The sequence below is a fragment of the Polyodon spathula genome, chromosome 8, assembly GCF_017654505.1.
Source record: "Polyodon spathula isolate WHYD16114869_AA chromosome 8, ASM1765450v1, whole genome shotgun sequence".
Taxonomy (NCBI): Eukaryota; Metazoa; Chordata; class Actinopteri; order Acipenseriformes; family Polyodontidae; genus Polyodon; species Polyodon spathula.
Genome location: NC_054541.1, coordinates 23,333,804 through 23,405,892, shown reverse-complemented (window position 1 = coordinate 23,405,892; position 72,089 = coordinate 23,333,804). Strand labels below are relative to the sequence as shown.

The window sequence follows — 72,089 nt, the reverse complement described above, 5'->3', positions numbered from 1 at the left end:
GTAATTGTTTAGCCTGAACTGCAAGGTTGATTTTCTTGTTTTTGTGTACTGCGCTGTCAAGATGCTTGTCAATAGTACATTTTCTTAGATTATCCATTAAAGACACATTATAAGTTGAGCAAAACAGAACCCCACCATCTACGTGCAACGTACCCTTTTCATAGCTCTAAACACGATCTTCTGATGAAATTAATTTAGCTTTTTTTGATTTGTCATTTGTCTGCATTTTTAATGTTAATCATACTCAAGCTGACAGTATCTAAACAACCAATTTAAACTTCCCGCCTCTGACTCACCTGTTATGTCATTGTACAGTATGAGGAATTCACCAATCATGAAGCCGGTATTTGTTTGACCCCGCTGCTGTAGAAATCAAATGCACAGCATTGACGCAGGACTGTGTACAGCTACTGTAGCGCAGCTTCTACTTAATAAATGTATAAAATGAACAGAGGAGGTGTAGAGTAATGTAAAATACTGTAAGGAAAATAAAATGCATATTTTTCACGGTAGGCAGTCAAATACACGATTTCTGTGAAATTCGTGATATTGTGAATTTTACGGGGGGCCTATATATAAGGCTAGTATGATCTGTGCTCAATCTGTATCTAGTTATTATCTCCTCCTTACACTGCCCTAGTAACATCTGCCTGGTCCAAAATACTCCCACCTTCTAGCTCTCCTGTGCAGTGCTTCTGCTGATTCTGTGACAAACTGAAGCACCTAGTAAAGTGAGTGCCCTTCAGTGAATATGGTTTTCATATCAAATACCTCCGTTGTGGTATTTTGTGATGTAATTTGCATACATTTCCACACAGTAACATTATTAATTATATTTAAAAGACTCGAACGCTATACTTTTCCACACGCTTTTTTCCCCATGCACTTGGTTGCCTGCCACTGGTTAGTGAATACAGCAGGTGTACAAAGCATGTAGTAAAGGGGCTGATCAAAACCAGCATCAAGAGAACAAAAGGAACAACATCCAGGACCCCATGAATGGTGCTGGCCAAACAACAAAAAAAAGGGAAGTCATGGTTGACTGGGACTCCATATTGAGAAACACAGCAAGTTCAGTGCGCAGTCTGGACCCCCTTACAAGAACAATGTGCTGCCTTCTGGGAGCCTTTGTCACACACATCACTGAGAACATGAACAGGCTCCTAGAATGAACAGGAGATGACCTAGTAGTAGTTGTCATCAGTACAAACAACATTGAAAGAGACAGACCAAGATCCCTGCAAAACAAATTTAGATAGCTAGGAAGTAAATTAAAAGACCAAAACTGGGATTTTTTGGGATACTGCAGGCACCTTGCAATGCACCTATGGACAGCTGGAAATAAATAATCTAAATGCATGGCTAAAATCATTGTGCATCCTGTAGGCTTCACCTTCCTTGAACATTGGACCATATTCTACAAAAATATCTATATAGGCAGGACAGGCTGCACTTAAATAAAAAGGGAACTGATCTACTCAGAGAAAGGACCCTCAAGGAGGTTCAGAAGCATTTAAACTAGAAAGGAAGGGGGTAACTTAACCACAAAAACAGAAGGGAGACTACATCAAAACATGGGCAACTCAAGTAAGATAGCCATTAAATGTATTTATCTAAATGCTAGAAGTCTAAAAAAAAATGTTAGAACTTGAAGCCACTGCACTAACAATTAACTACGATGTGATAGGTGTTAAAAAAACGTAGTTATCCGAGATTGATGGAGACGAATATAATGTTAGTGGGTGTACACTGTATAGGAAAGACAGGCAGGACAGAAGAGGAGGAGGGGTAGTAATATACATCAAAATAGTCTTGAAGCCCAGGTGTTAAATCTGGAAGAAAAAAACAACACAGAATGAGTATGGGTCAGAATAACGGACAAAAAACAAAGGGCATAATAATAGGGGCATGTTATAGACTGCCAAATTCAGATACTGAGCAAAATAATCTGTTATACAATGACATTAGAAATGCATGTAGCAAAGGAGAAGCCATACTAATGGGGGATTTCAACTTTCCACATATGAAATTGGAAAACCTGGTGAGGAGCAAGGCAGCTGAAATTGAAATAATAATAATAAAAACAACAACAATAATAATAATAATAATAATAATAATAATAATAATAATAATAATAATAATAATAATAATAATATTTATTTTGATATACCGCCTTTCATAGTGGACCACCATCACAAAGTGCTTTACACGATAGGAGACTAAGGTGTGTGAACTATGCATCAGCTGCAGAGTCACTTACAACAACATCTCAACCCAAACTAAAAGCACAAGGAGGTTAAATGACTTGCTCAGGGTCACACAGCGAGTCAGTGGTTGAGTGTCGCAGATATGGTAGCAATGACAAATGACCTAATGCAATTTGTCAAGGCACCAACTTGGGGGGGGGGGGCATGCCTTGATTTTGTCTTTCAAATAACAAAGACAGAATAACTAAAACAACATGTTATTGTGTTGTGATGCAACAATTTAATAACTTTTTGAACGTGGATTTTCTTTGTAGTTGTAAGATGAATCATTAATTATTACTTGATATAGTTTATTGTACTAACGTATTGTTTTTAAGTATTAAGTGGTACCATGATTTTATCTGTATTTGTTTTAGATGCATTCAAATCTCTCATCGAAAACCATTTTTATTAGGTCCTTGCTACTTTGAGACTGTTAACAATAATTGTTTAACTGTGATAAACCGTTAATAAACTGTTAAATGTTATTGCTGGACTTGGTTTTGATTTCTGCTGGGTACAGTGTAGGAATACCAAGAAAACAGACCCTCAGTGGGTTCTTGATTTGGCATTTCTGGCAGATCTGCTTTTGCATTTGGATAAACTAAATGCGAGTCTACAAGGGAAGTTGTTGCTTGATCTTGTGCAAAGTGTGTTTGCATTTGTAAACAAACTTCCGTTGTTTCAGACAGTTGCAAAAAGGAGAACTGACACAGTTTCCGTTGATGTTAAAAGCCATTTCAATTAATGGTACAGCAGAAGCACTACAACATCGCTACTTAGACCTGCTTCAAGCTCTTCAAGACTGTTTTGTTGGACGATTTCAAAATCTAGTTACTGGTTACTGATCCCGACTCCACCTTACCACAATTCTCAACGATTTTAGCAAAATTTCAGGATATAAACTTCAACAAAGTGAATGTTTTCCTATTAATCATTCTGCACTGCAACACTCATTCACTACCATACATTCAAAATTTCATCCAACTCCTTTACTTATCTTGGAAGCTCAGTCACACGGGCCTTCTCTAAACTTTTTTAAGCTAACTTTGTCCCACTGCTGGAGCGCTGTAGGCAGGACTGAACGTGTTCGCCTCATCAGGACAGTTGAAGATGTTTCACTGCTCATTGTGAGTGATCTGCAGTCAGGCTGGGTGAAGTAATCCAAATCTCACCCACGCTGAACGTAGCTTGCATTTAATATCTCCAAAAGTGGCACAACGTCTGGAGACCTCTGGGCTGAAGTCAGGGAAAAAGTGTAGCAGTCCCTGGCAAGTGAGGGAGCCCCTCTCCCTGGCGAGACAGAGTATCAGCTCCTTTGTTTGAAAGTGGCGCAACCTCACGATGAATGCTCTGGGCCTTTCCCTATGGTATGGCTCCAGCACGAGAGAACGATGGGTTCGCTCGAGCACTGGGGGTGAGACGACGCTTTCCTTTAGGAAAACCTTCAGACCCTCAGGAATTTCAATGATGCCAAGATTTTGCCTGGGGCTTCTGTTCTCCAAATCGTCAGCTTTTTACTTAAGAGCCTCATTGTCCTTAGTTAACTTATTGCATATAAATTCCATTTGATGTCGATGTCGGTCACAGATCTTTCAATATCAGTAAGCTTTTGGCCATGTGTGTCCACAGTGGACTGCAAAGTTGAGATGGGTTGGCAAGTTTCAGTGCGAAATGATTCAATGGAAGATTGAATGTTTGTCACCGCAGTGATGAGTGTAGCAAGTCATAGGGCTGTCAGTTAAGCCTCAAAATAGCAATCGATTAATTGAGCACACAAAATATAATCGTTGGAGAAAATATCGATGATTGTACCACCCACATAATGTTCGCTCCATTCCTCTCCCCCGATGTGATTATTTTAATATATGTGCAGTTAAGTAAAAGCTTGTGCGCAACAGTTGACTGCTAGGGGTAATTACACCTGGATAGCATCAAGAGAAAAAAAAATATCAGCATGAAGTTATAATACCTACTCGCATGTAGTGGAAATCATCTTGTCATATTGTGTTCATCACTTCAGATACTTTAGGGTTATATGTATGCTGTGGTACTAGTGTGAGTTATTCTATTGTGGGTTTTTATGACAACTTCATGTAGTTGAAATACTTCTCTTGTGAAAACTGGATTATAGATGGATAATGACATACACATATAATGTTGCTATATTATGCTGGCATACAGTATCATCAGTAAGGGTTCTTAAAGGAATTAAGTTACAAATAAATATCTCACAGAGTATGTAATATCTTGATTTGTAATACATGTTTCTTATTTCTAAATCATTAAATGTTTTAATACAATTGTAAAAGTTTATGTTTATTTGACAGAAAATCATTAAAACATGTAAGATTTCTGAAGAGTTAGAAGTGTGGATTTTTTTAAATTTAGCTAATAAAAGGACCTCCTTCTAGATAATTTAATAGGAGGACTGTGTCTGGTGAAGTGTGGTCTCTCTGAATGTTAGTGTGGACTTATCTTGAACAAAATAAACACATTCCTAGACAAAGGTCACCGTGGTGAATTTCTTCACTAACATCCTTCCGGGCGACACCAACCCATAGCATTTGATACCTTTTCAAACAAGGTCTAGACTCCAGAGTTTTCGACATTCCAAACTTATCTGGCAAAGAGCTTCTATTTATGAGCCTGAATGCATTATGGGATCTTTTGCTTTTTTTGGGTGATGTGTAATAATTCTTTTACAATGTGCCATAAATGAGATGAACAACATGTAGCTGGCATCCATATATTGTTGATATATTTTTGTTCTCTTGTCAGAACCTCCAGGGGATAATGTAGTAAAGCTGCTAGCACTTCAGCTGATAGCACACTTGATAAGGAATAGCTAGCCAGAACTGCCACACAATTTACATAATAAGAGTCCATATTATGATATTATCATGAGCCAGATTATTTGTCCTTTACTATTACTATTGGCAGTAACAGGTAAAGTAAATGTACTCAATTTGTCATGCACTCACCCATAGATATAGGTATAGGGTTGCCTAGCTCAAACTGTAAATGTATGTTGTGGATTTTCTTAAATATGTACATGTAATAGGGAGAGATCTGTGCTGACTCTGCTGTCGTGTTCACGGGCTGCAGGAAGAGGGCGGCAGTCGTCCAACAACCGCCTGTGAGTCATGGCAGTGACACTGGGAGGTGGGAAAGTGGGTGTGTGGACTTTCCCCCTCTCTGAATGGCTGAGAGGCGCGTCTTGGGAGATTGTTAGCCCTATTAATTAACACTCTGTTGTTCCCTCAGGGCTGCCCTTTTAAACGCGCAGAGTGCGCAGAAACGCTGGTCCACAACCGAACGGAACGGAGCGTAGGACGGTGATCCGGGTTGCACGGGCAGCGGCGACCGAGATATTGCTGCAGAGTGCAGCACCTTTTCTTTGTAGTTTTGTTACTGTTTTATTTTTCCTGTTTCTTTGTGCCTTCGATTTTTGCAGTATTGTTTTGAAGCACCTGCGAGTGCACCTGAACTGTTTACCCTTGCTTGGTATTCCCGTGGTTCTGTTTACCATAGTTGGTAAGGAGACCCAGACCAACAGCGCCCTCTGCAGACTAAAGAAACCCAACGCGCCCCTGAAATAAAACTGGGCACCTGTGTGGTGTTTTAAATTACACCTGTCTGTCTCCTGGTCAGTGAATTACCCACACCCCTTCCACAGTACATAATTTAGGTCAAAGTGCAACTGATTTGTAACCTCTGTAACTTTGGGTAAAAGTCAAATTTTCTGTTTTGCCTTTTCTCACATAAAACTTTTGTAAATAGAAAATTAGTAAACACATAAATAGATAGTTAGTATGGCTATTACTCAAGTGTATATTGCGCCAAAGTTTTAGGTTTGTTTTTGTTTTTCTGCATCTTTCTTAATTAAAATTAACTTAAATGACCCTGCTAAAAATATCAACAGTTGCTGGTGATTTGGTGACTAACATAAGTTAGGAATTGGAACCCACCTTTACAATTAGATTACTTAGACATTGACAAGTCAATTGCTGAATGCTACAGTACACATTGTTAACTACCATTTATTTTGATTATTTTGTTCGGGTGACACTACTACACATGTTCATATATTTATTGTTAAATTGATACATACTTGTATAAAGGCAGTTCAAACTGCTGCTTTTGTATGTTTATCAATGTGGGAATAAGACTTTATAGGAGGTAAACAGTGAATGCAGTCATCCAAAACCAGCCAAGACCCCCTGAAATTCATTTTTATATGTAGGAGTAACATGTTTTACTGTTGACAAAATTATGCCTACAGTATTTGGGTTAAGGCAGGATCTTTTTTGTAAATCAGATTTGGCTCCTCAGCATGGTAAATCTTGAGAAAGATGGCACACTTGTTGCTCACTGTAAACAACAACGTTCCTATGTAGTCAAACCACAACATATTAATTGGTTTTCACCACTGTGTCACATTCCACAGACATACATTTGGGTCACTGAGTTCAATCAGTATGTGAAAATGCCTTTTAAATTGCAGCTCTGAGGCGTCTAGGGAAAGACTGTTATACCTCAATCAAAAATTGGTCAAGGCCTCATGAATTCAACCCAACTCTTAACTAGGTGGTCCCTGAATATATTATTATGCTTTATATTACAGTTCCATTGGGGTTTGTGTCACTCACATTAAAAGCTTGCCCAACGCCTTGTTTCAGAGAAGTATGGAATTATATCTCATTATACAAGTCCTCTTGCTAATTGGCTACAAATAATCCTTTAACAAATCCACATGACACTTCTATTAGAATGTCTACAGCGATGTTTCTACGTGGCTAGAGTTACAGGATATGATAATAATTCTTCAGCTACTTCTAGTTATTTGTTTAAGTTTCAATTCACTTTTTTTGTGCTGCAGGAGATTGTATCTGAAGAACATGATCTTTCAAAATACTAGAATATGGACTACTGGTACAAGCCGTACCTTCAATATACAGTACCTTAACTACAGATCAGCAGCTATAATGTATCAGTAAAATATCCTGATTGGCTGATGACATTGTAATGGCAGAACAAAAAAACATGTGTACCACTTTGTGGCGATTCAACAACAGATAATTGATTAAAGGCAATAAACAGTAAAATAAATAATGTAATGCAAATCTGGATTCACTTATAACACTTTTATATTTCTTTTACAATAATGTTATCAGCTGTGAAACATGCTGTTAGTTTTTGTGGTTCTTTGTAAACTATAATTTAAATAACTGCAGCGAGGGTGTGTGGCAGGAAATGGCTTTGTGTCAAAGTCAGAGCAGAAGAAGGAGTTGAACACAGCTGGGTACAGTGCAGTGGCACATGCTCTGTTTATTAAAGAACAAAAATAAATAAAATGTTTAAACAGAAAACACTGTACTCACAGAGCATAAAAATAAACATGAACACAAAATAAACATGAACACAAAATACTAGACCTACGCTACAGGTCAGGCTGGGCAATCGCTGATCCTATATGTTTTTGGTTTTGTATTAAATTAACTGTTCGCTCTCGCTTCCTCGGTACAGCCACCTAGAGCAGCGAGAGCTGCAAGTTTAAATACAATGGCTGCGGGGTTTAACTAGTTCGTAATTATTCTATTACCCTCTCTGCCACAATCTGCACGAGTTTATTAATATATGTGACTGGCAGCTAGTTTACCAATGCACTAGCCGACAACCACACATTCACACAAGGTTTAAATCAACGTGGATGGGGCTTAAGTTTTTATGTTTATTTTACCATTATAACACAATGACAACCCTCTTAGAACACATACAAGTTTGTTGTAAACCCTCCTAAAAATCTAAAATGTTATCTTATTACAACAGTGTACCAGTCTGTTTTTTTCCATTGTATGAGTGAGAGAAAGAAGGTCTGCATAGCAACACAATGGATAGCATACATACTGTACATACTCAAAGATTTTGTATAAGCATCTAAATAAATCAAAGATACATCAAAATGTTATAATTGGAAACACTCAAGTCAGAAAGATAAATTAAAAGAGATAAATTATTATCTCTTATAAATCTAAGTTTAAGCAATGATTCTTTGGCTGACAGCCTAAAAAGACTCGGGAAGTACTTTGGCTGGTAACTGTGCATCTAGGCATTCTGTTGCACAGTGACAGCATCTACAGAGCAAACACAGCCCCATTCAATCCTAGACTTAGAAAAATGACTGATCTTCTGTTCACTAAAGTGTGTTTTTGTCTCCAGGAACCAATAGGCAAAGATACATTTTCTGTGAGGAATAAAACCATTATGGTAGCAAGATGCAACTTAGTTGCAGGAAGGAATAGCTATATTATTGTTTTGCATTGTTTGTTGATTCTTTTATATTGTTAAACATATTTTGTTCTTGTTAAAACTGAATTAATGTGCTGTTTCTCAGTAATATTATTGTAATGCTCTCTTATTTTGAATAAAACTCGCAGGATCTTGTTTTACAGCGACAACTACAAATAGAGTTCAGCATGATTGGTATATATCTCATCCGACTTACCGTACCTAATCTTTACAATACCTACCTTTCTGCAAATGGGGAGAATCAAGAACAAATCTAATTTCAGACAGCAGCCTGTGAAGAAGCATAAATATTCAAATATTAACTTTAACCCTATCCCTAACCCTTAAGGCCATTGCACACTGGATCCGATCATGCATCCGGTTTTAATGTGCGTCTAAGACAGATTACTGCATGGTGCACACTTCAGTCCGTCATTGTCATACAATGGTGGTTTGTCAATTTTGGAATTGAAACAAGTTTGATCCAATTACACTGACCAATGAAAAACGACTCGGAAGACATGGATTTTTGCAGTTCCCTGCACAAAATGGAAAAACTAATTGTGTGTTGTTAAACAAAAATTACTTTATGACAAATCCAACAAAGATTACAAAGACTTATAGCATATATAAACATGTGGATTTTGTGCAGTATAGGTTTTTACAAGCATATAGTTTTTATTTCAATTGTAGTCGAGGAAGTAAAGAAACAATGGCCCAACCTGGAGACACATATCCGAGAAAGAAGCGTGACAGGGCAAGAGCGGCCAGGGTTTAACAGTCAGAAAAAAGGGGCAGTACATGAAAGTGATGGAATTTCTGGCTCCATACACAAAGAGTAGAAGGTCTTTATGGTAAAATGTTTTCAGTAGCTCATTGCTAGCTTCCCAACTTTTTGATATATTTATTACAGGTGCGAGTGTAATAAATGCACTTTTTTTTATTTTTACAAATGTTAGTTTATCTGCAAATTAAATACAGATTGAGAGTTATACAATATTTCACCCCAAGGCAGTTTTCAGTCATATTCTGATGGAACAGAGTGCATTGCATTCATATACATCTACTGGCATGACAATGCTTAATAAATGTAGTCGTAATCCTAAAATTCCACAGGTTTTGGTACAGAACCATATATTAATTTAGCTTTTAAGGATATGTACAATAGTTACATCAATAGAATTATATGTAATTAGACAGATCAGTTGGAGCACGAACTACCTGGGCCATTTATAAACAAGGTGTTCTGCCTCTAGCTCGTCTTTTCCAAGCTGCATGAAGTCTGTTCTTGCTGAATAATGAGCAGCACAATCAGACCAACAATTCGACTGCATTACTGCACAATGCACACAGTTTTTCTTGACTGTGTATTTAATGTTGAAACAAAGGGCACATGAGCTGATGTGTCTAGAGGAATTCCTGGACTGCTTGCCTTAATGATTAGTAGACCTGCTATAAGACTTTCGGGAGGGAAGGGGGGTAAGCTTGATCCTAGCTTGGCTCCAAACTTCTGTCTGCAGAGGAAGAAAAGTATTGAGCAGGGTGGGGAATACTTCCTTGCAAGACCTGCTAATTAAGGGATTCGGCACCGGGTCATCAACTATCAGTGAATTGTCTTATAGTCAGTAAAATACTGTAGGTATACCAGTACTTTTTTTAAGCTGCAAGTAAATCATTATGAACAAATTTATGCTTATACTTTTGGAGCAAATATTGTGCTGCTGACATTATTAGCAGGATTTAATATAATAGTGTCCAATATATAAGTTAACAAAACAGCCACAACAGCAAAAACGTAACAAACGCACAATCAAAGCATTTTTTATATTAAGCATAGGTAGTTATAAAACACACTTACCAGCATTTTTTATTTGAGTCCTGAAGCCTGGTGTAGGTAGGGCTCTACGCTAACTTTTTTTGAGGCACATGTGAGTTTTAGGGTCACACACACACACACACACACAAAAAAAAAAAAAAACAATACACTTTCTCTTTTGCATCGAACCCACAAATGCGAGTGATGCAACCTCGCTAGGTTTGTTGGTCATCTTCTCTTTCATGGAACCGGGGTTACATCCATAACCGTTCATGTATCTGTACTGTTCATGTATCGTTCATGTATCACTCCCTTTCAATTCAAAGAAGACCCTTAACCAATACATTTGTGAAAGTATATCAAAGCTGTCACGAGGGAGCGTAAGCGGAGACAGCAGACAAAGTCTTGCTACTGCCAAACTAATGTGCCTAATGACGACATAGGGGATCTACCACATTAAGTCGATAGAAGCTGCTGAATGTATGCGGAGTAACCAAACTAGCCACAGTACAAACATCAGTCAATGAAGCTCCTCTAAAGAGCGCCCATGACGTAGCCACACCTCTGGTAGAGTGCGAGGCCACACTCCCAGGTGGAGTAGGCCAGCATTGGTATATTGTGGACTGTGTCCACAATCCAGAGGGACAGTTCTGCTTCGTGAGGGTTTGATGCAGGGTGCTTTCACCATGACAGATGAAGAGCTGGTCAGACTGACACAACGCTCTCATTCTATTCACATAACGTCTCAATGCCTGAAATTCTCCTCTGAAGAAAAAGGAGGGGGATGAAAAGCCTTTAATTCTGCAGAGTGGTTTATGTGGAACACCATAACCATCGTAGGGAGTAAAGCGAGGTTCTTGCGTTATGATACCCTGTTTCCATCATCCAAAATACGTATACAGGCACTGTGCACTGACAGAGCCTGTAACTCACCAACCTGCTTAGCGGAGGTGATAGCTAGCAAAAAGGCTGTCTTCATAGAGAGCTAGTTCAGCTCTATGGAATATATAAGCTCCAACAGGGCCTTAGAGCCTCCAATACCATGCCTAGACTCCACTCGGGGAGGACATCCTTTCTAGGAAGACGTAACCGGCGAGCACCCTTCAGAAAACATGTTGCCAGGAAATGAGCGCCTGTGGACACTGAGTCAATAGGGACATGGCTTGCAGATATGGCTGCTAGGTACAATTTCAGCATAGAGGGGGATCTACCCTTCTCTAGCAGGTCTTGCAGAAAGTGTAAAATGACTGCTATAGGGCAGGAGATGGGGTCATGATCTCTGGTCATACACCAGCTTTGGAAATACCTCCACTTATAGGCATACAACGACCATGTGGAGGAGGCCCTAGCATTCTGCAGTTACTGACAACTGCATCTGAGAGCCCTAAGGTGGACAGACGGACCCGTTCAGGGGCCAGACTCAAAGTTGGAGTCTGCCCGGTTCTGAGTACCAGACAGTGCCTCTCATCTGACTGAGGAGATCCATGCGTAGCGGAATCTCCCAGGGCTGGCCTTGTAGCAGTTGGCAAAGGTTTAAAAACAGATCACTCAAATCCTTACATATTTGCACAGATGAGAGGCTTGACTCCACCAGCGCATGGCTACCTAGCATTTGCAAGACACAGTCAGCTGACAGTTTCTGTTGCATTTGGATTGTAGCTGGAAGGCACTGAGGCACGTTTGAATATCTATTTATTTATTTTCTGGGCCGCGTAAACCGAGTAGGAGGCCCAAATCAATCCAAAGAAGTTGACTCAACAACAGGAGCTGCAGAGCCGGGTCCCGGTGGAGGAATCACACATCTATCTTTTTCTCTTTTTCTTTTCCTGCAAAGAGCAGAGGAAAAAAGACAACACAAATCAGTGATGCCGTAGGGTTTAGAAAGCAGACTACAGTCAGCAGGTGATGTAGGCTGTTGAAAAGAGCATTTTTTAATCGTTTACAGCTCAGTTTTCAGAAGCTGAGTTTCTGAATCCAGGGAAGTGGCAAGCTGACTTATAAACAATAAAACTGCAGGGGAACTACCAGAAAACGCATAGTGAGAGCTCTTCCACACAGACTCAATCACAGCAACTGGAGAGGTTAGTGTACCTACCTGATTGTGAGAAGCAAAAGAGAAAGTGATCTCTGTGGAGTGATTACTTAATCCCTCAGTAGGCGGGACCGAGGGTGTCACTCCCCGGAGGGACCTATCGGTAGCTCTGACATAAAATGCTCAGTAAATACCTGACCTGTGGCAGACATATCCCAAAAGTATTGGTTGTTGGTCATCTTCGAATTGAAAGGGAACATGGATAATTTTTAAAATGTCAAACTTAAGCCAGGAACAATCTTTTAGCCAGTGTTGGATGAACTTGGATGTTCTTTTCCTACTTAAAACTGTGAATACATTGCAACTAACATAGCTCTTGTTGAAGTTCCCTGTTCACTTTCATCTTCTGAAAAACATTGCTAATTTCTTGTAAAGACGCCAACATATCTGAATTTTGTTCATTATTGTTTTCTTTTGAAACCTCTCTACTCACATGAAAATAATTAGTTATTTTCCTCCTTGGTTTGACAAGTTTTCAAACTGTCTGGAAACGAGTAGCCATTGCACTGATAAATCAGTTAAATTGGTGGGGTATGGGATTTGTAGTTTTTAATGTGTGATTAACAGTGGGCAGTGGACACCAGTAAACTACATTCCAGGAGTACATTACGATTGAGCTATGAAAATTTAGATCTGACTGCGAGGTTTTTTTGTTTGTTTGTTTGTTTGTTATTTACTTTGTTTTATGAAAGGTTTTGTTTTATCCTTTAGGAACTTTTAGTCGCACATGTGCACCTAAATTAAAATGTATGTTCGCACTAGCATTTTTTTTCTCATATGCAGAAACTGTCAGATATTTTATTGTTCACATTATTTATTGTAGCATGGATTACTAAAAGATAACATGGCCCCTGCCCTCACTCCATCTACTTGCTCTGTTACTTCCGCCTTTTTCTCTGCTGCAGAGCTGGCAATCTTTGATGCTCACAACTGCTTTTCGTTCTAGCTTACAATGCTTCCCTGTTTTTATAACCGGCAGGGAGATTCATGCAACTTTTCCTGACAAATAAACAAGAAGGTGGTTGGAACAGGCATCTTCATACAGCAATACTCTCTGTCTCCTACAGCAGCAGCAAACTCCCAGATGAAGCCCAACCTATCAATTAGTTGCCTGTTTTATCTTCTAGAGTTTTTTTTTTTTCCCAAGAATAACATCCCCCAGTCATAAATCAAGAACTTACAAATTTTAGTGAACTTCATTATTTAAATTTAACAGTCTGCTATACCTTGTAGCACTTTTTTTTTAATCCATTTACCGTGGGAAACTTTTATAATTCTACCTCTATAGTGAATTTTGCTTGCACATATACAGAGATAGTGGATTGCACATGGGAACAATACATTGTGGCAATGATTGCACAAATGTGTTTTTATTATTGTCTTATTTAAAATCGCTCAAAAAAAATCTCCTTTCTGCATTATCTTTCTTTCATTACACTCTCTGGTTATTGCGGTTCCAGTGTTTAAAGTTAGGGCTCTTCCTTTTCAGTTTTTATTTTTGATGACGTAATGTCCCTTTAAGTTTGTCTTGAGATGACCTAATTTCTTAGTTAAACTCTTGTAGAAGTGCTGATTGTAAAACAAGATTTGTATCAAAGTTTTTTGGAACATGTCTCTGTGCTGTAACAACTTTGGTGGAAGCGACACAAAGGCCCTGTAGAGCTTTGAGTTTTCTATTAAGATTGTTTCAATTCAAAATCTCATATTTGTTCTTTGTCAATCCATGTTTTCCACAATATGCAGATCTGATTGGCTTGTTCTTCAGTAACAGAAACATATGAACCAGCAGACAAAGCAAAAGAAAAAGACTGCTGATGTTACAGAACTAGCAAATATGTTCATATTTTCTTAACACAATTGTAAATTCTTTGTGAATGTGTCCCACATAAAATACAGACAGCACAAAAGGAAGATTTCAAACGTGCTACAGAGTCTTGACGTGTTCCTGAAGATCCGCTCTTGCAGCTGATTGTCTGTTGCTCAGTTCCTGAAATTCAGATGCTATAGCTGTGCAGATGCATTGATGTTTAGGGAAACATAAAGTTTTCGGTTTTCGATGCTTCAGGTATGACTCTACGTTTCAAGTTTGTGCTGACAATCATAGCTCTTTGACATTTTATTTTTCCATATTGCCTTAGAGGTTTCAGTTGTATTATTATTCAACCATTCACCCGACTAATTTAACAAACATATATTTAAAAAACAATTGCAAGGACAGTTTAAATAGATGAGATGGAATAGTTGGCAAGCTATTTGATTGCTTCTGGCAGCTTATTCCACTCTACAGGGACCATGTACGAGAAGGATTGGCTCCAGAGACCTTTTTATTCTGGGGTAATGAGAACTCAGTCTTGGAGGAAATCTTTTGCACATAATTGAATGAGTTTCAGGATAATAATCTGTACAGTACAGATACGTGTATAGATAATGAAATACAATATCTTTTTTATTCCAATTTATATCGGTAACTTGTTTTAAGAACGCTGGTTCAGGGGGATAGTTATATCTGCGCTTTGAAGCATTTGAAGGTTAATTAGGTTAACAGGGGTCTAATTAGGTGTTATAAATTAGATTACTTGTCTGCTACAATATAGAGGGTGACACCTGACAAAAGAACGAGGCATGTGAGAATTAGTTTGTATTTTTGATTGATTCTTGCAGGTTTGCAAAAAACATTCACAATCTGCTTTTAAGTAAATGTGCACTTCTTACCTTTGTGTTTTTGCATAGCTCTTTTTAAACAGTTGAAGTTCTCTGTTATGAGAAAAAACAAAATTTGCACTGAGGGCAGATGAATTTCAAGGACTTTTTTATTATTTTTACACCAGCAATCAACAATATTTGCCATTGTAATATTGTAAATGGGATAAAAGTTGCTTGAGTACAGATGAATGTGAATCATTTGTATAATAAAAAAAAAAAAAAATCTTTTAATTATACAGCTTGATTTCACTGATGCATTGGTGCCTTCTAGACATAATAATGTCCATGTCTAATCATATCATCCATTCGAAAATGTTAAAGACTAAAAGTTCTGCTGAATCTGCTTTCTTCTGAGGTCAAAGCACACTGGTTAGAGAAGTTCTGAAGAGTAAGCTATAGCGTCTTATTTTTCTTCATACCTCCTACTTAGAATGGAATACATGCCACATGGGGTCAGGGTTCAGATTTGTGCATCATTTTTGTTTTTGATCTACCTAACAAACACTCCATTTGTATCCTGAGGTAAGTTCCTCAGACAGCTTTACTTTTAAATAAACAGCATGCTTGGGTAGATCAAGTAGGATTGGGTTATTTTCAAATGAAATATCCATTCTACCATAAATACTATTTTCCTGTTCTAGCAAAGTGTCAGATAAGCAACATCTGCTGAATACTTCACATATTTGTGATACCTTGTACTGTCTCCATAAAAAAGCTTTGTTGATAGTATATACTTATAATGACAGCTAAAAGTTGTAAATGTCTTGGCATCTGTCTTGAAGTGAATTATTATTAACAGCTGATGCAATGCCTTTCACAGAATATTGGGACTCTTTAAACATAAATAAGACAAATACAAAAATCAATATTAATAAACAGTATAATACAGTGTTGTATATGTTTCATTAGATGTGCAGAATGATGATTTAAAATCGCAAATTATTGATCTGAACAAAATTCTCATTTTATATTTCTCCCAAGCAAAATCCCAACTAAATAATCAGTAAATGTAAGAGTCAGGACCAGCTTGGCACAGCTGGCTTCTTATTCTATTCACTGGAGTCCCGATATACAACTCTATAGCAGGAAAGAACCCCAGGATACATGAATAGTTTTGCAGATTCCTTTATTATGTTGTTAAAAGATTTACAGAAACTCTAGCTAACACCCTGTCACGTCCCCAGCTTTCTTCAAGTCTCCACCTGAGCTTCCATAAATATTTAATCCAGTATTTATCTACTGTAAAAGAGTATGATTGTAGAGTGAATTAAAAATAAATAAATAAACACAAACGGATTTACAGAAACTTTTGGCAACATCTTGCTACATGTTATCCACAGTTTCTTCAGCAAAATATAAATTATTTTTATTAATTACAAATTCAACGTATGTATGCAGTAAAACATATCCTGTATTTTGGGGGCTTCATGCTGGAATGGAGAAACTAGTAGTTTTTCCAGTGCTGAGGCAAAAACTGAATCAGCAGAGTACTATACCTAATTCACAGTAATTATTCAATATGCTCTCATATCTTTGTTTGCCCTTAACACAAACCAATATTGATGTGGATTATTGTGTTCGAGCATGATCATCTATTATTTACAGCAGGTCTATTCCAAAGGGTATGTCATTCATATAGAGTCTTCTAAGTATACTTAAAAGTATACTTATTACTGTAAAGCATTTTATTCACAGTTTCTTTTAATCACTGTCTGTAAAGCATTTAACAGTCAGGTATGCACTTTTCATGTGTTTATTGTGAAGAAGACAAGTTGTTTCTTGATTGCGTATTTCAGCTCAGATCCTTACTTCCCTGCCCTTGAGCTGGTGGGGATTTTCCAAATCTTTTATGTATCTGGGGGTAATTTAGATTGATGTGTTGAATGTGGTTCATACTAATCCTTTATTACTCTACTGGCTGTAATTAATAATGAACTTGCTTTCGCTGGAAGCTTCTGCAGGAAATCTGGATAAAATAATGATTATTTTTTAAAAGCCTTAAACTATGTGCACTGCCCTTATATTATGCCAATTTTCTCTGCTTAATGGAAGTTATATACTGGTATTTAAATTTAATATAGCTGACTGCCTAAGTGGAGAACAGGTGGGAATTAGGGCTTAGCCGGAAACCCCCCTTTTTTTTTTTTACTATTTATAAGCAATCTTGCTCTTTTCTTATAATATACACTTTTTGTCACATTTGGCTTAGATTCAGGAAAACTTTCCATAATCAACACATACTTAAGGTGTCTTTTGTAGAAAACACTGCAGAGAGTTATCAACTGTGTAATCCGTCTAGAGGACTGACAGTGTGGCCTTACTGAGCATTTCAATGGCACATTGAAGAATAGACAGCAACAGTACTATGAAACAAATCAGCCCCTTGTAATGGTTTATTCGATATTGTTTCTATCAAAAAGTTACAGTGTGAGAGTATTTTAAGAGACATGCACACAAGTGTCTGTACGTGTGTTCAATATGACAGACCATAATATATATATATATATATATATATATATATTATATATATATATATATATCGAATAATGGTTTGTTTATGGCAGGGACAGAGTTAAAGCCTCCCTGCCAAGGTAATTGTTTTGATTAATTGTTTAATTATCACCTGCACCTGGCAATTATTACAAATTAGAGCCAGGTGCAGAATATAAAAGGGAAGCAGTCAGTCTGCTCTAGGCTGCTGTGTGGAGGGCCCGGTTGATGGTGTTTTCAACCGTTATGTAAAAGGTACTGTGTAAAAGTCTTTTTTTTGGTGTTTAGTCTTATGTTTTGTTTTAGCTGGTAAACAGCTTAGCTGTCTGGTTTTATTAGAGTAGGTTCCTGATAAATGTTTAGTTACTGCTCCAAATAGGAGCTAGGTGTTTGTTTTTGTTTATTTCATTTTGTTTGTTACAAGAGTGCGTCAGCGCTATTCAGTTCAATCCTGTGTGTTCGGTCGTGACTTTTTGAAGGGAAAAGAGCCTGTGTGGCGAGTTGCCAGTTCACACTATATATATATAAAAATGAATGAATGTGTGTGATAAATCCTTGGTGAGATATTGACATAAGCACTGCTCTTAGATCTTGGTAATTGAATTAGGCGTGAACAAACTTGCTTCTGTAGAAGCACACCTGATTTAAATTAGGCTATGATTTGCACAGTGCCTCATTTAAGCTAACAAATGATGCATTGTGCAGGTCCATTGGTGGTACAACAGCAAGAAATAAAGCAGACTGATCTATGGCTCATAGCCACTATACAGATTTTTAGTATCAAATCTTTTTATATACTACAGTATCCTAAAAGTATGTAATGTGCGTCATGAAAAACAAGCACAGAGCATGGTAAGCATTTTCCATTTACATTCTGAAGAAAAACAATAGCTTGCATAGAATAACCTGATTAGAAGAAAACATTCATTTTTTTGCTTTGGATGGATCCATAATGCTGTTGGCATCTTACGTTTAGGGGTTTTTGGATGTTGTCAAAACCCATCAGTTGAACATGTCACCAGTGGCATGAAGTGGAATCAGTAAGTGTCAACAGGTTAAAAGTTACTTGCCATAGGACATTTTAATTTAATTAACACAATTCCTACAAGGGATTAGGCACCTGTCAAGGTGTTTGACTTAAGTGTGCCTATGTGAAAAGTATGAAATCTGTTTTATTACTTCCCCTTACTAGATCAGTACTGTTCTCAATACCTTTTAGAAGAGAGCAAGGTTAACTTAAATGTTATTGTCATTTTTGTAGTGCAGGTGCACAGATGGTGAAATATGAACTACATACCACAGAATGAAACACAAAAAGAAGGAACAGCATTTTGTTCCAAGGTAGATTAGCTTTGACACATGGCGTGAATGTTTATTTTTTTGTTATTTTTGTATACATACAAACTTTGCAAAACATCTTGTTGCTATCCTCATCAAAAGTCGTGTTTCTGAAAGCAGTCACATTGAAAATGGCGCTTGCATTAATCACAGTAGTAATGCGAGTCCCAATGCGGCTGAGATGTCGTAAATAGCAGTGATTCTGTGTAATAAATCGGACGCATTTTTATAGATGGAGCTGGCGGATCTAAAAATAGTTTAAAATTTAAAAATCTAAATTGGATCAGTGATGAATTGTCGAATGTAGCAGGATTCGCTCCGCGTCGGACACCAGAACCTCCCAACATTTTTTTTTTTTTTTGCATTTCTACATGAATCATATGAATGGACCTGGGAGAGGCAATTTTGACAGAATTGCATCTATAGATGGAAAACTTTCATCCATGTATCATAAGTCAATAAACTGAGATCTGGTCATGGGAACACAATCCCTGCAATGCAGGCACGAGGGTCAGCAGCTGCTAAAGAGAGAAAAAAAAAAGGATGGGCAAGAGCAAATGCCCAAGAAGAGCTGTGAAGAATTGGAAAGGTTAAATATCTGGATTTTCTGGATTATGCATCTGGACATGTGGGATATTTGCTAGGAAATCGGGACTGTCTTGGCCATATATGTTAAGACATGTTTACATTGTGCTTGGTTGCCAGTTCAGTCTCAGCTTCTGTCTTGTGGCATTGGGGCTGTGACTCAGATCTTGCCTAGTTGCTTGGTCTGGTAAGATCCTTCATGCTCTACTGTTGCTTTAAATGTACTATTTCCTGTACAAAACATTTGGTATTTAAGGGGTGAATCAGTGTTTGACTAACACCCAAAGGGATCAATTTGGCAGGCCTTTGGTTGCAAAAGTCAAAGCACAGCTGCTATTTCACAACTTCTGTGGACAGGAAACACACACATTCCTTGCTGACAAGAAAGTCAGGGTTAAAAATATATACGTTAGATTGTCCCTCATTTCCTCTGATTTTTTTTCCTACTCTGTATATGTTACATTTTGAAGTGACCCAAAATAAAAAAAAAAGTCTTCCTGGTGAAGCTAAGGTATAATGTTTTCTTTAAAGAACTTGCATATTCCAAATTATTGAAAACATAAAATACAAGTGAACCAAAGTTAACTGAAGGTAAGAAAATGGATTATAAAACCTTGGTAAGCATTCCTTAGAAACGGCAAGGAAAAAAAGATTGTGTTGCGAGATAAGAATGTGTTGTCAATGCAATTCAATAGTGGCACAAAGAGTTTGTGAACTTGCAAAAGAAATTAAAACAAACAAAAAACAAAACAAAAAAAAAAAAACGCAGTAACATCCAACTCTGTGTGTGTTCAAGGTTTTGGACGCTCAGCCAACATAAATACAATAAGTTCCTGAACAGCTTTTCAATATTGGGTTCTGTAAAACATTTTGAGCATGTTGTAACATGCTAACACTTCCAAATGAAGAGCACCAAGGGTAAAGGAACAACAAGGGTTCAGCTTCCTTTGAGATTAAAAAGTGAGTGGATTTTGATAGCATGTTGAAAACTAAGAAACTGGTGTTTCGTGGGGAAAATGGATTGTGTCTCACCTTCCTGAAAAACCTGCAGTGGAGGCTGGAGAGGTTATGTTTGCATGACTTTACAGGCAAGTATTTTTTATAACAACCTTCTCTTCTATACCCCCCACATTGTTTAGATCTCAGACTGACAACGAACCACCCCCAGGAGTGCACAGGAGCCACACAGACAAGAAAGTAAAATAGTTCTTTATTATGTCAAAATAAAAAAATAAAAAAAGTTTACACAAAGAATTTGCAACAAGAACACTTATACCCCCTGAAACAATAGTTTTCCCAGGCATCCTATACATTGTATATCCACACAGTATGTATTAAGGTAAGTAAACAGTATAGTTCAGTCTCTGAGGATTTCAAAATGACCCACACTGTTAAGAAGGTAGATTATGTCCACAATACCATTATAATGTCATCTGACCTTTAATGGACACACTTTTCTCCAAAGTGGTTTCACCATAATGCAGGCATTTAAATTTGTCCTCAAAAGTCCAACTGACTCCTTGCCAATACTTTGCATCCAGATCCCACGCCCACCTCCAGGGGGTGCTTTCTCCCTCCTGGACAAACAATGAAAATAATCGGTCCTTAATAATCACAATCTCCTCCTTTCTTACTCTCAGAGCTGGGTTAAGGCCCCTGTCACACCTGGAATGATAACAATACATTGTTTATGGAGTGGTCACACCAGAACAAAAAGGGATGTTGTACAGCAAATGCCAATCGAGTGTAGTAGAAACCCAATTATTTCCAGCAAGATGAGGGACAGTGATGCTGAACATTAAGAAATCCTCCTGACAGACAAAACTACACTGCGTCAGCACTCAATACACAAAGATATCTTCCAGTCCAACAGTATACTTATTCCATTCATAATCCCTGTGTACTGGAGTCATGTAACAGTTAAAAATAACTAGAACACTAGCATCCATCAAACGGGATGCTTATATAAACACCACAAGTTATACTGGCAGTACATTTTGAAACGGCATTCTTTTAATCTCAGCAATGCAGAGTACTTGCCTTTCTTTTCTATAACAGTCTTCACTGCATTTTTCCTTCTGCTTATCTTCGATGTGTTTATTGCTCAGGCTCCAGTACTGCTTCTCTTCCTCCCGTGACCTGAATGACTGCAGTCTAGTTTCAATGTGTTCCATCTCATGTTCTCCCTCTGTTCCTTTAGTTCCAGTTATATAGGGGAACTAACCAAGGGGTGCTGATGACTTGCATCTGACTACAGTTAAGGTCCCAATCACTTATGCTTGTGATAAAAAATAATTAAAAGGATAAAAACACACATATAAAACTCCTTATTGGGTTAGGGTAACCTTAACCCTTTGGGTATATAAAACAAATAATTTAGCTCCTTACTGGGGCCTCCCTTTCGATATAAAAAATAAATAAAACACACAGTATAATAATTTAATAAATAGTGCAACTAAAACAGTTTACAATAAAACCACCAGTGAATAAAACAGTTATAACTTTGGTCATTTGTGAAAGTTATTTTGTATTTTGTACAGCTTAATAGCACTGGTTAGCATAATGTTCAATATCCTCCTGTATGAGGTCTTTTAACCCCCAATACCACTATTAAATGAGGTTCACCTACAGGTATAGCCATTCAAAATAGAATAAAATGATAACACCCCCACCCCCTAACCCCCATGCCCTGTAAATGTTGCGTTTCATTTCTGAAGTTGATGTAATTGATTGACTATACCAATGCTTTATTTGGTAAATTTAGATTTCATGTACAATATGCCTTTAGATACAGAGGTCCATAACAACCTCTCCTTACTTTTTTTTCAATGAATACAGAATTCTTAAATCTGGCAGGAATGCTGCTCCAAGAGCTTCCACCTTCACCAAGGAAATCATATTCCATAGTATATTTGCTAAGGGGATTCCATTAGCTTTACCATGGAGAATCAGGGAAATTATAACTTTTACCCTCACCACCATGGATCCTGAGCTAAATAATATGGTGAGCAGGCTGAGATGGAGAGAAGTTGACCACAGGCTAGCCTATAAATGCTCATGAAAACTTGTAAAACCTGTTGCTCATAATATTGTTTAAACAGGCAATTTAATATTACCATTTCATTAAACTAAACACATACTCTCCCAAAAAAGCAACAGTTAAGTGTAGGTGTTAATTTACATGTATTGATTACTGTGATATGTATTGGTTTCTGTATAGTTACTGGGTATTCACTGTTTGTGATATTTTGTAGTCAATAGGAGAGGTGTCATGGCTGAAGGCCTTAAATATCCCAGAAGCCTCTAGGGCTGAATGGAAAACACCTGGGTGCATTTGGGGATGGTTTAATTTAATTATTGTTTGAGTGTTGTTAATTAGTTGCATGTCCAGATGTACAAAGCCTGTCTTTGTCTGTGTTGGTGTGGGTAAATTAGGAGTCTGTCTGTGGGGAATTTCTTTTTGTTTTTTTTATAATATTTATTGTACTAATTTGGTTTCATTTGCACTTATGTTTCACACTTTATTTTTGTTTCCTACCCAAAGGGAGGCACTTTTGTTGCTGTTTTCTATTGTTGTGTATAAGTAGTTATTTATTGTTAAGTATATGTTGTTCTTTGTAATATAGGACAGGTGATAGAAGGAGAAAATAGTCCCATTCCCCAATCTAAATGCACCCAGATGTTTTCCATTTGCACAGGAAAGCACATACAAGTGGGTAAGTGACAGCTGAGTTTCACTAAACTGATTTTAAGCAAACTATCCTGTGCATGGTCAGTGTAATGTATGTAACACAAGTGAGTTTGGAGTATAAATTAATGTTGTGATGTACTGTAACTAAATTAAACTCCTTACTTCTGGATGTCAATGTTACATTGTAGAATCACTTTACTACAGAATGTTACATGTTTATTTGACAACACAGTGATGTATAACAAAATAGTTTCTTATAATTACAGTAAAATAGATTTGGAGTAATTTTAAACAGTTGTTTGTTTACAGTACACAATGGCCATGATCTGCTGTTGCATTTGGACAGAGTTTGATAATGGAAAGTGGAATTTATGTTTTATTTTTAATTTTTTTTAAAATGTAGCCTAGGGCCCTTTTCCAAAGTGCTTTAGAATTGTATTTCTGGAAAGCCTGGGGAGGCTTTTTGTCTCTATCCTGCGGTGACAGATCACTTTGCATAGGCACGTTTTAATCTGCTTGACACATGTCAGCCCCTGGTATGTCTCTTCCTTTCCTTTTCCCTTGGGGGGGTGGGGCGGCAGTAGAGGTTATTACCCTCACTCTTATTCAGCCATTAACCTTGGTAACTTTTATATCCACAAGTCTGACTTTACTTCAGATCTCTTCTCTACACCTGCGGCAACATAATGTACCTTTTCCAATGAACAAGCACATAATGCTGTGGAGGGATTTCAGAATGTACACATTTTAGCCATGTATGGTGAATTTTGCAATCGGGGATCTCACTTTGGTGGATTAGGCACATATGTGCTGGTGATTTAAATTACTAAAAACATGGTTTCAATTACATGAGAGTAAGTGTTAAAACTTCATGCTGATATTGGACATGCTCTGGCCAAGATAAGCACCAACTATGACATAGCCTCTTCTATTGTAAACTAATGTGATCCATCTGTGTTTCCTTCCGTCTGATGATGTAGATATCCTTCTGCCTGGTGTTGATGACTGAAGTGTACTGCTGGCTCCAGGGATCAGCCTGTTTTGCTTCCCTGGTGCATCAGCATTCACAACGGCTGCAATGCTGGCTCCAGGGATCAACCACAGTTCGCCCTTCCTAGTGCGTCAGCATGGCAACTGTCTGAACTGAGCTGAGTCGGGTACTTCTTTGGAGTCTTCAAGTGGGCACCTTCCATCCTTGGTGTTTCGATGACAAGCCCATGACACCTTAAGAGGGCTCGACAGTGATTCTAGCGTCCCAGCATCATGCTCCTCCGTCCCCCATTCAGCTAAGCCAAGCTTACTTCCTTTCCATCATAGTTGTTTTCTTTCTACTGTGCTTGAGGTCCCAAAACAGAATCTTTTCCCTCAACCAGAGCCAGTTGATGCTCCTCTCTGCTGCTTCAGATAAATTCTTCACTATGCATCGCAACTCCTGACCACTGAATCCGATGTCTCTGAGAAACTGGGTTGTGGAGTGTGCCACAAATCCTCGACAACCCACCTCTCCATCCTCACTGTTCTGCTTCAGCTGCTAGTTGAGCTCAAACAAAGTTTCTTCCTTTCTTATGCCTCATCCCATGGCACTGTTAACTCTGCAAGGTGAACAAGGTGTGCTGATCCAGGCCACGAAACAATATCAGGTTGAAGGCTAGTGGTGGCACTCTCAGGTGGGAAAATAAGTCATTTGCAAGCATTTTCCAGTCTCTTGTTTTAAGTCTCCAGTTTTAGTTTTATACCTTTGCAACCTGTTTGTCATGTTGCGCTTGACTTCCAATGCTAATGCCAAACACCACAGCACCTTGTCATGACCCCAAGTAATCCGTCCTTGGCTAATACCCGCCTTACATGTGCTTAGTGTAGCTGGAAATGAACACAAAGGACACCGCGGGTCCTCTCCTATCCATAGATTAAGGTTAAGTGGTGATGGGAGAACATCATATGTTTACCTGATGAGGAAACTGATCCTGCTTTGTTCCATTGTCCATAGATCTCACCAGCCGATCTTGCATTGTAAAGCTTTCATCTTGTCCATTCTCCCTGCTTGGTCTGGGAAACTGTCTTTTTGCACCTCGTCCTCTCCTCCTGCTTTGCGGTGGATCTCATGAATTGTTTTTTTTTTCTTTTTGGAGAATTTGTTTGGCAGTTTCCCGTTTAAGTTTACAAAAAAAAATGTATAATTAATGGTAAACGTATCTATTTTTGACAAAAGCAAAACACCCTTCAGATTGCAATTGATTGCACTTGTATCAAAATCTGACAGCATACCACTTTGTGGCATTAGACAAGTCAAGTTTTGGTATGCATACCGCATTCAGACGATGTACCACCTTCAAAAACTACACTGGCTCTATAGTCCAGATCACAGCTTCTATCAAAGTGAAAAACAACGTCCACAAACTTAAACTTAAAGCTTATTTATAAATTCAGGTACATATGCGTATGCACATTAACACACACATGCACACTAATGGAGTGCCTCATACCTTTACAATACACTTAACACTAAACAAGACATAACGAAAACAAACAAGTGTCAAGCAAGATGCCATCGCCTGGGTCGTTACAATATATATTGATTTTAGAGTAGATTTTTTAAAATTAATATAAAAAGTATATTTACTATCTATTCAACAATAAGGTTTTCACACTTAAATAAACATTCAACAACACAGGTTTTTCCTTCCAGTTCAGCTTAACCATAACAAGGACCAGATCACTTCGCTACGCCCCCTTTTTTTACTGTACCCCTTGGTTAACTAGTGCAACCGCTTGTCCAGTCCACGGCTGCCAGTCATTTCCCTTCCAGGTCGAAGATTTTGTGTATCGTAGCTCCACCCCCTTTCTAGATGGCCAACTTCCTTCTATCCCTGGGAATGAATTGTCTGGCCATCCAGTCCAAGGCACCCTGTTCTCTTTACCCAGCACCCTTACAGGTCGGGAGAGAGATTTATTACCAAGAATCATTTTGTCTCTGACACATCCGTGGTCTTTTTTTAAAGGAAACATCTCCATGCTGGAAAGTACAATTCTTGCATTTAAATAAAAAGTTTCCTACAGTCAGCACTCGCATATCCAATCCTATAAAATTTTGACTTCAGTGACGATTTAGCGAGTGTGACGCATATCTCATTATTTCTTTTTGGCCCCTTCCAACCCTTGTCAGCTTTTTCAGGGAACACAAAAAAAGATACTATGTCAAAAATACATAGCTGAAAGGACTGTCTTTTAAAATAAATAGGCTTCCATTTAGATGTACTGTAGTTAGTTTTGTTGGTACAGTACTATATTTTCAACAGAAGTATTTTAATTCAGAACGATATGATTCAGAAAATGTCACTTTTGCCAAAAGAGACGACTGTGGACACATGGAATGTAATACACTACATACTTTTAAAGCCAGTAGATATTGTACCATTATGTGAAATTCTCCATTAACAGCCCAACAGCAAAATGAAATCAAAGTGTTATCTATGCACAGAACTGCATAAAACGTAAAAGGCAGTGCAATTTAGCAAAACCAAAAGATTAAAAAAAACAACAAGAACAACAGTTTCTAGAATTAAAACAGTATCCAAAGTCAACATTCAAAATTGCAGAATTAGTACTCAATAAGGCCCTAATGTAACAGTGCCCTTGCAAATGAAAATGCACAAAAGCAACTAAATAGATCACAAATAAAAAAATGCTTCATAGTATCTAAAAATGTTTAATGTTTAACATTTACATTACCATAGCTTGTCTCATTTGCTTTATTTTTGCTGCATTTTCATCATGTGAAATTGAAGGAAGCTCTGTGTAACTACGTAATAAAGACAGACTGATTTGACTTGCAAGAAAAAAAAAAGCGGGCTGTGACAGATAAACAAGAAAATTGTAACACTAAAGAGATGGGCTTTGTATCAGAAAACTGGTGATGTTGGAAATCGCTTGTGATGGGTAAGTGCATTAAGTTAATCGCATAATTCATATATATATAAGATATATATATATATATATATATATATATATATATATATATATATATAATGGTGATAGATATAAATGGTGATAGATTTTACAACACGACTGACGTGTATCTGGGTAATGGATTATTGACTGTATTATTTAGGACTATTTACAGTATAATCGTAAATCTCGAAAAACTACTCACTTCTAAATCTTTTGTAGTCATTTTTTTATTACTTTAGTATAAATACATGTTAATTTGGATTCATATGTTGTTTTGTTCTGACTTTCTGTGAATGAAAAGACACACATTTGCCTGTTTTCCCATTGGAAATAGTGATATTTTGAAATATCACTGTCCTGGTCACAAAAGCAAAGTTTGTGGGGAATAATAGCCATTTTCTATACTTTTGAGGCATAAGCAATTAAGAAATAACACTTACTACCCAGGAACAAAAATTGTGTTACATAGTGTTGTTAGTAAATCTCAGCTGACTCAATCCCAGCATTTTAAATCACCAGCACAAATGTGCCTAACCCACCAAAGTGAGACCCCAGATTGCAAAATTCACCATATATGGCTAAAATGTGTACATTCTGGAATCCCTCCCCTTCTTCATTGAAACAAGCTGCTTCGTAATTTTGTCCAAATAAACAAAGAGAAACAAAACAAAGCTAAAGTCTTTGCTAAATCCCATCTGGCAGGTCTGTGCTCACAAGCACAGCAGCGTGGGATCTGTAAAAGAATTAAACCCCCCGAATGAGGGGGAAAAAATGTTGATAAAGTATTCTTGGCATAGAGACACAGGACGTATCATTACCATATGATGTAGTGTGGGTGTCAGCTTGTGTTGTGTTCCTTGACTGAGACTTGCCTTCTTTTTTTCTTGTGGTTCAAACTGTGCTTTAGAAAGGGAGTACAGAGGGAGTTCTCTACCACTTGTCATCCATTGAAAAAGGACTAACGGGACCCACCCTTTCTCTGCCCCCACCTCATTCTTCAGCTCCACACACCTGCTTTGCTTTGGCTGAACACTTTTTTAGTGCAATTACACATCGGCCTTGAGAGCTGCACTACAAACCCCCTCCCCCTCCTGGATTTGGGAAAAAGACACAGGTATGGCTTCTTGTTATCAAAGTAACATTAGACTGGAGCATCACTCACTATGCACGCAGCTTTTTTTGCAAGCAGGGCAAGGAGAATCTGTTTTTTGCAAAGTACAGAAAAATGGCTTAGGGCTGGCTGAAATAATAGGGCTCCTGCATTGGTACCTTTCTGAGTAAAATCAGTGCATGCCACTTTTTAAAATGTTGTTTTTTTTTTTTTTTTTTTTTTTTTTTTTGCGCTAAGAAATTAGTGTTAGAATTTTAATAAATAAATCAGCAAATAATGTGGTCATTGGAATTAACTGGTAAACAGTGAGTGTTGATGAGATGTATGAAGCTAAAGTTTTGTTCTGAAAGTTTTGTTTACCTATCTGACACGGGGGGGGGGGTATATATTATATTATTATTATTATTATTATTATTATTATTATTATTATTATTATTATTATTATTTTGGTGAACATGCAGGCAAAAGAAAAGACCTATATCAGTTCTTGCAGAGTTTTTCAAAAAGCTGAGTGTAATCTCTGGACAAACATGTCAAAACTGGTAGACATTCACTTTGCAAAGTTATTAGTTAAGGTACCAGTTTTGTATCTGACAAATAAAGTCCGAACACTTAGTTACATGCTAACTGATTGTGATAATATTGTTTGCTAGTGTTGTGTAAAGTTGGCATATCTGAGCTTTTTTTTTTTTTTTTTTTTTTTATCAAAGCAGTTCATGTGACTATCCACAGGCAGACTGACTGACTGACAGATATATGGACACATTATTATTTAATCAACATTTTGAGCATTTCTTTTTTTGGGGAAGAATACTCATTAGTGGGCCCATTGATATATTTTATAATAGGGATCTAATATAGAGTGAGTTTGTAAAGTTATAAATATATTTGTGGCAAGTTATTATTTTGTTCATGAAAGATAAATAAAATGCATTTTACTTATTAGTCCTGCGTGTTAACAGTTATGCCTGAGGACACTAAAAGTAATGGGAGGGGCTCCTTTCGAAGTAAAGAACTACTGGAAAAATGCCAATTGTAAACGCTCGATTTGATGGTTCCTTAGTGTAATAGAAAATGATCTATAGCCTCTAGAACACTAAGAGCTTTCTCAATTTTGAGTAAGGTCAAAGCTAGAAAAGTTCACACAAAAGACTGGTAATTGTGTGAGCCTCATCCCAAAATGAGTGAGAGTTGGCAGCTAGTTAGCTACATTTGGAAAGGGATTATGCTGTGGAAAAGCTGTGCAAAGATTTTGACTCTGATTGCTGCATGCATTCCAGGCCAGAACTAACAGAAAATACTTTTTTTTTTTTTGTTACAATAATAATTGTCCGTTGTCATAGAATTCTACTTATTTTACAGACAGCAAGTTAAACAATGTGTGCATGAAGGGCAGAGAAACATTGTAAAAGTACCAGTTTGATTGTAAAAGTACCAGCATTATCTGTGGAAAGGCAATATGATGTAATACCTTCTGTTTGTGCTTGATTTTACTGTAGTAGTTTTTTGTGTTGAGTTGAATTGACACCCTTTGTACAGTTTTGAGGGTTATACTGACTGCCAGTCCTCCATTGATAAGTTTCATAGCAAGTGACGTTGCCAGACTTACAGTCAAGATATGTGTGGCACAAAATGACGTCATTTGAAACCGTGATTTCATATTTCTGGGAAATTGTTTGTCATTCTGCAGCACCACAGTAATAATATGGAAAAGGATAAGACAGGCCCCTTTTGGTATTCAGCACTTTTAATAGGTAATTTATGACTTTAATGTTGCATGTATTTTAATCAAACATTCAATAGGAGGTTATTGTTATAGTTTAGAGTAGAAATAATATAGAGATTCATTACAGTTGTCATCAATGTCTGCCCACGGACTGTCCGTGGAAATTAGCCTACTGGCTAAATTGAAAATGCAATACATTTTGTGTCATGCAAGTGACACTTATGTTATAATTGTATGTGTCCTTGATAAATAAATACAATAAACAAATAACTTTTATCCATTTAGCCAATAAAGAAAGAAAGAAAGAGAAAGAAAGAAAGAAAGAAAGAGAAAGAAAGAAAGAAAGAAAGAAAGAAAGAAAGAAAAAGAAAGAAAGAAAGAAAGAAAGAAAGAAAGAAAGAAAGAAAGAAAGAAAGAAAGAAAGAAAGAAAAAAAAAATAGACCAACGGGGCCATGCAAGACTGGACATGAATATAAATTACAAACATGTTGCTTAAAGGAATTCCTTTCTGGAACAAGTTTGGGCCTCTTTTCTATTTCCATAACCTTTAGAAATAATGAATTATTCCAGGGTCATCTTTGGCATTCGTGTCTGTCTAATATATTTATAAGCTTGTGTTATATTATTTTTTACCATTGAGGGCAGTGAATTGGTGAAGGGTCCTTACACATTTAAGTAAAGTGTATGTACAATCTACTTTCAATTTGGACTGACTGTGGATTATCAGACTGTGTAATTGTCAGATGGCAAAGGAGCACTATAGTAAATGCCCTTGAACCTTTGAATTAGTAATCCTATTAATACAGTTACCTGTATGTATGGAAACAGTGCAACTGTTATTATTTTAACACCTAACTAAACACAAGCCTGAAAGTATTAGTAGGCAATGAACCCTCAATGTGAGAAATACTGTTGTATATTGTTTTGTCATTCAGTGAAATAGGGGATGGACAGCAGGACTTTGCTATTATTTTTATATTGTTACGCAGATTTAAAAACAAAAAAGTAGCAACCACACAGATCCTACCTCTGTTGATAAGTGAACCATTTTTATTAATTAATCACATAGCCACTTCACAATTTATTGTGGGTGCTTAGTCATATATTCATTTAGTTATATTGTGTGTTTATACATACTCTACAATTGAAATGCCTTTCACAGAGTAACTCAATAGCTGTTTCTAAATATGTACTGTATGCACATGTATTTGGATTAGAACCCTAAACCCAACCTTGACTGATCATCTGATCTGTGGATGTTGCATCACTCAAGTAAGAACAAATAGCTACACTGTAAAGAATGGCTTATTCAGACATGAATTATAATGATGTATGCAACTAGTACAAATTTTTTGTTGCAAAACCAACAGGGACTAAACATTTTCTACAACATTTAAAATTCATAAGAGATTTGCAATTTTGGAACATAAGTTTTTAATAAGGCAACAATTTATGTATTTCTGCAAAAAAGAACACATCCGTGGGCTTGACAAAATGAGTTGAATATCCTTAAAGATGAGATGATAGTAACTTAATTAACATCTCAATTGGTGTATTCTAACTATTAACTAATATGACAATTGTTAAAACAGGTTAATGTGAGATTGAAAAGTTTCTGTGAGGATAGTGTGACATTTGTTGAAGCCACCAAGACATTAAAAGTATTCAAAACTCTGTGTTCAAAGATAGGGTGTCATTGGTTTAGACAGTTAAAATATTTAGTGATATGAGGAGAACTGCTTGACCAAGGGTACATTCTAAGTCTTTGGAAATTAGAGATGTAACAGGCAAGTAAATAATAGGTTAGAACAGAGAGAAAGCAAACTAAAATAATCTAGGTTGAATTTGATAGTTGTCCTATATTCAATGAACATGGTAGAAAGTATTCAAATAAAAAAAAAAAAAAAAAAAAAAAAAAAAAAACAATCTTGGGGCAAAACGTTACAAAACTGAAACAACCTGCATTGGTGGCCTGGGCACCCAGTAACACTCCACACACTAGGCTTGTACTAATCCCAAACAGGAATTTATAAACTAGCTCTAGAGCTAGGGAAACCAACAAGGATACAGTAAATGTGTGTTCGAACCACCAACTACTGCTGCTTACCACGAAACCCATAGTTTACTTCAAGAAGTATATACTGTATCTTATTGAGTTTAAAAACTGACTAAAACCATATTTGTTTAAAATTGACATTTAATTCATTTATTTTCAGGATTTCAAATTCATTTTCTAACGAGCGTCGAAACCACATCAGCTGTCTATTTCACTGTCTATGTCTATGCCAACATGTCACTCAAACATCCAAGCGATCTAATAAAACAGATCTTTAAACAGATCTTTTAAAATGTAACCTTTCTGTTGACAAACAGCTGTTTGATTTGCAGTGAGTAGAAACACAAACTAAAACTGCACCATTATCTGTCATTACCGTTGGGTATTAAATTCACTGGGATTCCCTTCAGGTGCAGAAAGGGTTAAGCAGCATACAGGTGTGCATACATTGAATTCTGAAATGGATGCTTAATTCACTGATTTAATTGACTAAGTATTAACAGCACACATGGTAATTTTAAAGTGAATGCCATTACTGTATAGTTTTATATATAATTGTACAGTTGTAAACTGGCAAGAAACTCTTAAAGATATACAACATGACACTTTTGTTTAGCCACCTGGCATTTGGGAATGAAAGAAAGATGGTGATTTCAGTCTATAAAAAATGTCTAACTTTTCCTTGATTTTGTGACTGATTTGCTTGTACATACAATTTTACATGTCGGTTAGTGGTGTTTTCTTGGTTATTCATTTGATATATTTGATCCCAAATCCGTATAGCTTAGAAGCAAATTTCACCACTAGCAAACCAGATGGAAGACAGAGTCTGGTTGTTCAGCTGGGAAACATGTGCATTTGTCTCATGACAGTTTAGAAAAGCACAATAAGTGCTTCAGTATTATTTCTACAAAAGCAAATGCATTGCCTTCAAATGACAGGGCCCACCCAGTCTGCAGGCTCTCTAGGTGAGCTACCTTTCAAAAGCACAGACCATTTATCTCACTGATGGGGACTAGCATCTTACATTGTTTACATGTATATCAAATAATTCCTTATAAGAGGTTGTATATCCAGCTCTATATGCCTTATGTAATTTTTCTGGGTGTACACCAAACCAGTCTCTGACCCATGTTGAATCTCAGTGTATTTGGTCAATACAAACAGTTATGTAAGTGACAATCATACATCTAGGTCCTTCCCCATACTTTTAAAACTGGGAAAAGCTGTTCATGAAGACAAAGAGACTGTTGAAGTTCCCAGAAGATATTGGTTCAGTTATGAATGACACCAGTTTGCTAGTATGAAATGATGTGGATGGAAAGACACATCACTAGAGAAAAGATAATTTCTCATGACTTAGATTAGATCACAGCTTTGTTATCAGATCAGATCAACACCTTCAGATTGAAATGATATGTTCTTTATTATATGACACATCACAACACCTATTTTAGAAGGGATGCCGACTGATCTTATTTCATATTTCACATGTAAAGCATTTAAGAAATTCAGTGCTTTTTTCTGTCCTGTGGAATATTCTCTGTTGTTGTGCTTGTTTCTGCAGGCTTAGGACATAGAGATGACTGTACCACTGTGGGCATTGTTATGCCTCTCTGTCTCATTTCACATCAGTTGAGTAGCTCAACAAATATACCTTTAAAAATATTCTTCAAAATCAAACCCAACAGAGGGTATTGCTCTTTGTGGTGATCCAGTCTTCCCTTGCACTCTGTAACATTATCATTTTCTTTTAGGTCTTCTTAGCTCTGCGTTGTCTACGAGATCTAAATCATGAACTCGACCATCCTTCTCCTGCTGTTGGCCACAGTTGCCTGGGCAAAACCCTTTCACCAAACAGGCTTCCTCGATTTCATGTTGGAAGATGAGGGGTCTGGAAGAAATGAAAGTGATGAAAAGATATTAGATCCAGTGCCACCAATTGAGCGAGCAGGTGTACCTGAAGGGCCGGTCTGTCCCTTTGGATGCCAGTGCCATCTCCGGGTGATCCAGTGCTCAGATTTAGGTAGGACTTTTAAGGCTAACCTTCCTCTACACCTTTATTTAAAAACACTTAAGTGGTTGTAACTAACAAAATAATTCCAACACATGTTTTTATAACTTGGCACTTGACTATGGAAAGAAATATGTTTCCAAGCTTTACCTTCAAGTTGTTTTATCCTTTCTTGGTCATTTCATGTGCAAAGTGAAATTATCCCCACAGCTTCAACGCTTTCTTTTCTCCTTTTCCACTATTGACTGACTGCAGCATGTTTGACACCAAATAAACTTCTGAGATTAAATGAACTACTACCTGTAACAGACATGAAAGCAAGACAAACAAACCGGGAACTTTAACTTGGTGTTTACCAGATATCATGTATTAAAATTAAGCAAATGTTTGGATTTGCATGTGTTTATTTTTAAACTGCCCATCTGAGACCTACAGTTCATGCCATGTCATTGGTTCCAGACTTGTGTTTTTCTTCTCTCCTTTCTTAAAGTTTAATGTTTTGATTGGTTTGTCTGTTTAAATGTTGTAGGCACATTTTTATGACAACCAATGATTTTCTTATTGGAGGTACTTCAGGTGCACATAAGATGGTCATTTTTGTAAAACAGTAATCTATTTGTGAATTTGTAAGGATCAGATATGTAAAGGTTGAATTTTTCTTTTTGAATTTAGGAGGTTACTTACTAATAGTACAGCGAAGTGTAGCTATAGAAATGTTCTTTCTTTCATTATTGTATAATGGTTCTCTCAATTTAAAAAAAAAAAAAAAGGTATTCTCTACATCTTTGCAGATATCACATCACACAGATTTTGCTTATGAGTGATCCTGCAGCATCATGGCCATAATTCATGATTTTAGATCAGTTGACTTCCTTCAAGCTGTTGCCTTGCTCTTTGAATAGATTTATGATTCTAATATAATATTCTAAGTGGTAACTGAGAATACCATTTGCATGAAATTCAGAGCTGGGAAAATATACTTCAGAAAGACAGCGAATAAAAATAGGGATTTATTAGATCTTAACTACTTTAACACTCTGCCACGTTTACCTCTACAATGGGTAGAGAGCATTATATTGGCAAGTGTCAGTTTTGGTAACATAGCTTTTGATACTGTACCTGGTTTGTAGAAACAGAAAGTTTCAGTTTCAGTCTCAGTTGCTTTAGAACTCTCAAACACTGAAATGGAACACAATTGAATAACAAATATATATCTTGGCAAAAAAGCAAGGCAGACAGGCTGATATTAGAGGAAGCTTTTCCATTGCCTCATATGAGTCATGCTTTAGGGTCAGACTAAATAGTCCCAGGGAGAACTCTGAATTCACATCTTGTTAGGCAATCTTGGCATTCAGGTGTTTTAGAACAGATATGTTCTCCAGACCTCTTGGATAATGTTCATGTTTTATGGGGAAGAGGTGATACAGTTTTTTTCTTCATAAAACCTTCAATGAAAATGGTCTAAGTGGAAGCCCAGCCATCAAGCTTGTTAAAATTACCTAATACATGAAACATAACACAGCTATTAGATCCACTAACGAGAGAAAAATACTGTTATATAACCTGCATATGTTTTTATTTAAGGGGAAGTAATTGCCTATAGGGTGTAATTTTAATTAAACTAAAAAAAATAAAGAATCTTTATAATTAACAAAATAAGCTAACTAAAACAGAAACAAAAAATAATTTGGGGAAACAGACAGATAATACAAAACATTGAATTGCAAAGTTTGACTAGTTAAGAGTTAATGCTATTTTTTTTTTCTACATTTAATTTCTTCCAACCAAGAATGTCCACTTACCATTATAAAACAAGGTCACACTCACACACACCCTGAACCAAATGGTTTCAGCCAGCTAGGAATGACATTCAGCCATATTACTCTATGATCACTATTTTGACAAGCGTAAATACATAAACCATTTGTATTTTAATGGATTTCCCTGACACACTGCTTGAAATGAAACAGAATTAGGCACACCCCTTCTCGGTCCCTTAATTAAGACAACCTATAGGGAAAAGCTGCTTTTTAGTATTGTGTGTATAGGGCAATGTAGAGTGTAACATCACAACTTATTCCTGCCCCTCAAATACATCACCAAGAAGTTCCAATTCCTTATAGCCCTTATGTGCCGAGACGCCTTTAAATATGATCAAAGGCACTCAAATCCCACATTCACTCAGTAAATACAGTAGCTTGTGGTTCAACAGATCCCACCACGTGTTAATATAGAACGAATGCACAAATGAAATATATATCTTTCAATGCAAGCATGCAACTGGAAGTAGAATATAAGGTATGCATTTAATTACAAAATGGAACCCATTTACACCAAGATAGGCTTTGGTTATGCTTTTGCTCATGTAATAAATGTCTAAACTAATTTTCATTATATTATACATGTGTAACTCCCAAACCAATTAATTAAATATATCGCATCACTAATTGCTGGGATCTGATATAGGGATAATGTCTCTCTTTCTCCATAATAATTAAAACTAATAACAGATCAAATGGTGATTTGTATATGTGTTGTTTATTCATTTAATGATATACCTGGTATTTTTCAGAACATTACCCCGTTCAAGATTTTCTACCTTTTGTCATTTTCTTTGTCAAGAAACTCCGCTAGATTTAAACATTAAAGCACATGACTAATTTAAGTATCTGCACATAGTTGTTCAATAAGCCATATACAACTAGGGTCCAATGGAAGCTTGTAGGTCTGCTTTCAGTCTCACTCACATACACACACTCAGTTTAACTAAAATATCCATAAACTATTTATTGAATGATTTAGCAGTCATGTATTCTAGTATTACCATCATTACAAAAACTGACAACAAATGATGCAGAAATTAGTTTAGAAAATGACTAGTTGGATATTATAACTGACATGGTAATGTTAACATCCATATAAACTTTCCAGCAGTACTGTAAAACCTTAAATTACTGAACAATGTCATCAGCAGAACAGTAACATAGTAGAACTATTGATGCCTTATATGCATGTGATCTCTGGTAAAACTGTAGGATAAAGTGCAGGGTAATGTTTCAATATCTGACAACTCTAACCTATTTCTCTATTCTTGCTAACAAAGAACTTTTCTCCAATGCTGCAAAAAAAAAAAAGCAGCAGCGTATATTGAACAACACTGTCTGCCTTGAACAAATTATTTCCTGCCTAAAACTTTGTCAAGTGTTGCTTTTAATAAGTAATGGTGTTTAAAATATACTTAAAAGGTATTTGTGGGGACTGGATTACATAAATTACACTTGTTGATCTTGCTACCACTAAAATGAAAAAGAAGTGATCAAATATTTTCCATTTTAGTTCACTTTGGAAACTTTTGTATTTCTGGAAGGAGTAAACACCCCATAATCAAATACGTAATCATCGAACCATATAAATACCAACTTCATCTACAGCCCTTATCATTTGTTTTTTGTTTGGTCCTCCTCCTCTTCTGCGTCTACCTTGCAGCCTGCCTTGTCTAAGGGGAGGTGGCTCCAAATACCACTTTTCCTGCCCGCTGGCATTAGACATTTATCAAATTCATATACTTCATTCATCATAGTTTGCCAGCACACAAGCTAACGAGAGCCGTGCATTAATATGTACCACCAGGTTTCCCCATGTCTTTATTAGTGGCACTGTACTATTGGGAGAGTATTACCAGCTGGAAGACCAAAACAAAGAGTTTCCTATAATTTAATTGTCTGATAGCAAAGTAATAAAACATTCTATTGGAACAAACAAGTCAAGTCCTGAGGTCACTGGGAATTGAAAAATTCAGACTTTAAAAAAGACACAAGCATACAGTTCTAGTTACACTTAAAAACAGAATCATTTATAAATAAGCCTGTATTAACTATTTGCCCATTTACTGTAAGTATTTTGACTTCTACAGCTAGCAGCCCATTCAACAAATGTTGGATATTTAAAGTTTTACAAACGAAACCACCCAGTTTTTATAATTCACAGACATAAACAAAAGTAAGGATTATTTTAATATACAGTTTGACAAAAAATAAAAACAGAACAAAAACAGATGCTCTATGTAGCACACACTTTGAAAAAACTGTCTGCTGTAATAAACTAAACTAAACTGAAAGGACTGACACTTGACTGGTGTTCATGTATTATAAAGCAGGCTGGAATTTCCACAAATACTAATATTTTACACGGAACAGTCTCAAAAGTAACAACTCTCTTAACATTGACAAGTTGTGTGACACATCAATATAATGTGCATGCATACCGAATTAAAAGTATATAATAGGTAACATGCTAGCAGTAAACAACTGATCATTTAAAAAATGTCTCTCTTTTTGTTACACAAAGTTAAAATCCCAGCTTGTTGAATTCCGTAGACATTACCGTATGAAAAATAATAAGTGTGCAAAATGAATCACATCTGCTTTGAACCACATAGGCATTTCTGAACTGTTTTTCTTTTCCACATCAGGTCTGAAGAATGTACCGGCTGACATCCCCTCTGATACATCTCTTCTCGACTTGCAGAACAACAAAATCACTGAAATCAGAGAGTTTGACTTCAAGAACCTAAAGATTTTACATGTAAGGGGAATTCTATTTTTTTTTTTTTTTGGTCAGATTCTCTTTGTATAATTAAGGAGGTTAAGGCAAAAAAAAATATTGTACTTGATTTAATTTATCATATTTCCTGTAATCTTCTTTGAATCTTCTGGAGAAGTGCCATTGATGTGGAATATTTATTTGGGAAATATCAATAACGAACCCCGTGGCTACAAAATATGAAGTTCTTGGAGTCCTGTTTGTCTTTTGTCTATATCTACCACTAGAAATAAACTTGGTATTTATAGAGAATAATGTACTTGTTAAGCACTTTCACACAAACAATTGAAGTGGAACAGTTCTGCTCAACTTTTCAATAAAACAACGTAGTGTACTTCATACAATGCATCCTTTTGGTCACAGGATGCGTGTTATTGTAAGTGTTTTCAAATGCAGTAATATGCTATTTTACATTACCTCTTTACACTCTAAAATCTGTAAAATGAAGTTTCAATTTGAAAAGAAATACACAGTGATAAAAGATAGGCCCACATCTGGGCATCTTTGCATGTGTGCAAAACCAGGAACATCTGAATTATTTATGGCTGAGTGGTTGCACTGTAACCTTAGGTCCTGACCTGCCCCCATGTCTAAGAAAAGCAAATGAACTGTTTGAGCTTGTTGCTGAGATTAGTAAAGATTAGTATTAGTAAAGACAGGGTTATTAAATCTGTAGCTGAACCAGCTGGTCACTGTCTTATCTTCGAGAAAACACGTTGTCAATTAAATATGACCATTAACAATTTGTGGAAAAGCTAGTTGGGTGACTTTATGCTTCAGAAATTAAGATACCTTCTGTTCATGAGTAGGATGTTACAAATGTTAAGTTATGTAACTCAGTACTTTATCATTGCTGTAACCCCCATAAAGGAGGTGATATCTATGGGTCCATGACTATTCGTCCTGCGACAATTTTTCCCATTGAACCCCCCCCCCCCCCCCAGTTTTCTTGTTTTGTGAAGTTAACCAGAGTGGAATCAATTATTAGATAATCAAAATAAGAATGGCACCGACTGTTTCTGGAATAGACTGAAAACCACATCATTCACTGTGACATCTGTCAGTCGGAAACATTCTGAATTGCATATGTGTCATTTTTAAAGTGTTCTGGTTTTCTTGGTGTATAATAAGAAACTAATAAAAATATATAGAAACACTCTTTTAAGACATGCATTTACATTACTATTTCAATGTTTTGTTCAGTAAATATCAGTGGATGAAATCCCAAATAGCTATTAGCATTTGTAAAAAGTATCAATTGGAAATTAAAAGTTATACTTTAGTAAATAGTGCATTTTTTGGTAAAGATATGTTGTTCTATGCCATTGTATCTTTTTTATTTAATTTGATTAAAATTACAATGATCTCTGTTTTCACCATATTTTGTAGTTTCAATAATTACAGTGTAGCCTGTATGATTTTGTGCACAGAGCGAGCACATTTAAATGTAACAGGAGGAGGAGGAGATGTTTTGGGCAGGGGGACCGGTTGTGTTGGGGGTACTGTTGGTTGTTTGGGCGAGGACAACCAACAATTCGCAGGGGTGAATTGTCGCGGGGGTGAATTGTTGGGGATGAATTGTCGTGCACCAGATACCTATATAGGTGTTACAAGATATTTTCTGTGTATGCCTCTCATTAAGAAGATCTTTATTTATGTTCAGGTTTTCCAGTCATTATTTTCATTTTGCCTCAAGAGAATCCAGTGATCTCCACCTAGAACCCTGTTTGGAGCCAGGTGTGGTTCACTTGCAACACAGGAAGTGAATCTGTAGTGTTGTAGCGGGCATCTGTGTCAAATGAACCAGACACAATCAGGAAAAAAATAGATTAACAGCTAGAACATAATTTTTTTTTTTTTTACACTGGAAAAAACCCTTGTACAAAGAGATATTTTAGCCTATTTTAATGGTCTAGATTGGGACAGCATTTAGATTTGCCGCTGTTTTAATCAAATCGAACAAATCACATTGTGTCAGTGTAGTGCCACTTGCATGTTACAGTACCTGTCATGCTCTCCAAGCTTTCTTGTTCACCATGAAAGGCTAATGTGCAGGGAAGGGTCTGCCAAACTCCTATTGTATTGGAGTGGGAACTCGGGCTCCATCCGGTGATTACATTGAAAGGTTTTCTGCTGGCAGTTTAGTTTTGCCTCCTCTACACTCAACATTTTTTATACCATTTGGGCCCCTCTGTTAATGCTTTTATAGTAATACACACACATTCATACCTATAATAGAATTTCACACAATAACTAAAAAAAGGCCCTAGATTTATAATGAATTCATGTTCAGCACAATAAGAACAGCAGCTAAACCACTGTAATTCATATGAATGTGTTTCCATTATTTTGAATCGTTACAGATATTATTATCAATATTGTATGCTTTGGATTTCCAATGCTTGGTAACTTATATTGAGTCAATCCCCAATAATAAACCTTTGGAATCAAAAAAGGAAATCACATTTTGCATAGTTAAGTTGAAATGCAAAACCAAAGCAGATTATACTTTTGAAATTGATAAAATTTTATAAAGTGATGCTGCATTTATTTTATTGTACCTAAGCCTGTGAGTGCTAATTTCGTATACAATACAGTAGGCACAGTGAAATATATTGTACAGACAGCTCAAAAGTAATAATCATATGTATTAAACAGTATACTATACATTTTGATTTCTTTCAGTAAAATAAAAGTAGAACATGAATAAACAACCAATCAGACTTGTTTACAATTATTAGTTTTAGTATATTTCTTTTTAGTTTATTGATTTATAGTGCATTTGGTTAAATTATAGGAAAAGCAAAAGCAAAAATGACATAAATCCATAACAAGAAATGTTAACTTTAACAGGCTCTGATCCTCGTCAACAACAAAATCACGACCATACACCCCAAAGCTTTAATCCCCATGGAGAAACTGCAGAGACTCTACCTGTCTAAGAACTTCCTGAAGGAGATGCCAGTCAACATGCCCAAGAACCTGCAGGAGCTGCGCATTCACGAGAATGAGATCGCCAAAATTAAGAAATCCTCATTCGAAGGGTTGACCCAAGTCATTGTAATGGGTAAACACATTTTTCTTCTTGTATCATTTATTTTTACTTAGTGGGCCTCTTTGAAAAATACTTGCCTAAACATTTATTGACACTCTGCATGTAGTGGCACCAAATAATGGGCAAGGTTCCAGGACTTTATTCACAGATCATAAAGTAGAAGAGTAAGCGTCATTGTTTTTAAATGCTAAAAATGGGAACCTCGCGGAGGTGAGTAAACAGATTGGCCTGGCTGGGAAGGAACCTAGAGTGGGAGAGAACGAGAAATGAAAGAGAATTGGAATATAATTGGTTGGGGTTCCCTCTGGCTTGCTAAGGTTGGGAAGTAAGGTTGGGATATAAGGGAAGTAAGCTTCACTTGCCTCCAGAGGGAGACCGTTGCAGAGGTGGAGCAGCGTATGGAGGAAGGGAGGATGGAGGGAAACAAGACAGAGAGTAAGGGGTTTAAATAGGGAGATTTATTGATATTTTTGCAGGACATAACAGGGGAACCCTTGCTGCTGCCCCTTGAACCGCACACAAAGGTTAAACAATATACACTAGAACTGTACACGTAAGTTTGTAATTGTATCTCTGATTTCCTGTGACATTGATTTATGTCACCAGAAACCCTTTATAAAATTATAACCTTATTATGCACTGTTGGGTGCATATTATTATTATTCAGCTTCCAAAGTAAAGGCTGGGAAGCCTATTGTTATTGTTAAGATTTTTATTTTTTTATTTTTTTATTATTATTATTATTATTTTCTTCCCAAAACTTTAAAGTTTACAAATGATTTACTTGACTAACTCCAAACTTCACAAGCATCTTCCCTGATACTATCAATACAACTGACTTTTAAAAAATTGTGTGATCGGAAACAAATGGCCGTTTGACACATTTTTTAGAAGCCTTTCGAAATCTTCTTCTTGGGAACCAGTGAAGCAATTGATCTGACAATTGACATATATCATCAGCATCCAAACCTGCATCAAATTTGCGAAGCAGAAGTTTCTACAATATATTTTAATGTCAAAAAGGCTGCCCCAAATCTTATTGAAACATGCCCTTAACAGCTAACTGCTACTATTGAACACCTTTTCACCAACAAACTCCAAACATGGTAGTTATTGTCCCAGTAACAATGGAATACAAATATGTCAAAATGGTTATGTTTTATAAAACAAGATGGCCACAAGGTGTATATTTACGTCTGAAATTTAAAACGGCCTCAGTTGACAAACAGTTTACTTGACTAACTCAAAACTTCACAAGAATCATCTTTGACACTGTAGCAATACAACCGACTTTTAAGAAACTGGAACAGTTAGTTGCTGATTTTAAACTTGGCACATTGGTAACTAAACACGCTTAGACAGGTACTGATACTGGGGCTTGGGAGTCATAAAACTGCCTGGAAGTTCCAGTTGTTGTTGTTATTATTTATTATTATATTATTTATTATTATTATTATTATTATTATTATTATTATTATTAATAAATAAGGTTCAACATTACGTCTCATATAAGACTTGTTATTTTTCCATTTTAATTTAAAGTGGAGGGTTTGATTGTGAGCATAGTTAAAGTGTGGTTTGTTTTCGTTGTGCACAGAGCTGGGAACAAACCCACTGAAGAGTGTAGGAATTGAAAATGGAGCCTTCCAAGACCTGAAGAAGCTGTCCTACATCCGGATTTCAGACACCAACATCACAGCCATTCCTAAAGGTGTATACTCAATTTTAAATTGAAACAAGCTCTAAAGTAACAACACAAAACATGGACTGTCATTTTTTTACACTGCATAATTCAATCTGGCAAGTATACCACAAGCTTGTCTGTTGTTCTGTCTGTCTATCTCCATATTAATTTTACAGAAAACATTTAACAATGTGCCCAGAGTCCAGTAATAGACATATATTAATTTTGTTTAGCATAATGCAAGTCCGTTATAAATGAGGCAATAACAGGTCTAATGAATTCTATTTACAGGAAATAAAGTCGATATTCTGTGTGGAAAGCGACCCTTTTTAAAAAAAAAAAAAAAAAAAAAAAAAAACAGCTCTATGCTGAAGAATAATCTCTGTTGTCACGTCTCCCAGGTCTCCCCAGCTCATTATCTGAGCTCCATCTGGATGGCAACAAAATCACCAAAGTAGAAGCTGACAGTCTCAAGGGTCTCAACAATCTCAACAAGTAATAATGTGTATTATACTTCTGTTATTAAGTGTACCCATGTTAGAACTGACAAATTATATTGTTATTTGATGCCAACTTTGAAATGTACTGTCAGAATCCTTAGAGGTGTGGGGTATATGTGACCAGTACATGAAATCGCTCTTAAAACTAGAATTCAGAACCGAGGAAATATCCCAAATTATTCCATTATACGCACTATAAATGAGCGGTTCTTCAAAAACAGAGGTCTCTTCTATACTTTGATCTGTTTAACTGTTAACTTTTGACAATCCTATGCTGTACTACACAGCTTGGTAGCTCCATTTATTTGGATGAAGTTATGAATAACAAAGTTTCCATTTCTCAGAGTGACATGTAACTGTAATTTGGAAGTTCACAGTGCTTTACTGTGTCAATATCCTATTCTACAGGCTTGGTCTGAGCTTCAACCACATCAGCTCAGTGGAAAATGCAACTCTTGTTCATGTCCCCCACTTGAGAGAGCTGCACCTGGATAACAATGCTCTCGTCAGTGTGCCCCCTGGCCTGCCCGAGCACAAGTACATCCAGGCAAGAATCCTACTTTTGAAAATTATTATTATTATTATTATTATTATTATTATATTATTATTATTATTAGTCATAGTAGTATTAATGATGATGATAAAAATCATCAACATCATAATGAATGAATTATGGTATATAGCTGTACCCACTTGGTTTCTCATCTTGTAAGATCTTGTAAGACGCTAAGCAGCAGCAGGTCTGGTCTGTACCTACAAGCTCTGCAAGAAGAGAGGTTGGACAAATGTGTTTAATTTTCAATATGTAAGATTCGGTCTCTCTCTCTTTTCTCCTTCCATTCCCACAGGTCATCTACCTCCACAACAACAAAATTGCTGCAGTTGGGACGGAAGACTTCTGCCCTCCAAGCTACAACACAAAGAAGGCCATGTACTCTGGTATCAGCCTTTTCAGCAACCCTGTTCCATACTGGGAGGTCCAGCCTATAACCTTCCGCTGCGTCTTCGATCGTTCTGCCATTCAGCTTGGAAACTACAGGAAAAAATAAACCCTAAATGCAATTTCCATCTCATCCAAAACTCCAAACTCCAAGAAATAATTACCATTTGTATTATATGCAATTTCAATATTACAAGAAGTGTACCATTGAGATGCCAAGTACAACATGTAATGTACTATTTGTTTGTTTTCTTTTTCTATGGAATGTCAGGAGAAGTAGAGTTTTATTTTGTCACATTTCTGTATTTCTTTTCCAGGCTTGCTTTTGTGTTGTTGTTTTTTATTGTATTTTTTTAAAACCTTTTGCACCTTTCCAAATTGCCCCTGTAATTTACCTTTTTAAGACCAAACCCAGGGTAAACGCTGTTGTTAAAGCTTTAGAATAAACAATATACATATATACATAGAAATGTTGTCACAGAAACTATTAGCATGCTTTTTTTTATGCAAGCAGGTTTATGGATTACAGCTTTTTATATAGTTAAGGTGGATCAGAGACAGCAGGCTGATAACACAGAAAAAGGGAACTCTTGCTCAGGTGGAGCAGTCCAGGTGCAAATAAAATGAGTTAATTAATATAACTGTCACTACATGCACGCTCTATTGGTCTTACTTAACATGTGTCCTTAACTACTGCTTATCTGAAAGAGTGTTTCACTGTGATGATGGTCACTACAATGCCTTTGAATAGTATCAGAAAGCCCTCCTAAATGTTGCTTACAACACTTTCTATATAAATATAAAAATTGTTTCTCACTATGACTCATGCAAGCCCTGCTCACCACATTATCTAAATGTGTACATATACTGTACATTTACAGACGACTAACATTTAATTGTTTAATCAGACTAGAGTTCATACGTTGCCTGTTTCTCAGGACAGACAAGCTTTTGTCCTGTTTAGTTGCTGGAAACTATATAACTAAATATATATGTCTTAAACATATTAGACATTTAAAAAAATGGACCTTGATTTAGCAAACTCTCCCACTCAAACACCTCACAAAATATATAAGCCAGTTTTATTTTACTGTCACAATAATTGTGCAAAAAGCACATTCGAGTAAATATATTTGAGTTACCAAGACCATGTTACCAAGACCATGTAATATCCCATACATGTCAAATTAAAAAATATTTGTTAAATATTCTGTCAAAAAATATTTAACAGCTTTATCACTATTGTAAAAACTATCATAATGTCACTACCAAATGTTGTTAGGAATTGATGTGAGGTAAAGCAAGAGCCCAGAAATATACTGAATCATTTTTCAGGAGACCCTTGGATAGGTTCCCTAAGCAGTCCTCTCACGCTTAAAATTAGTTTCAGGTATATTAAGTGGTTTTCCTGAAAGTGGTGCACTATAAATGCATGCGATTCTTAGTGTAACACTTTTTGGTAAGTAGAAATTAAGCACTGGTTGCATGAATTGATTCACTTCAGATAAGCAATACTTTGCCATTAACACATTTGCAACAACTTTGAGATTTAAGTAGCCAAATGCACTGGGCGCAATTTACCACCAGGTGAATGCAAAAAAAAGAGTTTAAAGCCTGAAGACTGATAATCACAACATTGGGTAATTTAGATTTGTCCCACCGTCTGATGAGAAGCCATTCATTCTTCATGAAAATCATATAAAGCACAATTTTGTATAAAACATGTAAAATGGAAATGTATTCTATTTTGATTATGGCCATTTACCCTCTCTAAGATTAAAATGCAATTGCTAATATGGAGGTGTGGTTATATGAACTAGCCCTGTAAGTGTGAAGAATCAATAGCAGTTATACCTCTATGGTTATTTGAAAACATGTTGCGTATGCATGTTTTTTCCCCAGGAGATCCACTTCCTGTCCTCCCACACCAAGAAAATAAAACAGTGAAACTGAATCTCATGGCCAGTAAAAGACCCTGTCTACTTAGGTCTCTCACTGGCCATGAGAAAATGTTCTTATCTCCTGTGAAATCGTAAGCAATGATACACACATCTTTTAAACAAATGTAACAGGCAGTGTTGTGTGATACACTGCTGTTGCAGATTCTGTTCAGTCCCGTCAGTGAGATCATAAATGCAAATGAGCCTGACTCTTGCATTTTGGTTTAGACGTTTGCTTGCGGTGCAGGTGCTCGCCTCCTCGCGCCCAGCCTCCGCCCTGTACATTGGTGCTATGACTCCGATCTCACAGATTGGCTGCAGCCGATTGACAAGGTCTGAGGGCCATGTTGGGTTACACACTGTTACAGATTCTATAGACCAATGTCTGTGAGATGAGGTTAACTCTTTGCAGTCCATTATTAAGCACTCGTCAGGCCAGTCAGGTATAATTTATTTTCACACAAGCTGTTTAATTTTTTTTTTTTTTCAGAGTAAAACAGGTTTAAAATGCCTGTCAAAATATAGAGCGAGGAATCAGGTTGCAGAATGCAAAGAATCAGGTTGTGGCTCAAGAAATTAGATTGTGGCACGAGGAATCAGGTTGGCGAGAGAGGTGTCATGCTGCATGCAAAGGATTGTAGGATATAGAGAGCTCAGGAGACATTTTTCTATTGAGAGCCAATGGAGTGGTGTTAAAAAATGCATCATACTTTTGAAGTCATTTTCACTTCTGTCCAAGGTCTCTTGAAGAAAACAGCAACATTGACAAATTATGCGTATTATTATGAAAAATGCTATTTTCTGAGCATCGTCCTATCATGACAATATAAAGTAACAGTATTTAAATATATAACATTTTGGTAGCATTGGTAACTTTGGGAATGCATAACATTAAAAATATGAACAATACACATAACAATATAGCTACTGGGACGAAGCAGATAATTGAAATAGACATCCCCATCTGTATGTTGTGTGGTTAGTTTATTCCTGAATAACTGTTAAAAAAAAAGTTGTTTATTTGTAAATTAATACTTTTAATAGAATTAGGATACATTGTTATTGAGTGATACCCAATAATTGTGTAAACAAGGGAAACCAAGGGACCACATTGTTCTGTGTTGATTAATTAACACATTTTATTACATTTAATTAATGTTAACAAATTCACATTTTTTAAAGGCAATTACTCAGAAAATATGAGTATTGGCACAATCCTACTACTATCATCTTCCAGGATACTAACATTAAACAGATTCATTGAATAGGACAGAGTGAATTTTAAACTCTTATATCAAAACCATTATTTCTCTTTTACAAGCATCTGTGAATGATAATCCCAATTTGGCCCAATTCTGCCATGTGATATTGAACAATAAAGTGGCAGCTTCTATATCCCAAATATTACAGCAATCAGTTGTTTGGAGAGAACAAGTTACAGTTTGATAGGTCCCTCAAACCAGGTCAAGATAGGATCCTGATTAATATGTTTTTTTTTTAATGTCCTATACAGATAACATAATGAAAAAATCTTGTTGGTAAACAGAACATTGTGACTCATGTACTCTTTTAAGATAAATGGGTTAATTCCATTGCAGTGGCAGATGTAAATACCACATACTGTACTGTGAATTAAAACATCATATTACTGTCTACACTGAAGAAACATGTTTATCACATAACTGTTCTGGTGGAAGCAACAGCAATATGTTACCCCCCCCCCCCCCCCCCCTCCCCCCCTAGAATAATGGCCATTTAATAGCAGGAACCTAGTATAAGGCATTATAGTCATGTGTTTTGACTATGGTTCCCGAATACACTGATATAAGTACTGCAATAAGAAGCAACACCCAGGGTCCTCTGAGAGAGTAAGGGGATGAAGGAGAACAGAAAATGGCACCAAAAAGATGGTCACAAATTTCAAAACATAGCAACCTAGTTGAGAACATTTCAGTCTCATAGTTGGACCAGTAATATGTGGTGAAAATATAGACATCAGAATTGAGTAGTGAAGACAAACATTTTATTAAGAGGACCATATAGAATCACAGCACCAATTTCCATAGAAGGAAAGCACAAGCATACAACACTCTCTGAAGAAATATGGGACTGGCTGATGAACCCTAAAGTGGACCTCATGGGGGCCTTCCTGATGGCGATCAACCTGCTGTGGGCCAGAGATGGGAAGCCGGGAAACAGCAACACCACCCAGCATTCCTCTCAGACATTGCAGCCATGGTAATCTACCACCTGGCTGCAGATATGGGAATGCACCCACAGGTTCGATTCCCATCGGGAGGAATCATGCCTACTCCAGATCCACAGGCAATAGTCACAACAGGGCCAGAAGGAGAGCCGCATCAGTGCCCAATAATAGAGGAAAATTATTATTATTATTATTATTATTATTATTATTATTATTATTATTTATTTATTTCTTAGCAGACACCCTTACCTAGGGTGACTTACAGTTGTATACAAAAAAAAAAATACATATCAAGAATAACAGTCCAAGAATAACAGTAAGAACAAGATACGAAATACAATGACTTCAGTCCTAATAAGAGCAAATACAAAACACAGTAAGATTTGATATCGGGCAGTTCAAGAGCACATAAGAGTGTTGATAGTTACATCAGGATTAAATACAATAAAATAGGGAGCAGATAAGTTCAAGTAAAAGTGCATTAACGGCAGAGTGTTATATTGTCCAGAAGGAAAGAGTTCAGTTTTACAGGTGTTGTCTGAAGAGGTGTGTCTTGAGGAGCTGCCGGAAGGTGGTCAGGGACTGGACAGTCCTGACATCTGTAGAAAGGTTGTTCCACCACTGTGGGGTGAAGGACGAGGGGCGGGCTGTGGAGGCAGGGGAGCGTAGAGGAGGTACAGCCAGTCTTCTGGGTGTGAGCAGTGATCGGGAGCCAGGGAGTGAGTGGAGCAGTGAGTTAGCATGAGTGAAGCAAGGCAGAGAGAACACCAGGCGAACAGCGGAGTTCTGGATGAGTTGAAGCGGACAGGTAGCGAACGCAGGGAGGAGAACCAGGCCAGAGCAGTGCCAGAGATTCCCAGGTCAGCGAGAGAGGATACGAGAATAGAGTGATCAACAGTGTCAAACGCAGCAGAGAGATCAAGGAGAATTAGGACAGAGGAGAGAGAGGCAGCACTTGTATAGTTTAATGAGTTAGTGACAGACAGGAGAGCAGTTTCAGGGGATTGAGCAGAGCGGAAACCAGATTGGAGAGGGTTGAGTTGAGAGTGGTTAGACACGAAAGCAGAGCTGGCGGTGTACTGCCTGCTCAAGGGTTTTAGAGAGGAAGGGTAAGAGGGAGACAGGACGGGAGAGGTGTTAAAGAGTTTATATATTAGAGATTTTACAGAAGAAGAAAGAGGCAAAGTCATCAGAGGAGATAGAAGAGAGAGGATGAGGGGGAGGGTTGAGGAGGGAGAAGGTAGAGAATAGTTTCCGGGTAGTTGTTAGTGGAGGATTGGAAATAGGCGCATTTAGCAGAAGAGAGAGGAGAGGAGAAGGAGGAGAGGAAGGAGAGGTAAAAGTTTAGGGCAGCAGGGAGTTTGATTCTCTTACATTTCTTTTCAGCTCAGCTCAGTTCTGTTCTTGCTGCGCAGAGCACAGAGATCCAGGGCTGGGGAGGGGACGGGCGGGCAGGTCAGAAGGTGAGGGGACAGAGGGAGTTGAGGGAGGAGGTGAGGGAGAGTGGTGGAGGCAAGGACAGGGGAAGAGAGAGCAGAGGTTATGGCGGGAGGTGACAGTAGGGGTAAGTGGAGTAGCGCTGCCAGATATTCTAGGGCAGGAGCCCAAGAGAAGAGAGCCGTCGGCTACAGAGAAGGGAGGAAGGGTGAGGAGACCACCCCCAACCGCAGCAGTAGTTCTAATGGAAATTCTCGGGCCGGAGCCCAAAAGAAGGGAGCCACCGGCTACAGAGAAGGGAGGAGAAGTGAGGAGAACAGCTCCACCCACAACAGTTGCACTGCTGGAGTACACAGCGCTGTCGTCACTGCCAGAATGTGCCACCGCTTTCCACAACCAGCAATGTTACTGACAGCATTGCCACTGGTTAGGACCTCGCTCCACTGTCAGATTTTCTGCTGACAGGTTTGCCCTGGCTGGAGGAACCAGCCTTGCCAAGGTCAGCATTGCTGCTGTCAGCATTGTCACTGACAAAATTGCCACTGGCAATATTGCCACCCACAGGCCCCTTAATACCTCCTTCCTTAGGGGGGAGGTTGTCTTTAAAGCCATTTGTGCTGTGCATAAGGGGGGAGATATGTGGTGGGGCGCCCTGCCCCTGTTCATATTTTGTGTTTATGCGCTGTGATTGCACAATCACTTTATATACAGATAAAATGTGTATTAGTATGTGGGCATGGCGATTGCACAGATGAGTTCATGTGCTGGGATTCAAGTGAATGATCAATTAGCAATTGAGTCCCGACACAGCTGTATCTATAGAGGCACAAATCACTCACTTGTGGATTTTACAATAAATAAATAGCCTTCACTCACAAAACTGTTTTCTGTCTACTTCCTGGCCTAACATCACCAAAATCATCCTGTTCACAGGCACCTTTGATCAAGACTACATCGGAATGTGTTTCTAGGATAGGAGTGCTGACCTCCCATTTTCTTTCTCTCATCTCAATCCAAAATTTCCAAATGTTTTCAAACATTTTTCACAGATAAAATAAAGATGTGTTTGGTGGTATTTGCCCTTTGAGTTTTTTCTTCTGCTCTGGGTTCCTTTACTCAACACCAGATTTTCAGTACTCATTTAATAACTGAAAAATCCACTCAGAGACTTCTAACCTTTACCCAAAGGTGCTTTGGAGAGGTAAACAGAGCACATATGCAATAAATTAGCTATCTGTGCAAAGCATTACAATCCACTTAAGGAAGAACCTGAATTAAATGTCATGGGGTGTTCAGGTCACTGCTGTGAGGGGAAACTCGTCATTTATGACCCATCCACCTCATTATCTGCATTGCTGTGTTCACTGCAGGTCACCAAACTATGTCATGTAGACCACTGAATACAATATTCTGTCCCCTTTACTTTTAAGGAACTGCTAAACTTTTGGTGGGTATTTATGTGCATGAAGCACAAACATTAACTATAATATGTATAGGCAAAAGAAAACTTTTCCACTCACCTTAGAAGGACAAAACAATAGTTAACCAACAACATGGGTCCATCTGCAGATGATTATTATTAAAAACAGTGCATCTCATGTGTGCAGCATTGACATTTGGATGGGGAATTTTCTAAAACTAAGGACTGCTGTTAATTAAATAATGCTGTGTAACCAAATACATGTTTACAAAAGTCTGTTTTTAATTTTAGAGAACTGCTGAAAGACATGCCTAAAATTCTTAACCCTCCAATTAAGTTTCTGATCTACAGTTTTCCCTGTATAATATAATATCCCGCAAGAGAAAAAAAATGAGTGTTTCATGTAAAGCCACACAAAAATGTCCAGTCCTTTGGTGAACCTCATTCATTCATTTAACATTCAATGTCCTTCACTTTAGTTACAATAGAGACACACAAATTAATACCATACCCCTGTTTGTTGTTCACCATTACTTCCCCATGGCTAATAGAAAGAAAGAAAAAATGGAGCTGACTTCTAGGTTAATTTCCTTTGGACAATGCCAGATAATCTGACAAATGTTTTGAGATCTTTTTTTCTTTGTGGATTTGTAAAACTGTGGACTTCATGAAATAGTTATAAAATGCTACACTTACTCTTTGAAGAATACATACAAGAGTCAGGGAAATAAACCCTTTTACTGACACTACATAACAGTGTTTTATTTCTTGGCATTATGATTTTGAAAATTGTAAGCTTGAAAATGTTAACACTCACAACTGTCTTTTTACTTAAAGCCCTAGTCCATGTGTAACTGTAATAATAATAGAAGGGTAACTTAAACATTCATGGGCAGGGTCCCATAAACTAAACAGGCTATCTGTCACGTGATTTAATATACATGGGTTCTTCTGAAAAGAATGACCAATGTAAACTTTAAAATTAAAAAATGTTTCCTATTTTGATTGTGTACAAAATGGCATGTATTCTCTAATCTCTCAAATCAACAGTATCCTATCTCATTACTCCCTGTATCATAGTAAGAATGAAGCTCCACCTGATCTCAGCTAGTAAACAAAAAACAGACCTATATACTTTACAACATGGCACATGTTATGCATATGTCTTTTCAGGAATATACTGTTTCTGCTATCAAAATTAGAATCAAATAAATCTTTATCACAATACTTAACCTGACAAATGTATGCTGTTGGGAAAATACAACTCTAGAACTATAAAATTGTTCTGCATCTGGTGTCTCCTCTATTCCTCCACCCTCTTGTTTAGATTTAAACTAGGCTATATATATTTTACAAATTATGATTCCACTCTAATACTGCACTACACTTCTCATTAAAACCAAGGCAACTTTGAACTGTTGGGCTGTGCATGTGTGTGCTGTGCATGTTCATTAAACACTGGCGACAGTTATTTGTGGGTTTACAATGTAGTTGTTTAACAGCATGCCAACTGTCATTAGAATATGTTATGGGCAAAATAAAAAGGAAGCATAGTAAAAGGGACAAGTATGGAGGGGGGTATCATACCATTTTATATATATATATATATATATATATATATATATATATATATATATATATATATATATATATATATATAAAAAAAAATACATGGATGAAAGCAATATAACAACAGAACTGGCAGAAGTTACAGGTGTCGTTGTCCTTTCATCAACAGTCCAAAGCACCTTTGACCATTGTTCCATACTCCAGTTTCTGTGTTCCTGTGCATATTTTAGCCTTTTAGCCTTGCTCCCGTTTCTTAACAGAGTTATTCTACTGCAACAGTCCTTTTTGTGATCAATTGTTTTTATTTTTAACAACAGAAACGAAGCATGAAAACAAAAACAAAAAAAAAAAATAAAACAAACTATTTACAACACTGACAATGCTTGCACATAAAAACAACAACAAAATATCCAAGAAAAAGTTACCACAATATTGCCATCCAAAAATAAAATCACATCCCGAAACCAGAAGCCTGTATGAAGGCAATGGAAAGGAAGCCCAAGTCATTTAAATATCAGCGTTGCCAAATCGGCAGCAGTTGCACTCCATGCCTGTATAGCTGTTAGACGTGCCTTATTAATCCTGGCTGTGGAGCATTCCAAAAAACAATGCTTCTAAAGTCCGAGAGGCAGGTAGCAATCATAGGAGGCGTAGGGTCTATCCAAAGCTGTAAAATGGATTTCTTGGCTGCAGTTAACCCTGACAGAACCTCCGTCAGCTCAGTAATAGTTTGAGCTACACTGTCCCAGAACGCAGCCACAATCGGACAGTCCCAAAACATGTGTAGGTATGTGCCCACTGCACCAGCCTGACAAACTGCACAGAGTGGACTAGGGGACCTTTTCATTTTAAAAAGTATGTATGGAGTAGCATATGCTTAATGGATAAGTTTAACGTGTATTAATTGGTGAGCTGGGTTCTTGGAAGCTAAAAACGTACTGTTCCATACATTGTTCCAATCAGGGGAAAAGCCCAGCTTTTCCATTTCACTCTCCCAAATTTTAACTGGCAGAGTATTACATGCTTGTTTTAACAAGTGACCATAGATAGTTGAGACTGTCTCTTGTGAACAGCTGTCTCTCACCGGTCATTCTATCAAAGGATGAGGACATACACCTGAGTCCCAAGAAACCCCATAGGCATGTAAAGCAGACCTTAGTCTGAAATATAGAAAATAAGCGAAACCTGGGAGAGAGAAGTCTTCCTTGAGTTCCTGGAACGTTCGAAGGCCTTTACTGTTAAAAATATCTTTAAAACTATGCTCACCGCTATTTGACCAGACAGGGCATATAAAAGGCTTACCTCCTGTCAGTAAATGATTATTATTCCAAATAGGAGACGAATGAGAAAACTTAACTGGACTTCCCATAAATATTTCCACATCGTACCAAGTTTTTGATGAATTTGCAACAATAGGGCCAAATTTGAAATTTAAGTTTTTCTTGGGGATGCCAGTAAATAATAAGTCTATGTGGGTGAACTATAACTGCTTCCAAATTGCGCCAAGCGACCTTTGAGTCTATGTTGGTCCATGTTTTTATGGCTGTAACTTGAAAAGCCCAATAGTATAGTTTAAGATCAAGAAGAGACAATCCACCATTGGCCTTTGTGAGTTGCAGTACTGTTAGATGAATGCTGGGATGTTTTTCATTCCAAATAAATTTAGAAAATGGAATTGTCTTCCTTTAAAAAAGTAAGATAGGGGGATAGGGGTAACATAGAAAATAAAAAATTAACTCTCGGTAATATGATCATTTTAATCGTGGCTATCCTGCCTTGTAAAGATAAATGCAAGGGAGACCATATGTGCAAGTCTTGTTTAATTTTGTCGAATAAAGTAGTGTAATTAACTTTGTTTATACATTGCAGAGAGGGGTGAATCTGTATTCCCAAATATGTAAACTTATTATCAGTTGGGATTGTAATAGGGAGTACTGCATTCTTTGCAGCTAGATTTAGAGGCATTAAAATTGATTTAGCCCCATTTTTTTATAACCAGACATACTGCCAAATTTAGTAAATAGTGCTAGACAACGAGGAGTTGATTCTGAAATATTTGAAAGATATAAAAGAATGTCATTTGCATAAAGAGAAATGTAATGGTTTGAGCCTGCGGTTGTTATTGGGGAGATGTCTATACTTTGTCTAACAGCTTGAGCTAGTGGTTCCAACGATAGAGCAAATAGCAATGGGGAGAGAGGACATCCTTGACATGTTCCCCGTTGAAGTTTAAAACAGAAGGATTGACAGCTACCAGTCATCACAGATGCCAAAGAATTATTATATAGTACTTGCACCATATGAATAAAACCTGATTCCAAATCCAAAGCATTCCAAGACCAGCCACAGGTAGTGCCACTCAATTCGATCCAATGCCTTTTCCACATCCAGGGAAAAAACTACACAAGATTCAACGTGGGAGGCAGCATCACAAATGAAAGTAGTAATCTACAAATATTGTCAGAAGCTAGATGCCCTCTCATGAAGCCTGTTTGATCAAAGTGGATAAAACCACCAATATATTGTTCTAATCTAGAAGCCATGACCTTATCATATAGCTTTGCATCCGGGCATAAGCGAAATTGGACGATAACTGGAACATTAATTTGGATCTTTTTTTTTTTTCAGTAATAGTGAGATTAAGACTGTATTTTGGTAGATTTTATTCGCTTAGAAATTTTTTACAACCCGTGTGATCTGTAGTGATCTCTGATGTATATAATTTAGAATATTATCTTCAAGTATTGCTCATTCTTGTTTGATAGCTTTTTTGTGTCTTCCTGTTCTGGGTTTGTGAATTACAGATGATGTTTCTCTGTACATGTTGATTATGCTTTGTATACCACACCTTGAAAATCGAGTGATGCAAGCTATTTCACTCAATGTTTTTCCTTCTTTATGCAAGTCAAGGTTGTTATAATAGTAGAAAACACTAGTGGAGGCTTTGAGTAAATTGTTGATGCTCATAATGCATTAGAGTAGAAAAATGCAACATGTCTAAAACTTTTGCACAGCACTATATATATATATATATATATATATATATATATATATATATATATATATATATATATATATATATATTATATATATATATATATATTCGACTATAACCGTACTCCTAAAATAATGCATCTCCTGTAGGATTTTTTCAAGATGCTGAAAATATACTTTATACGTAGCCACTATCAATGTACGGTGGGCTATATTCAGAAATCATTCCTAACAGCAAATTTATTGCAGTGATGCTTTCTGATTAGAGCTCATTATAAATGCATTGTTTACAATTTTGCACACTGGGAGTTTTACAGATAGATAAATCAGTTTTGACTGGTTTCACAGACTCTGATGCTCAAATGGAAAATATGTTCTTCGAAGCTGCCCTTCCAAACTTTCCAGACATCATCCTTATAAAACTGCAACAAGCATTTCTCTCCAAAAACATTTAAAGGCAACAAAGCAATCTTTGACAGTTGAAACCTTCAAGAGAAGGAGTATTTCATTAATGGAAACAATGAGGTAATGTAATACTGCATATGAAATAATTAGAAACACATTTTAGTTATTATAACACAACCGTCAGTGTCAGGTATAAAAATGTATGGTGTCAGTAGTTGGATGGGGGAAGGGTGATGTATCTCTGATATTTTTGTTTTATTCCTTCCAGATGTGGTTTATTGGGCTCAATGAAACAGTGTCACAATTTCAAAATTTCACAGAGACAAATAAACCGAGAATGAACCCATGTGCACAGAGAGGGAGGGAGAACAACATAGGGAGGCTGGGTTAAAGTGACATAGGCCCAGATTACTTAAACCATTATAGAAGGTGGCAACTGAAAAAATTATGTTGCTTTGTTTAGGGACAATAATGGAACTGTTCCAGAAAAATGTAACATAATCTTTCAGCTTTAAAGATCAGTGATTTTTGGAAAATATGCATGGTGTGCCTTGGGGCCCAATATTGAGAGTCTTGGGTTGGATATCGTCCCTTAACCACAGGGGTTGGATTTTTTGTTACTCTGAATCCACACTCTCTTCAGCCTCTCATGACACCTAACAATATATTCCAAGGATGAATATATATTGCAAACATCAAGCCATCCGATTTAGAAACTGAGAGGGGTCCCAGGGTGAGAGAGAGAGCAAAACATACAGATCAGTGCAAAAAACACCTTATGATATGTGATGCCTAAATCAATGAATGTCAAATTCACATTGAAAGTATTTGTGCATTTTAATGTCATCTCAAGTATAAAGTACTTTAATTAAGTGGCTGAAACAGAAGGCATCTAATTCCATGTGCAGGGCAACAAAACCCTCCAAGCATTATTAAAGACGTAATAATGCACTGATGGCTTCAGTTATATAATATAGCAATACCATAAGTATTTCAAAAGATAAAGGAATTGATGATGGATTCTGCATTCTATTACACCATGAATTTCATTTTTCCAAAAGTGTTTCCTCAATGGATTGTAGATTTTGGCTCTCAATGAACTAAAGCGTAGGCACGAATAAGGCAGTTCTGACATTGCTGGAGAAAACATTTGTTAAGCATTGCAAGCCAGATATAATAAGCATAAGATATAACCTTACAGTTGAGACAAGTTCCATGCAAAGTAAATAGTCTTATACCAGTGAGTAAGTACGGACTACACTTTTTAAGATAGCCAAGGATGTGAGCATGGTTATGTAACTGTGAAAATAAATGATACTGCCTGTCACTGTTTTTGACAGCTCAAGAAAAGCAAGAATTAGTAATTAGTAAGCAACAATAGAATTTCCAGCCATTTTAATCTTATCCATTTCATTTCGAATCTTGAAGATGGGAAAACCATGTTGCTTTTTAACCTGACTGTTGACGACACTGTTGACAGGATGTCCCTGGAACTCGGTTGTTTGTTTTTTTTTTAAAATCCTGTTTAAATGTTTTGATTATGACCCTTTGAATTCTGCTTTTTTGTGACATGAATAAACACATTTGTGAAACTTACAGTGAAAGTATGAAAGACAGAATTGTACTTTTTATTGTGCAACCACTACCAATTAATTTGAATTTCCTGTTTAGTGGCATGCACTGAATTAAAGCTAAAAGGCTCAATATAATATCAAAGGGAATTTTGATCAACTTAGCTAACAGTCTATTTAGTGTACTATTTTTTTCTTTGAAAGCGTTTTACTATTGCAGATAGCAGCATGCTTTTTACCAGAGCATTACTGCAATTAAAATAATTCTGCAATAACAGCCGGCTGAACTCACTGCCCAAATTCCATTTTTATTTCAGAATATATTGTTTTACAAACCTATAGACGAGAAAAAAAAAGAAAAAAAAAAAAAAAAAACACACCAAAACCGTGTTTGTTTGTATTTATTGATACGTAACATAAAAAATTTCTTAAAGAAGACCGGGTGACAAAAGTTTGGGGTTTCAATCTTTCAAAGTTGAGTGACCAAACTTGAATTATGGACAATCATGAAAAAAGACACACACACACACAGAAAAACACCATTAATTATAGATCACACAATAGTAGTTAGTAGATGCATTATATATAACCAAGATACAATGAAAGTGGAGACAATCAAAATATGAATTAAAGTTTATCTAAAACAATAATAAAATAAACACTAGGTGGGATGTTTTTTTGTTGTTATATTTTGAAGCTGTAAGAAATTATTAGTGGAGAACCATCTGTATTATTTAGGAACAAGCCAAACAGTGAAGACAGGCACCAGGAAGCACTCTGAGATACAAATTTAGCCTGTAGTTTATATAGAGACAGAGACATTCATCCCTCAGTACAGCTGTAAATTCAAAACCTATCAATGTTAAAGATGTTAAAGAAAGATCCTTGGGAGCATTATGTAAGATATAATGGTAGTAAAACAAGAATGATGCTCAAGTTCTATTTTCTACTCCAGCAGCACCACTATCTCCTAAATAACTACATGGAACTCACTTAAGTTATTTATTTATTTATTTATTTATTTATTTATTTATTAGCAGATGCCCTTATCCAGGGCGATAATGTTACAAAATATCACAGTGCAAAGTATCACATTACAGATAAGAGCAATAAAGTACAATAAAATCACAAGCAAAAGATCAAATTCAAATAAGAGCAAAAAATAGAGAATACACTAAACTTATATTAAAATGGTTTGCTTGTACAAATAAAGTCCAGTATGAGCAGGTAACAAGTATAATGAATGGATGAGAATGATTTCAGTAAAAGCAATTACAAAAAAATCTGAATACAGATACCTATAAGAGTAAAGTCAAATACAAGATACAGGAAGTAGTTATAATTAAGAGCAGTAGTAGAATACGGCAAGGCATGGAGCAGTTCTGTGCAAGTACGAGCTGATGAAAGCACTGGTACAATTGGGCGCCATGTAGTCCAGTATACTCGACAGATGTGAAGTTTACAGATGTCCTGATATCCGTGGATAGGTCGTTCCACCACTGAGGGGCAAGGGTGGAGAAGGAGTGGGCTCTGTAAATGGGGGAGCGGAGGGGGGAGGACAGCTAATCTGGTGATAGTGGAGGAGCGGAGGGGGCAAGAGGGGGTGTAGGAAGAAACTTAACATAGTGAATGAATGTAATAAAAAGCTGACTAAGATTCATGTGATCCAGTACGTGATCCAGCATGAACAGGAACCTGGGTCCCTGATCGGATCTAACTGAGAATCAGTAGATTAATTTATCTTCAACGGGACTATTTAAATACGATAATAAATAATATACCAGGCTGCTTAAGACATCAACAGAACTTGTTGATTGACATATTCCCTTGCATAGAATCCACTCCTGTTCAATCCATTATCATATATGTTCTCATTGAGCTTTGAAGATCAATCCAGAGACTTCCAACCATCCATCTGGCAGCAATTTGATTACAGAAAAACTATTTCTCACATATATAACTGTTTTCACTGGGATGGAAACCTTCTACCAATGTTTGACAATATGACATTCTAAGTAAGTGATTTATGTGCAATGCCAAAGAAAAGTGCAGAGAGTATCATTCATTTGATTATGAAAAGAAATAGCTATAAACAGCTGGAATGTTACATAGTAGGCTACAAAAACTCCAGCTTGTTTATAACTAGGAGGACTAGATTTCTAGTTGAGAATTTAGTTCAGGCTAAACCAGTAATGCCTGTTGGTTATATAAGCATTCTTGTAAACCAAGGACCCCTTGGTTTACTTATTTTTTTTAATTTTTTTGTGTTTAGTAATATTAATAAAGGAGTTAATAAAAATACAAACACATTAATACAGGGTTAAAATGTTACCTGAATTCCGTAAATGATCAAAAACTCTCTGACTTTGCAAGTTCTTATCATTGTATAACGGGAAGATTTAACACCCAATATCTAACATGCATTCTTAAATGGCAGTCATGAAAACGAGAAACAGGCCTAGCTAAATTGATTCCAGACCTCAGTAGAATCTGGAAGCGGGGGAAGGTGGGTGGATAGATAACTGAAGATAACAAAAACACAGGATGCACATTTACTAAATGTGGTATTTGTTTCATTGTTCTTAATGAACAATTTGCATATTACATTTATTATTGGATACTGGTGTTAACCAACTTGTGCCTTTTGATCTTGCAGAAGATGAAAAGCAGCTGAGATGCAATGACTTATGTTTTGGTATATGTGAGAAATTGGCTTGGGGCCACACTTTGCTATTGGGGGTTGGAAATGAAGCATATTAATTAAAGCTGTCCCAATCCATCATTCATTTAGCAGCATTTAACTTTTACAGCTACATTTTATTCTATTTAGGTAATTTCCCATTATTTCCCATCTTTTAGGAAACTGCTGTTTGCTTCCAAAATACTGGAATTAAAAAGGATAATGTAAGTTTGCAAGACAATAATATTTTGTATTTAAAATTTTAAAATACTGTTTGATTTTTTTTTTTTTTTTTTTAAACCTGATCTAATTGAAGTTTACAGACATTACATTGGCACAGCCAGGTATACAGTAAATGGAATACCTCCCTCCTAAGGCAACATAACCTCATCCTGATTGCAGATGTCTGACCCCAATGCACCTGCACCTCGTTAGTGAGCCATATTTTCTCCTGCTACACTATAAGCCCATAATGATGACATAGCAGCTTTATAGCAGCCTGACTACATTTGGTTGCTGTGTTTTGTCAGCTTTGGATTGCAGAGGTCTGGCAAGGCTGCTTTCTTTTTCCTGAGCCCTTTTTCAGACCAAGCTCTATCTAAGTTGCTTCTAACTTTGCTGTTGTTGTTGAGGGTGATCTAGGAATTGATCAATCCAACAAGGTGTCAAGAAAAGACAAGGTAAGTGTAGCATACCCTTTCTGATACTGTTGAAAGCTATGCTTAATAATGTTGTTTGCTGTTCCTAGCATTTCTGTCTATATAGCATGCAAACAAACTGTAAATTAGCTCCATTGTAATTACAGAATTGAGTACAACTACAATGGTGCTGTTGAATTGTAGTTATATTGTGTCATTAAATGTAGTTAGAATTATATTTCAGTAAAACTCCTGTCACAGTGTGACTGTTTTATAGTTTTATTAGATTTGTGAAACGGGCTGATTTTTTCTTTCTTGTATATTTGTTCACTTTTATACAGATGTCTTTGTACAGACAACACAAACTTTAAAAGAAATAACTGGCAGGATTGATGAAATCTGATAATCAGACATCATCCTTTTGAGAGATTTTTGCATTTTCATTTCTCTACCTTCATTGTTTTTAATGTTTAAAGGTTTTTTTTAATGTTTTTTTTTTCTATTTTTATGGTGTAAGAACATATTTGTTTGTATTCCAATGACCCATTTAAAGTTGCATGTTTTGTTTCTGATAGATTTTGTTTTCAATAGGGGCTAAAATGATCAGGCAACCAGTAGAAGTTAAAAAAGCCACATAATTAGACCTTTTACACAGACCATCAACCAATTGTGAAGTCTTATAACTGATGAAAGAAAAGGAAAGCAGTAACGTATTTAATATAATATTACTTATTCCAAATCATAGGTTTGTTTTCTGTTTTTTCTATTTGTTTTGATTTGTGAGCTTTGACGTATTCTGTTTCTTTAAGAAACCATTATATGGAAATGAACTGTAGATGATCTAACAATGGCAAAAAGTTTTTTTTTTTCTTTATGATAACAATATTTGTAGATTGTGAGGTAACAGCCTAGTTTAACATCACAGTACTTTTGTGGTTGCCTCAAGAGACAAGTAATCAGATGGTCTGTTGTCCTTTATTTATACTAGGGTGTCTGTTTTTCAGTTTGTATTAGTTTCATTTTTAAGTGCTTATTTCTACCTATTTTTGAATTATACATAAATCATTTTTTCCTAGGGCTTTCACCTTTTATATACTGTATCAAATTATTGTTTTCAGTTACTTTTCTTTTTTTTCTGTGACATTATGTATAGTAACTTGACAGTACTTTTTTTCAAGTGTACCTTATTTCCTTTGTTGTCTTCCATAACAAAATCCTTATGGTCACGGGTATATTCTTCTGGGGGTTTTGTGCGTTTAGGTATTTCTTTACATTTCGCCACAATTTGCAATTCTATTTTAAATTCCACAAGCATGTAAATACTCCCTATCCAACTGGAATATAGCTTTAAATCTCACAAGCTTGAACAATCCTCTGCTTCTTGTAATCTTGTTTTAAATCTCACAAGCTTGCTATAATCCTCCAATACAAATGTAGGAATTTGCTGTCAGTCAGTAGTTGGAGTGGATTTAAGTATTAGAACGAATCAATGCAAGATACAAATCAGGTAGGAGGGACATTGCCCAACTGCACTGCACAAAGTTTATTTGTAGGTTATTTATTAAAATTTTGTTACAAGTCATGTCACCGTGAATTGAGCAACCATTTACAGTGTTTTTTGGTGTTTATTGGATATAACCGATTTCATTTTCTTTGTATCAGGGGTGTGTTATCATTTTTTATTGGTTAAAACTGAAAATCAGAAGTGCTATTTATAGTGTATACTGATATAATGATTTTATGTTATTTATGTAAAGAAATGTGTTGAAAATGGATATTTATAGTATCTTAGTTTAATTGAAAATTGAATTTGAGCTTTGTAACAATCCAAAATATTATTATTATTATTATTATTATTATTATTATTATTATAATTATTATTATTATTATTATTATTATTATTTGTTTATTTAGCAGATGCCTTTATCCAAGGCGACTTACAGAGACTAGGGTGTGTGAACTAGGGATCAGCTGCAGAGTCACTTAGCCAAAAGATGGAGCACAAGGAGATTAAGTGACTTGCTCAGGGTCACACGGTGAATCAATGAGTGAGCATGGATTTGAACTGGGAAGTATAATAACTGGGCCATCAGTTGCAATTTTGGTTTTGATAAAACAACATATGATTCTTCATCATGTGCAACTCTGTACCCATTTCCTACTGAACAGTGAAGCTGCCACAAAGCAACCAAAATTACAGCTTTTAACAAACTCAATCAAGCCACAGTTATAACATGTTTTTAAGAAAGAGCTTTTAGGAAATTAAGCAGCTAAAAAGGGGGTGCCCAACAAGTCAATTTGTTTTCCTATTCTTGCAATGTTTTTTCTGAAACAAAATGTTTCATACAGGAAGATCAAATTCAGGGTGACTTGATACACCACATTCTGATCCATTACAAAAGAACATGCTACTGTTAATAATAACTATGAAGCATTTTAAATGTATGTTCCTGCTTGTACTCACAGCAATAGCTTAACAAAGTTGACTTAAGTTCCAGCAGGGTAATTAAACACTGATGAAATGATAATAAGGCAAGCTTCTCTCAATTAGTCAAGTTTAGCTGTTGTTTTCTATGATGGAGTGCTAGTCTTTAGATGTTCCACAAACAAATGCCTTGAATGATGTTGATATTGGAGTAGGCATTGACAAACAGCAGCTGTGGGGTTGTACAGAATCCCACATGAAATATCACAGTATTGTGTGTTCTTTAATGAGAAGAACAGATCAATCCTTTTTCATGAGAATCTAAACATTTAACAAGAGTGATGACTGTTTGATACACAGTATGACTGTTCGAGACGTCCATATGACATGAGCAAAACTTTAGGTCAAATGGAGTCCCCTGTTTGCTTTCAAAATGCTTGCAACCCATTACTGAGGATATCAGTACCCAATTTGTCTACTTGACTTTTAAATAGTGTTACGCAGAATTTATAATTTAACATTTTAAGTTATGAAAGCACTGAGAGCATGCATTATATATAGAAAATGTTTCTTTTTTTAAAGGTTACATGACCATTATATTTGATGAAAGTTGAGAGCATTGATAACATTTTCTCATATTTAACCATGATGATCCTGATGCCGTGACAAAAATGCTACTTTTAATACTATATCCAAGTATTAAAAAGTTGCAGAATACTGTGTAATTGCTACAGTAAAGTAGATGCTGCCTGTCACCTGCTTGTTGCTATAATTTGAAACAGTGTGTCAAACAAAACAGTATTGTACATTTTCTGAAACATTACGTAACTCACAGAGGATTGGCTGGTAACTTTTCCAGATATATTTGTAGCAGTCATGTTGGAATCATAAGGGAGATTTCATGAGACTGTCTTAGGCAAACAGCAGTTCCTCCACAGTGTTTCAAAATGTTATATAGAGGATGCAGTCTTATTATTTCAATTATATTAATACGTTTATTATAGCTATGGTATATTATATAGTGTAGAAAAGTTATTGGGCTGCAACAAATATTATTAGCAGCTTGCATGACATTTTTCTAAAGAATGAGTTAGTCTTTGGATTGAGATGCTGTAGGCTGGACAGTGGGAATATATGAAGGGGATATTATTGCTGCTTGACGGAGACAGTGAATTGTTACATTTGACCCCCCTATAGCACAGGTCACTTCTCCAACCCTCTCAGCATTGTGGGATAGGTGTACTGGTATAGATAAAACAGGCAAATTAAATCAATCTTGAATATGCCCTTGACTAATACATTCTCTTTCTCTCAACAGAATCAACTGGTGCCTTCAAGATGAGTCTTCTTCATCTCCCACTTTTGACGGCTCTATTCAGTGGTATATTATGCCAGTATGATTACAACTATGAACCTTTATCTCAGCTGGGACCTTCAGGACCTAATTGTGCGCAAGAGTGTGAATGCCCGATAAATTTCCCAAGTGCCATGTACTGTGACAACCGCAATCTGAAGTTCATCCCAATAGTGCCTTCAGGAATCAAGTACCTTTACCTGCAAAGAAATGAGATAGATACCATCAAAAATGGCGTCTTTGACAATGCCACAGAGCTTTCTTGGCTTATCTTGGATGAAAACCAAATTGTGAACAGCAACATAGGAAAAAAGACATTTTCCAAGCTGAAAAAGCTGGAAAGGCTGTACATGAATAACAACAAACTTACAGAGCCTGTTGGACCTCTTCCCAGTACCCTGCAGGAGCTTAAACTTGCAAATAATGAACTCTCAAAGTTTCCATCCAGCCTTTTGAAAGGACTCCAAAACCTCACTGTCATTCAACTTCAAGATAATCAGTTGAATGATGATGCTCTTGCTGGAGTCTTTCAGGGGCTCAACTCCCTGACGTACCTTGACTTAAACAACAATAAATTAAAAAAATTGCCTCAGGATCTTCCAAGCAGTCTGGAGATCTTATATGCTGATCACAATGAAATCTCCAAACTTCCAGACAACTACTTACAAAAACTACCGAAGCTGCAGTACCTGAGAATCTCACACAATCAATTGGTGGATTCTGGCATTCCCGCTGATTTCTTCAATACCACTTCTCTTATTGAGCTGGACTTGTCTTTCAACATGCTGAAGTCCATCCCAGTTGTTAATGAAAACTTAGAGAACCTATACTTACAGGTCAACAAAATCAACAGTGAGTTCCTATAGATTTTTCAAGTGTGTGTGTGTGTGTGTGTGTGTGTGTGTGTGTGTGTATATATATATATATATATATATATATATATATATATATATATATATATATATATATATATATATATATATTTAATGATAAACTGATTAATCACACCTATGGGCTTTGATCAATTAAACAAATAACTGATTGATTAATCTTGTCTACCTGAGTGTGGTATCAAAAAATGGTGCACAAAAAAGAAATCTTGAAAAATGGTTGAGGGAAGCTGTTCTATATTACCAAGATACTCAACTCTTCCATAACTTAGGTCAGGTGGTGCACAATGGATCATGAGATATAACGAGAGGTCCAAGGCTACTTTTTTTATTGAGTGTCTATAGAAAGGAGTCGGATTGGGCTGATCTTCTCAGTGTTTAATTAAAAAGAAAAAAAAAAAAACTTTTAAAGTCTGTTTCACTGTTGCCCAGGGTCCATGCAAGAAACATATTAACCTGGTGAATGATAACATAACGTAATTGATAAGAAAAATAAACTTTTCTGAACACAGTTCTTCGTCCGCACATGCACAGTTAAGAGTTTTCTAGTGCTGTGTAAAAACGTTTTATGATTGTTGTATCATATTTACATTTACCAAAATCCTCTATTTAATAATAAATAATCAGATTAATCTTTCTATATCATGTTACAATTACTGTTTCTCATATGATATACATGGATAAGGGTTGAAATACGTGTTTGACTATACCCTCCTTTGTTGTTTCCACCGTTGTTTCAATAACATTAGAAAATGATGACAGAAAGTATTCATATTTTTGACACCCATAAAATGTTCGGTGGCCAAACAGGTAACATCCAGATTAAACTATTGTCTCTTTATTTTACTATTTTTCAGAGTTTGATCTGGCTAGCTTCTGCAAGATCACTGGGCCACTGAACTACTCCAGACTGAAACACCTGAGGCTGGATGGAAACAGTATCACTCGCAATGACTTGCCAGTGGATATGTCAAACTGCCTCCGCCAAGCCAGTGAAGTCATCTATGAGTAAAGGCCTGGTCTAGTGTTAAGCTGGGGGTCCTGGTCTGTTTTCAATATTTCCAGTAGATCAGGGGCTTCTGCTCTGTTAACCTCAGCATGTTTCAAGATTTTACTATTGTTGAGAGTAGCATGTTAATTAAAGGCCTCTAACTACCTGAACAAAACCAACCGCAGAGGTTCAGCACTTTGATGTGCATGAAACTATTCCGAAATAAAGGTAAGAAATCCATAGGAAATGTGTACTATAAATGCACTCTGAATATACTATTGAATATTGATGTCATACCAGTACATGATACAGTATGTGTTCTTAAGGAAAGAAGACTTTTATTTGAGCAATATATCCCCATATATGTTACGACTGTGATTCTGTAGCCGAATATACACAGTTAAAAACATTAAAAAGGTAAACTTACTTGTGGACAAAGCAAGATTTTTCTTTCTCATATTAAAATATACTCTTTTGGCTTCTAAATAAGAATATTTTTCTTACATTTTCTTAAATTTTTTAAACAGTGTAGTAAGTTAAGCTAATGGGTAACTGATTTGTTTCAGAACCACATCTTGCAAACCACAACTCGTTGTAGCTGTGCTAGGTTAAAGGGTACATTGACCTTTGTGTGTGAAGTTGTGGTGTTTTCTGACTTTCATGTTTGCTTTTAATACATTGTTATATCATCATCTAGCAATGAACGACACATGCAATACATAGTTACATTTGCAGATTATGGAATGTGGTCTGGAAACTCTCTAATACATAACATACAAGATTTCTGTCAGTTACATGAGATACAGTGTCACTAAATGTCAGCAAGGAGTTGATCTAGGAAGGTATTGCTAGATTACATTTGATAGTTATGGTAACCAATATTTAAGCAACTGCTGAAAATATCAGATGCTACTAAATTTGAATGGAACTAAATACATTTCAGTCTATGCTACTGGACTAAAGTTTATTTAGTTTCTTCAGATTTATGATTCATGTTTTAAGCTATGGATACCATAAGCATATTAATTGCTATGCAAAGTAACCTACAACCAAAGTCTATTAATACAATCTAAAGAAGATCACCTTCAAAGTGATACAATAATGCTTCTAGGTAAATGTAGTGCCCAGTATTTGATGTACTGAATGTTAAGTGTTTATCACAATGAATGTTTTTTATAACCTGGGCTAAAAAAAGCTGCACTGAATAAACATGATGTGTAAAATTATTCAGTCATTAGTTTAGTCTTTTATTACTTTTACAATTTAAGCCATAGTCAACAAGTCTAAATAAAACAGTCTTTGACATTCATCTTATGCCATGTAAACCTATAGCAACATTCTCAATTACTTGCATGCATTTTATAGTAACTTTGAAAAAAATAAAATAAAACAGCAATTCAAGTTGTTGTGTTTATGATTACCTTGTTTGTTCTGACTTTACAACATTTTCCATTGTGTTTCTTAATGTCGTCTCTCAATAAATAATCTAGTCAATATTCACTGTAAGAACTTCAGTGACAGACCAATAAAAAGATTAACTTAACCTCTGATTTCAAAGTAAATATGTAATCCAACCCATCAATATCTTACTATACATGAAAACACTGCACTATACCTGTTTGCCTGAAATATATCAGTTACATTTCTAAGAATAAAAAAGAAAAACAAAAATAGCTGTATGAAATAACATATCTGACCAGGTGTTGCTGACATTTTGCAACTTCTGTTAATCTAAGACTTTTTTCACAATCAAGTGGACACAATCTCCCATCTGCTAACACTGAGAAACACAACGCTCTACCATGGTTACAGCCATCATTACACCTTCACACACACCTTACAGCTTTATTTAAAATAACTTGTGAGCATTGTGAATAGAGTCTCATATCTCCTCTGTGGAGTTCTTCCAGACAGTCGGCACTCTTGAAACACTTTGGGCAGGATTTTCAAAAGGTTGTAAATGATAACTCCAGTGTTAATCAACAAATCGGTATGTATCAGGCTTGTAACGATAACAACAATAATCAAATTATTTATTGATTGGGACCCCATGATAACAAATCGATAATATTTTAATGAAAATGAATATTCCACGAAATAATAAAAAAGTGTCTTCTTTATAGTAACTTACTGTCAAGAATGTAATCTGTGTTGTTGCTTCTAAAAGTTTCTGAGAATTTTGTCTCTAAACAAACATAGGATGATGATGCAGAGATCAAAAGTAACCTGCTTTGTATTTTATACATATTATTTTGTTTTAAACCAGTCCCAACTGTAGCTGTCTGTCTTGAGCAAAACTAATAATATTTAACATTACTACGTTGTTACATGTCAGTGTTTCAGAAAAGAAAAAAAAAAGTTTTTTTTTTTTTACCTTTTCGTTTTTAGGCAATGCACTATCCGCAACCTTTTTTGTTTTTGATTGCTGTCTGAGTCTAAATGCCGTTGGATTGTAGCTCGACATATGTGATCCAAAGAAAGATTGCAGGTTGTACAAAATAGTTTGCCACCAGTAGGATGCAAAATTATTGTACACGATCCGCTGCAGTAATTAATGTAGATTTTTTAAATTCATTTTGGACACTCACAAAATGTTCAATCGTTTAACAATATCAACTGAGATCTCCTAGGATACTAAACCCGCCCTGGATGCCAATATCTACCAATCATTTTGAGGATTAATATTCAATCTCCAGTTTTATAATGCTGGGCTGGACTAAATATATATTTTAACAGTAGGTTTTAACATCTCTGCTGACAAAACCAACAAGAATGTATTCCTGTCAGTCATGAAAACTTTTAGAAAAGCAGGTAAAGACAAAGCCAGACACCACACCCCAAATAATTCGCCTGGACTTGAAGGATCTGCAGGAAAATGAGGCACTGTCCCTAGACACTGCGGTCAGCATGGTGCGTAAAGTCTGGTTTGATCTTCAACTTAATCTGGCACAATTTGGATGCTAGGGGGTCCGACAACTAACAAAAACATCTTTTGAGATCCAAAAGGATGAAAACGGACTTGAATATGTGTGCCTCACATATAACAATTACACAGACTCACCTACAGAGACAGCTTTTCCTCTTACTTCCTCTGTGTCATTTGAAACTCTGCCCATCATCAGCGTGTTCAGTCCTCTAGTTTCTAGTGAGATGCCACTTTCGATGCAGAAATTCACAATAAACAGACACGTGCAATTTATTTGTAATAAGCTAACAATAAATTAAATTACATTTAAGACTCTGTTACACTGCAGCTGTATATACACAATAAAGGTTTTTGGTTTTGTCTTAATTTAAAATGTGTTTGAATTATTTTAATTATTTTTCATACCCCAAATGGCAGGTAGCCATGTTATAAGCGGTATAAACCACTTCAGGCCATGAGGTTCCGATGATATATTCCACTTCGTGGTTTATACCTTACATCATGCAGCATGGTCCTAATAGCAGCTTTTAAGTATTCTATAAATACTTCATCTAAATATTTATGCAATACTTATGGGGCTGTCAGGGCTTGTTTTCAAAAGATATTAGCATGGACATTGTATACAAACTAATGGAATACCATGTGTATGTATGTAGGTATGTGTGTGTGTGTGTGTGTGTGTGTGTGTATTTAATAGAGAGAGAATACATGCATCATATGTGGACACGGACATAACTGTATACAAACCAATGGAATAACTAATGTGATCAAGATCATTGACATGGATTTTCCCTAATTGTATTTGTAATGTTGTCAGACTCCTCCACACTTTATGTACAATGTACACTTTCACCTTCACACCTTTGTATATGTAACGAACCATGGTTCTCATAGGCAGGGGTTTCTCACAGGCGGAGGTGGGACATGAACCCGGGACCTCCCACTCTGAAGGATAGCGCCGATACCGCTGTACAAAAGAGCTGGCTCCCTTGCACGAGAAGATACAGTGGTTATAGGCTCAGATTGCGTCACCTACTTGCCCTGACCCCTACCCCCATGCACGCTACATATGCATATAACATGTTCTTATAAAACTGTAAGTTTTCAGTGGCTAGTTTATTTATCACAGAGGCAAGTAAAGAGTACCAGAGAAAATGCATGATAGAGGTATTGACCTAACAATTAATTATAAGCAAATTATGTATTTGGTTAAGGTGTTTTATCATAAATTTTAAAAGCTTAATAAATATATAACAAAGTTTTACATACATGGTATACATGCATAATAACTAACAACTACAAACACAAATGGCGCTTCAAATGTTTTTATAGCCTACAATCGTACATCCTACAGATGTAGATGTCAACATAAGAAAATAAATTCCAACTAATGTACATAGATGGCTTACCCCTGCCCCATCCAAAAATTAAATAAAAAAGATTGCAAAATGCACATTAAAAGAGGTATATAGTAAGATGTGACAAAATATCCCCCCAAATGAGGGTAAATGACTAGTGGGGTTAATTTGTTTTTTTCTGCTGTTGTTTCTTTTGTTTTTTTGTTTAATCTGTGCCATCTGATCTTCACCCACATGCCAGATAATTGTAAATCAGCATTTTCTATGTGATCTTATCTAAATAAATGTACAGTCTGGATGACAAAATGCACAATTTTAAATTAAGTTTACAAATTATACACAAAATAGATATTCCCATTATTTTGTATTTCCATTTGGCTGCTGCTCGCTGGTGGA

The 72,089-nt window shown here is 36.4% G+C and overlaps 2 protein-coding genes across 2 annotated transcripts; both read left to right on the top strand.

Annotated features, from left to right (window-relative positions):
* Positions 1–28,071: 28,071 nt before the first annotated feature.
* LOC121319613 (decorin-like) lies at positions 28,072–45,539 on the top strand. Its single transcript, XM_041257212.1, has 8 exons — positions 28,072–28,314; positions 33,852–34,120; positions 38,580–38,692; positions 41,564–41,777; positions 43,363–43,476; positions 43,851–43,944; positions 44,358–44,496; positions 44,798–45,539. Exons 2-8 carry the CDS (start codon positions 33,889–33,891, stop codon positions 44,996–44,998), a joined length of 1,107 nt encoding a protein of 368 aa, XP_041113146.1. The 5' UTR covers positions 28,072–28,314; positions 33,852–33,888; the 3' UTR covers positions 44,999–45,539.
* A 16,063-nt stretch (positions 45,540–61,602) lies between these two features.
* lum (lumican) lies at positions 61,603–68,810 on the top strand. Its single transcript, XM_041257211.1, has 3 exons — positions 61,603–61,791; positions 65,493–66,380; positions 67,276–68,810. The coding sequence occupies exons 2-3, from the start codon at positions 65,513–65,515 to the stop codon at positions 67,428–67,430; spliced, it is 1,023 nt and encodes a 340-aa protein (XP_041113145.1). The 5' UTR covers positions 61,603–61,791; positions 65,493–65,512; the 3' UTR covers positions 67,431–68,810.
* Positions 68,811–72,089: the final 3,279 nt, after the last annotated feature.

Excerpts from the sequence above, each read along its gene's own strand:
- LOC121319613 (XM_041257212.1), top strand. The coding sequence starts at position 33,889 with ATGAACTCGACCATCCTTCTCCTGCTGTTGGCCACAGTTGCCTGGGCA. Across the intron at positions 43,477-43,850 it reads CATCACAGCCATTCCTAAAG|GTCTCCCCAGCTCATTATCT; the intron begins GTGTATACTCAA and ends CACGTCTCCCAG. Across the intron at positions 44,497-44,797 it reads CCGAGCACAAGTACATCCAG|GTCATCTACCTCCACAACAA; the intron begins GCAAGAATCCTA and ends CCATTCCCACAG.
- lum (XM_041257211.1), top strand. The coding sequence starts at position 65,513 with ATGAGTCTTCTTCATCTCCCACTTTTGACGGCTCTATTCAGTGGTATA. Across the intron at positions 66,381-67,275 it reads ACAGGTCAACAAAATCAACA|AGTTTGATCTGGCTAGCTTC; the intron begins GTGAGTTCCTAT and ends ACTATTTTTCAG.